This window comes from Rhododendron vialii, chromosome 6a (assembly GCF_030253575.1).
Source record: "Rhododendron vialii isolate Sample 1 chromosome 6a, ASM3025357v1".
Taxonomy (NCBI): Eukaryota; Viridiplantae; Streptophyta; class Magnoliopsida; order Ericales; family Ericaceae; genus Rhododendron; species Rhododendron vialii.
In genome coordinates, this window is record NC_080562.1 from 22935111 (window position 1) to 23007199 (window position 72089).

At 38.8% G+C, this 72089-nt stretch overlaps 4 protein-coding genes across 7 annotated transcripts; 3 read left to right on the forward strand and 1 right to left on the reverse strand.

Moving 5' to 3' along the window:
- The first annotated feature begins 4336 nt into the window (after positions 1-4336).
- Positions 4337-23962, forward strand: LOC131328357 (uncharacterized). 4 transcript variants are annotated; one of them, XM_058361307.1, is made up of 19 exons: positions 4338-5933; positions 8892-8977; positions 9177-9569; positions 9679-9762; positions 9932-10315; positions 12646-12703; positions 16081-16186; positions 16316-16422; positions 16492-16734; positions 16921-17156; positions 17267-17494; positions 17580-17801; positions 17931-17984; positions 18459-18524; positions 18641-18781; positions 18877-18930; positions 20717-20776; positions 22845-23231; positions 23344-23962. In XM_058361307.1, the coding sequence occupies exons 1-19, from the start codon at positions 4598-4600 to the stop codon at positions 23509-23511; spliced, it is 4413 nt and encodes a 1470-aa protein (XP_058217290.1). In that variant the 5' UTR covers positions 4338-4597; the 3' UTR covers positions 23512-23962. The 4 variants fall into 4 exon arrangements, 3 of the variants coding, with proteins under 3 accessions (XP_058217290.1, XP_058217291.1, XP_058217292.1); XM_058361308.1 differs by lacking the exon at positions 16492-16734; XR_009200498.1 differs by lacking the exons at positions 20717-20776; positions 22845-23231; positions 23344-23962 and having other exon boundaries at positions 4337-5933; positions 18625-18781.
- Positions 23963-27876: 3914 nt separating this feature from the next.
- LOC131329501 (uncharacterized) lies at positions 27877-40487 on the forward strand. The gene is made up of 4 exons (XM_058362644.1): positions 27877-28205; positions 28332-28419; positions 33600-33752; positions 40285-40487. The coding sequence occupies exons 1-4, from the start codon at positions 28073-28075 to the stop codon at positions 40316-40318; spliced, it is 408 nt and encodes a 135-aa protein (XP_058218627.1). The 5' UTR covers positions 27877-28072; the 3' UTR covers positions 40319-40487.
- Positions 34394-35814, reverse strand: LOC131329500 (uncharacterized). The gene is made up of 3 exons (XM_058362643.1): positions 35346-35814; positions 35139-35257; positions 34394-34860 (listed from the first exon to the last, which is right to left on the reverse strand). Exons 1-3 carry the CDS (start codon positions 35812-35814, stop codon positions 34465-34467), a joined length of 984 nt encoding a protein of 327 aa, XP_058218626.1. The 3' UTR covers positions 34394-34464.
- Positions 40488-58353: 17866 nt separating the features above from the next.
- Positions 58354-63278, forward strand: LOC131330153 (primary amine oxidase-like). Its single transcript, XM_058363648.1, has 6 exons — positions 58354-58934; positions 59145-59376; positions 61192-61576; positions 61789-61902; positions 62024-62562; positions 62827-63278. The coding sequence occupies exons 1-6, from the start codon at positions 58382-58384 to the stop codon at positions 63029-63031; spliced, it is 2028 nt and encodes a 675-aa protein (XP_058219631.1). The 5' UTR covers positions 58354-58381; the 3' UTR covers positions 63032-63278.
- Positions 63279-72089: the final 8811 nt, after the last annotated feature.

Here is a 72089-nt window from a genome sequence, read left to right on the forward strand (position 1 = left end):
AACTACGAAGGCTGGGAATTAAGGACTTGCCATCGGCTGTTGCTGCTGCCGACGGGATGGCAGATTTCAAAATGACGGGCGAATCCAATTCTTTTGAATCCAGCACGTCAAAATCTGGTTCAAAGAAATGGGATAAGAGTCAGAAAGACAAGGGTCAGAAATCTGAATCGGTTGCAGAGGACAAACGGCAAGGCAAAGGGAATTTCAGCAAGGGTTGTTTCATTTGCGATGGGCCTCATCGGGCAAAGGATTGCCCAAAGCGTGAAAAGCTGAATGCTATTTGCGTGGATGAAGGGAAAGATGGTGATTCAGACTCGGAAGTGCATGTCCGGGTCAACCCTATGCAATTGCTCAACGTGATTCATGCAGACAAGGCAGTAACCTCGCAAAGATCGGGTTTGATGTATGTCAAAGTGTTGCTTTGTGGAATGGAAGTGTTGGCCATGGTGGACACGGGGGCCACACACAACTTTGTTTCAGAACGGGTGGTGCAGTCGCTGGGTTTAAAAGTCGTTGAAAGTTTCAGTCGGATCAAGACAGTAAATTCCAATGCACAGGTGGGGCATGGAATGACGGGCAATGTCGCTTTGAGGATCGGGGACTGGAATGGGCAAGTGGATTTGATGGTGTATCCGCTTGATGACTTCGAACTTATACTGGGTAATGAGTTCTTTGTGGCTGCAAAAGTGGCTGTGATGCCACATCTTGGTGGGATTTTGATTGCTGATGAGAAACGGCCCTGCTTCGTACCGCGGTGTTCCAAGGTAGAGAAGGGAAAGCGGGCAAGGGAAGGAACGGGTGGATGGCTATCGGCAATTCAGGTGCAGAATTTTCCAGACTTGGTGGTTGCTGGAAGAAAACAAGCTCAACGGGCTTCTCTCGCAGTTCAGATGTATGGGATTCTGGATGATAAGGCGAAAGGGCAGAGCGAGGCAAATGGGAGAACCTCCTGTTTGGCGAAGTGTGAAAATAGGCAAGACTCGGAGGCTACATGGGAAACGGATGGGACTTTGTGGCAGTCTGAGAAGCAAGTGCTGGAGTACTTACGGGCCTTACCGACGAGGACGTCGGCTTCCTCTGGTGGGGGTGGTTTGTTAGCACCTTGATTTCCAAGGCTTGCTAAGCTTGGCTAGCGGTGGCACCTTGCACCCTAGCCAACCGGTGGAAACGAAGGCATGAGGCAGGCATGTCTTTACAAGGTGACCCGACGGTGTCGGTTGGTGTCGACACTGGTCCCTAAGGCAAGTGGCAGTCGTGATGCACATGATGGCCCGATGATATCGAGGCAGGGATGCTAAACGGGAAGCAGGCTTGTGGGACAAGGCAATCGAGAAAAATAGCCCCGTGACACCTACCATCTTGGTTCTTTTGGGTGCTGTGGACTAAATGTGGACTCATCCCACTTGTCGGTAGCAACAATTTTGCAATTATCATAAGGGGAAGTGGGGATTGTGCTGTGCAACGTGTGCTGTGCACCATCTGGATCATTCGACTTGGTAATCAATAGTCCGGATTAAAATGAAGAAAGAGTTTAACTCCTTCTTGGAAAAGTTTTTAAAAATCTGGACCATCCATAACATTTTTGGACGGAGGAGATCGCACAGCACCGTGCTGTGCACTAGGTGCGCAGCACGCCCCGGTCCATCATCAGGGGTGACCCATTCGTCAGTGGTTTTATTCTTAATTTGGATCAAGGATTGATTATTAGTTCTAGTTTGTTGGTTATGGATTTCATTAGAGCCCCATTGTCTTTTGTTGGAGCTAGCGAGTCACCGGATTATATCCAAACTCCTTTGTTGTCTGCTTTGAAATTTTATTTCTTATGCAGTACGTGAGCTCACGTCTACGCTGAAAGATTAGGGATTTCCCTTGTGTTTTCACGGTTTCTATCTATCTTTTTAAAGGTTGATTTTGTAGGACTTATTCATTGTGTAAATGCTACTGTATTTGGCTTCTTAGGCCATCCACAGTAGTATAATCAAAAAATGATAATTAAAAGTTGACACATCAGCTTTTGATTATTCACTAAAGAGGTTGTTAAGCTTAACAATGTTGAGCTTCACAATGGTCACTTCTAGTCCATAACCAAAATAAGGGTCCACTACAATTTCACACTCTCTCCCCCTCTGTGTCCTGCCATTCACTTTCCTCAATTTATGTTGTTTTTGGCAAAAATATATTGATTCCATCTCTTAATTTTGGGAAAAAATCGGTGACTTTCTTTCCTCCTATTATGAATTTTTTTTGGGGAAAAAAATTGAAACGAAAAAAAAGAGTGAAATACCTTAATCCGGCGATGATAGGTTGAATTGTAGATGATCGAGAGATATGAGCTTTACTTTTTGAGGAAAAGAAAGAGAAATAGTTTGTGGGTTAAGTGACGAAAATATAGAGTAGGCGAAGAAGAGAAGAAAAAAAATACCAATTGAAACACGCGTGTATACAAAATTTGGAACTAATTAACTTAAGTTGTGTGGAGTCCACAAATTTTGATTATTGAAAAAGGTTGTTAGTTTTGGTTATCCAAAGCCCAAAATTTGATTATTTTTAAGGATGTTGCTAAGTTTGATTATACCATTGTGAGCCATCTTTTGTACAACATTGTTAACTTTAAAAACAATTGACTTTTGATTATACCACTGTGGATGGCCTTAGAACGGAATGTTATTTCTTGATGTGAAAAGGAAAAAAAGAAGAAGTAACTCTCGTTTTGTATGCTTAAATGCCGAGATGAGTTTGGTAGGTGAGATTACCCTCTTGCCCTCCTTAAAAAAAAAAAAAACAGAATAAAAGTGAGAATGCTATATATGACTCTGTTTGGTAAAGTTGTCAAGTTTTTTGTTTTTCGTTTATGAAAACAAGAAATGAATTTCATTTATTTATTAAAAAATAAAAACAAAAAACATGTTTGGTCACTATAATTGTTTTTGTATAATTTTTTTTGGGCTACCGAAAGTGTTTTCAAAACAAATGAAAACGTAATTTTTGTGTTTCTAGGATTTCTGTAAACTAGTGGAATTGATTATATATTTTGTAAACAAAAACAGTAACACAAATATATTTATAGTGATTGTTTCAAAAAATATGAAAAACACAAATAAAAAACTGGAAATAAAAACTTTTCCAATCAGAACCTATAGTTTTTGATTGGTTTAAATTGAGGGTTCAAATTTAAGGTCGTCCATCCACAATCTATTGGGATATATATACTCGCAAGGGAATTTTTTATATTTTATTTTTATAGTTTTCAACATATTATTATTAGAAAATTGCCGATCAAAAGAAAATAGGATGTTGATTAAAATATCCAAATACTTTTTAAAAATAAAAAATCTTGCACTCACCACCTTAATCTCGTATAATCCTTCAAAATAGTCTTCGCTCTTGCTCTCAATTTTCGTTCTGTGCTCATGTTCTTAATCCTCGTACTCATGAATTCAAGTTGTTTGGTGGAGTTTCGAAAGATGTTTTCAAGCTCACACTTGCGTTTCTGCACGCGCATTATATGACTTAGCGCATTACTAGTGTACTGGATTGAGAGTGAAAGATGCTATATACACTATACTAGATCACTACACCATCTACTACATTTTTTCGGAAACCCATTTCAGGTCTCACAAAATACAAAAAAATGCCCATAAATTTTAAAATAATGTGTTATGGGATCCTGTAAAAAATTAACTCAAACGGATATTGGTAAGTATTTTTTTTTGGATTCGTAGGCGTGAAACTACGAATCTAAAAATAATACTTAACAATATCCGTTGTAGCTAATTTTTTACGGGATCTTATAAAAAATTATTTTAAAATTTATAAGTATTTTTTTGTATTTTTATAAGACTCAAAATGAATCTCAAAAAAATATAATGGATGGTATAATAGTTTGGTGCAATATATATTGGGAGTAGAGTACTGTTCATCCCACAGCGGCGGATGGTCCAATTCCTTTCCTTTTAAAAGTTTTCTTTGAGAGAGCCATGGGAACGTGTTCAACGATGCGAGCCCGTGAGGCACCGAAGACAGGTGCGCTCATTAAGAGCCAAAATAAGCAGCGGACATGCGCGTACTTAGCTTTGTTTTATACAGAAGTGTCACCAATAATTCTATAGTTATACACTCGCACCTACTTTTTTGCATTCATACTCATAAGGGTGCGAGTTTCACACAGAAAATTGTGAAGCTCGTATCTTTACGAGTGTAAAAATGTGTACTTAAATGTGCTGATTGTACTTAAATGTGTAAATGAACGTGATTTCAGCATTTTAATCACGTCACATGCAGACTAAAAATAACCCCCCAAACATAAATAAATCTCACACTAGAGAACGAACCGCCTTGTCTGCCTGCAAAAAACGCGAATCTCTCTCTCTCTCTCTCTCTCTCTCTCTCTCTTTCATCCCCTCGAAAGCGAAATCAGACTGCAAAAACAAATCACGCGAGAAAACGGATCCAAAAGTACAAAACAACCACGATAACACGAAAACCCTAGCCCCAGCCGCGACTCCCCCCCGCCTCTCTCTCTTCTGTACAATATACACACCTCTGCGCGAGGTTCGAAGCATAGGCACGTGCTAGGGTTAGGGTTTGCTGTTATGGAATGCAGCGGTGGTGGTGGTGGTGGTGGTGGTGGTGGCAGGCGATGACCGGAGGCCGATGTCACCGCCGAAGGAAGATGATGGGTAGGGGTGCGGACGGAGGTTGCGGCACCGAGGAGAAGCCTTGCCCAATTTCTAGGGTTCCTTCCAAAATTTTGTCGAAAGAAAGCGACAATTTCGAAGAACAAACAACGACAGCCTTAGATTTCTACACTCAGGCTCGGAAGGCGCTGTGCCAACGCTCGCCGTTTGACGCTGAGGATGCTCAGGTATCTTCTTCTTCTACCGTCTTCACTCTCCCCAGTGGTCTGGCCAGTTGCTTCTTGTCGAGGCATTTGGATGGTCGTAAGCGGCACAAGAAGTCTCATTCGTCCGGCGTGGAGGCCAAGTCCTCAGGGGCAGCAGGAGGCAGCGTAGAGAAGCCGAATAAGTTGAACATTTGGGTTGAGACTGAGGAGTACTTCAGGGAATTGAAAGTAGATGATATTGACAAGTTGCATGAGTTCTGGTCTTTAGTTTTTTCAGATAGTCACAAGTCTTTCTCAATCCCAGTTATAGGAAATGTAGTCGTTGTGAACGAGGTAAATGGTGTGAATGCAAATGCGGTCGGTTCTGACTGTGGGGTGTTTGTTAAAGAGGAGGAGGAGGTGGTGGTTAAGGAGGAGAAGGAGGAGGAGGAGGAGGAGGTTGAGCATTTCATGGAAGTTGATAGTGTTGGAGCTGATATTTTGCTTCAAGAAGAGAAGGGTTGCTCTTCTTTGTCGCAGTGCAGTAGTGGCGTAGAGTGGCTTTTAGGTTCAAAGAGCAAGATACATCTCACCTCTGAGAGGCCTTCGAAGAAACGGAAGCTCTTGGGTGGGGATGCAGGGTTAGAGAAGCTTCTTGTTGCTTGTCCAGTTGATGGGTTGTCATCGTTGTGCCACTATTGTAGCTTGGGTGACACGGGCAATCAGTTGAACAGATTGATTGTTTGCAGTGCATGTAATGCAGCAGTTCATCAGAGATGTTATGGTGTGCAGGATGATGTAGCGGCATCTTGGTTGTGCTCTTGGTGTAAGCAGAGGAATGCAGTCCAAAGCTCGGACAGACCTTGCTTGCTGTGTCCAAAGCCGGGTGGTGCTTTAAAACCTGTTGGCAAGAGAGGCGTCGGAAATGAAAGTGGTGGCTGTATGGAGTTCGCTCATTTGTTTTGCTGTCAATGGATGCCGGAGGTCTATATTCAGGATATGAGATTAATGGAGCCTGTTATGAATATTGAGGAAATAAAGCAAACAAGGAAAAAACTGATTTGTTACTTGTGCAAGGTGAAGTGTGGTACCTGTATCCGGTGTAGCAATGGTATGTGTGTTGTTTCCTTATTTACACTACTCTGCACTTCTTTGACGTATGATTAGCCAGGAGGCCCAGGACGAGACTTGATAATACAAATATTTCGCTTTTGTAAATGTTTATCTTTGAGGCTGAATCATATTGAAGCACATGAATTGTGTATAGCGCTGACTGTGTTTCGTGAAATCTTTATTACATGTCTGGCTTGATTTTGTGTACTCTCTCTTTGAGCAATAAAGGTTTTGTATCTTATGCTTTGGTGTGTCTTTATTTTTAACTATGCATCAGTATGGAAAAGAACTAATTGAACCGAGGGTGCGTTTCCGCTAAATTAAATGGAGGGAAATTTATATAAATGGTCCTCCTAGTTTCATCCGAGTCTCATTTTCGTCCTTCAAGTATCAATTACAACTCTTTTGACCTTCAAGTTTGGTTTTCGTACCAAATTGGTCCAATTGATGACTTCTCTCAGCCAAACTGGACGAAAAAAATCAGATTGATGGCAGTTTGGATGTTGTAGTTTGTACCAAGTTGATCCAATTGATAATGTCTGCCCTCAATCTGATTTTTTCCATTCTGTTTGGCCGACAGGCGTTGGACCAACTTGGTACGAAAACCAAACTTGAAGGTCAAAAGAGTTTCAATTGATACTTGGAGGACGAAAATGAGACTTGGGTGAAACTAGGAGGACCATTTCTATAAATTTCCCTTAAATGGACTAAAGCCTATGTTTTCACGGATTTCTAGGCAGTCATTCTCCTTACATCAACTAAAATACCATTAGCAGAAACAACTTGACTATTGCCATTAGCTTGTAATCCATTTAGGTTAGCAGAAACGCAGCCTGAATTATGGCTGTCGGTCACACCCGCACACCCCCCCCCCCCCCCCCCCCCCCCCATAACAAAAGAAAGAAAATAGAAACGAAGAAGTGACCCTTGTAAAATTACATTGAGTTTCACCTCCCCAAAATACCATGCCTATAAGATAACCTGGTAAGACATGCTTTTGTTAACTAGTTTGTGCAATTTATAGTGTCTCCATAGTTATCAAAATCGTAGAGTTAAGATTGAATATGGTATTCGTTTCACAATACAATTACGCACTTTGATTTACTATTCTTTTATAAAGATGTGAATCTATGGTTGAATTTTCCTATCGGAGATTCGGAGGTGAATGTCATGTTTTACAGTTTGATTCTTGATATGATCATTACTTACAATTGGCGGGATGCTTGAACCTTTTGGGGTCGGCAACTCCAATCCCTTAGCTTATCATACTATGTTTTAGTTTTAGTTTTTATTTCCATTTCCATTTTTCTTCAATATTGGGTATAAATTGTTTTAAGGCTTGTTTGGTTTATTTGATAGAATTGTTATGGTCCTTATAGTATTGTGGGCGGTGGGATTTGGTCCCACCTCGTTTGATTGAGCCAATTGCCTTTTCAACTAGAGGACATATTTAAATGTGAAAGAGTTGAACTCGATTTATGTTATTCTCCTCCATATATGTTTTTATACATCGAATGTTTGACATCAAATTTTATAGCTTGTGCTGAAAACTAACAATTTCAATCGATTGGAAAATGAGTATCTCGATTCACAATGACTCAAGTTACTGAAAAGGGATTAATAGGTTTGTAAATGTTATGAATTTTGTGATTATTTGTCGTGTTATCTTGTACTAGGCATACAAGTAAAGCCAAAAGAAATAGAGTAGTTGAATTGCTAATACATGTGTGGTTCAAGCACAGATATTTTATGAATCATGAGAAAGACAATGATAGCATGGATATATAATACTATATATATTAAAAAAATGGTGCGTGTACAATGCACATATGACGTAGCCATATGGGGGGGGGGGGGGGGGGGGGGGGGGGGGTGGTGGTTATATTTTGTAACAGAGAGAAAGAGAGAGAGTTTTTTTATGTCAATATGGAATTTACAATTTCCCTCTAAAATTGCTTCTTAATTATTTAAAAGAATTCGTTTTCACCGATGCCATGTCCATAAGTATTCGATGTATCCCTATGTAGCCGAAACTTATCCGAAACAAAAAATATTCGATTTTAATACAAGATACTCATTTGTCGACTGTCGTACTCAAACGCGTATCTGGGCCCGGGCACGTGTTGGTATCCGATACCCATAGACGGCTAGTTTCGAAATATCCGTGCTTCATAGGAAGAGATTAATGTGTTAATTGGTTAGTGTCCGGGCAGATTGGACTATGACACCTCCCCCATGAGATTGCAAATCCCCACATTGTGGGGTTTTGGAGTCCACTCAGAAAATGTAACCACAGGGCAGATTAATTGTAATCTTTGCTCGTAGGATTCGTAGTCCAAATCCCCTCCCTTTCCTCTCATGAATAGATTACATTCGAACTTGAATAATTGGTTGGGCTTGGTTAACTCCATTAATTTCATCTTACATGATAGTGAACTTTTATTTAATGAGTAGTTTTCGATGTAGCATGTAGTACCACGATGGGCTTCTAATTTCAAATCTCTCTTCTCAAGTTTGTTACATACTCCCTCCGTCCTAATTTAGTGGTCCCTTTTGGGGATTCCAACTTATTAGGATTTAGGAGAGCACCATCATTGCACTTTGTCATATTTTTTCTTCTCTTTTTACCCTTCAAAATATAGTCATTGCATGTACATAATTTCAACAAGTAAGGGTAAAAGAATAAACTCATCACTTCTACTTTTTTTCAGAATTCCAATGTTACCAGTTTGAAGTTTACATTGGTAGTTGAATTAAACATGTACCCCTGATGTTGCTTAACTCCTCTATGCATCTATAAGTTATTATTACTGTTGAAGTCACTAGGTTGCTCCTTTTATCAAAGGAAATGATCTATTATTTGTTGGGAAATTCCTGGATTTTCTTTTCATGGGGAGTTGAGTATCGTTAGGATGATCCTGTTTGTAACATGCCATTGATTTTTTTGCATGTTTAGGAACTTGCAGAACTTCATTTCATCCTATTTGTGCAAGGGAGGCAAGGCACAGAATGGAGATTTGGGGAAAATTGGGATGTGATGATGTAAGCACTGGTACTTTTCATTTTTATAATTATGTCAGTCTTTTTATCTCAATGTTATTGTCACTATTGAAAAGGTAAATTGTTAGTGACACTGCTTTTCCTGGGGTTTTACCTCTTTTACATCATAACGTCACTTGACGAGTAAGACTTCTCTCTTCCTTTTCTTCCCATCGCAATTGAGAAAAAAAAACCCGTGTAGGTTGAGTTACGGGCCTTTTGCTCAAAGCATTCAGAAGTCCAGAATGGTTGCAGCACCCAACAGTCAGGAGATATGTCTATGACAGTTGCCTCTGATTCAACCATTACGAAGGATCAACTAGTGACGCCAACAGTGAACAAACCACACAAATTTAAAGTTGGCCGGAAAAATGGAGATAAGATCTCTGTCCAAATAGAAGCTACTGATCTTGATGTAAAGAAGTTGGGGAATGCTATGCTACACGGGGGACTGTCAGATGCCAGATCAAATTCTATGCTGCAGCCTGGATGTGGTAATGCACAGCAACCTGCTAGTACAGTGACATTGGGCAGGAGCCTTAGTGATGATGTTATCACATCCGATTCTCTAGATTTTACAGGGATTTTGAAAAAGGTTGATTGAAGAACTGCATTCGTAAATTCGTCAATACATAACTCTTTTCTACATGTAGCTTCATTTGATGGTGACATTTGTGTTTACATTCGATTTTTTATTTCTGCAGCTAATTGACAGACGAAAAGTCAATATGAAGGATGTTGCCTCAGAGATTGGCATTCCACCTGACTCATTAGCCTCAATGCTTGCTGTATGGCTCGTTTTTTATAAGTCACCCTGTCTGTAGTTAGTGTCTGGACATAAGTGTATAGCTATGCATACAAGGCATGTGCATGTGTGTATTTATTGACTGTTTGCATGTGTGTATTTATTGACTGTTTTAGCTTATATTGCTCTCACCTTGGTTTTGGATTTCACAGGACAATTGTGTGGTCCCAGACTTGCGTTCCAAAATTGTGACATGGTTAAAAAAACATGCTTATATTGGTAATTTAAAGAAAAATCTGAAAGTTAAGATCAAGTCCTCATTTGCGTCAAAGGATGGCATGGGGGCTGCTGAAGGTTCTGATGCTGTCTTGGTTTCGGAGTCAGATAGCCCGGAGGTTGTTCCTGTTAAGTCTGTACCACCAAGGAGAAGAACCAAAAGCAACATTAGAGTTCTGAAGGAGAACAAGGTAATTTGCTCATCGAGGGAAAAGATTAGTGACGAAGAAATAATAGTTGATGAAGCTGATAGAGGTCATTTGATCAGTGAAGATGCAAGCTATACAACTAAAGAAGTTGTTTTTGATGTCACCAAGGAGGTTAGCATTACACTTCCTAATCCGCTGTTCTCTTGGGTTTTCTTGTGAAAACTTGTCGCTTTTTAATGTGGATAGAACTTGGGATATCATATTTAATCAAGCTTTGGTTAAGAAATTCGATAGTCTTGTAGCTTGTTGCAATTTCCTCTCAGCATATGGTTTTGTGCTGTTAATACCTTATTACCAGCCCTGTAATTTTTTTAATGTATATGAGCAGTTTTTTTGCATATCTATTTGAGCAGTTTTTTTGGAACCGTTCAATGAAAACTGCCCGGATGAAGCCCTTCCCGGTCTTTTTTTTTTTGATTTCTCGCGGGGACCTTTAAAATCACGTTTTGATCACATTGAGTGGCTCGGATCATTGAAATTCGATCGGAAAAGGGGAGGTCCGCACTTTGCTGAGTGCGGATGCCCTTAGGAGAAGGGGACTGATATATACACACACACACACAGTGTCTTTTCTATAGATATTTTATATGTATGGGATGTGCTAAATGCTTCAACTACGCTTTTCTTTCTTTGGATCTATTGGGTTTTTTTTTTTTTTTTTGGATGCCTAGTGCGATGCTAATAATTGTAAGAATACATAATTTTTACGAACGTATCCCCGAGGTATCCGCATCCTATTTTTCAGGTTATCTGTATCGTGTAGTATCCATATCCCATGTGTATCTGCGCTTATTAGGCTAAAATCGTTTGAGGCTTGTACCTCTGTTTTGAAAGTGCCGGAATCTTTGTTTCTTAAATGCGAGACACAATACCTCTATTATTTCTGTTACAATCGTTAAGTTCACCGCCACTATGAGTTCCACCTCCTGCTTTGGCCATAAACACCAGCTGAGTTAGTTGACATCTATGGCTGTTGTAAGTTGAAACTGGGCAGCTGCTCCTTGCATTGTTTAGGGCAATGTTGCTGGGCACTGGTGGCGAGCATTGCCATCATCGGCATCACTGCATTTTACATTGCTGCCAGTCCTATGGAGCACGGGTACGGGTACGCGGTACAGGTACGGGAAACGGCAAAACCCCAAAAAAGTAAGGTACGGGTACGGCGAATATATATATATATATATAATTTTTTTTTCTATTGTTTATTACATAAAATGAAATATAAACCTATTTTACCAACCAAAAGCAAAATCAGTACAAATATATATATCTACTGCATGTCTATTAGTATTCAAAATTTCAGATACATATATACATATACATTACATATACATTACACATGCATATATTCGTACATATATACAGAGAGAGATTATTCCGATCAATAAAAAAAATATATAGAGAGAGACGAAGAGAGAGACAGACAGAGAGAGAGACGAAGAGAGAGAGAGAACTTACGTTTTTTTTTCCGATTTGGAGCCCTAGATCGATCTCCAAGATCTCTGTCGTGTAATTGTGTTTATAAATGACAAATAAATTACACAATAAGCCCACATTTTGTAATTATTTACAAAAAATCCCAGAAATTTTGAAAAAATTTCATTTTGGGCTAAAATGTACCCTTGCCGTACCCAAAATTACCAAAAGTACCCGATACAATTTTGCCGTACCAGGTATGTTTTTGCTGTACCCACGCCGTATCCGTACCCGGTACGCGTACGGCGACATTTCCAGAGTACCCGTGCTTCATAGGCTGCCACCAAGCACACTCAGCCACTTGTGTTGCTTATTCAGTTATGTCACTGTATCTGGTCACCCTTTTTGTAGCATTTACCGTAGTCCTTCCAATATTATTGCCAGCATCCTCACTTTCGCTACTGCAAGACTTGCTGATAAGTTTTGCAGAAGAGAAACTTGTTTGGTTGACACTGTTCGAAAATTATTTTCAAGGGGTTTTTAGAAGACGGCCTTTTTTCTTTTGCGAATTTGGAAAAGGTGTTTTCATATTGAACAATATTTCGACAAAACAAAAATGAAATATTTTGTAATCAAAAACAGTTTCTCAAAAAGTTATGCAAAAGTTACCAAACACGACACGTAACTACTCATGACTGCTATGACTACATTGTTCTCCCCATATAGTCACAGAAATCCCACTCTGCCCGAGTCCTACCTCCTAACTTAGTTTCCATCTTCCTCACTCTGCTTGATCGCTGTCATCTTTGCCATCACCTGTCATCTTTGCCATCACAGTATGTTCTGTCATAACCATCTCCACTGTTGTAGGATTATCTGTCACTGTTAATGTCTATTGCATCATATGGTTTCTTGTTGCTATTGCCAACGTCACGTTCATTTGTGAGGGACTTTGAATACATCTCAATGTGTTTCATACATCTTTTGTTAATGTAAATTTCTCATCTTGGTTCGTGTTTGTGCAGAATTTGAATCATGAAGTGGTTCACAATTCATTGGATAACAGTTCACCTACACACGAAGGTGTGTTTTTGAAACATTGCTATGTTATGTTGCATTCTCAAGTTTTAGAATTTTGCGTGCTTATCATTTATGTCTATGGTTCATTAGCTGTGTTAAATCTAGTTGACGCGTTGGAACCTAGTGAAGTGAACAAAATTTTGTTTTCTTTTGGTCAAAGTAGTTGAGAACGGAAAGTGCAGTTTACCAATGAAAAGTTAAGAGACATGCCTAAATTTTGAAACTCTACGAACCCATGAAAAAATACTTTACTTTGATAACTGCTGGAGTGCTGGGCATTGTTGAAAACAATGGTTTTGTTTTTTTTCTTAAAATTGTTGCAAAGATGATATCTGACCAAACGAAAATAAAATATCGACAAACTGAGGTATGATGATATGGTTGATCAACTAGTGCTGTATTTTTTGTCGTTACAAGCACCTTCTTGTTCTTTCTTTTCCCATTAGTTTGGAGGATCAGAATCTAGTTATCTGTACTTGGTACCTTTCTTTTGGTAATGGCACCTACCCACTTCCTAACCTAGCCCCTTAAACCATCTGTTTTTATCTGCTAGTTTTGTTGACTTTTCGGAAAATTGTTTATTTTATAAAGGAGTCCTTTCAATCTTGCGACTAAAAGGATATCTCTACTCCTTGAAACCCCTGTGACTGGAAGATCGATAATAATATCAAGAAACAAACAAGAAAGAAATGTTGGATATTGCGCGCACGTGCTTAATTGTTTGGAAGCAAGGGCGCGGATATGTGTACGATTTCCTGTTTTGAAATAAATCATACTCCGATATTTAATGGGTGCCAGACCAGAACTTTGCAGGGAATCTGGGGAAGCTGGCTGGGATACCAATAGTTAGAAAACCTTTCTTATTGCTGTCCCTTTTAGGGAAGGAATTTTGTTTTCCTCATATAAGTTGCAGAACAATGGATGTAGGGGAATCATGTGTTGCATGACCGTGAGGTGTGCCATACTGTTCACCGTGTGATTGTGTACCTATATCTCTGAAGTTGTAGAATCGGTTTGTACATGCTCATTACGTTCTTTTGTGCTTTTAACTTTCTTTTGTATCCCTCAGTGTGATGATTGAGCAACACAACAACTATAACAGAACCCCCATCTGTTCCCCAATCATTGGAAGTGTTGAGCAATAATCCAGGATAACATCGGTGTGCACTGAGGATGAAATGAATTATTTTTAGATGTAACTTCTCATTTTTGTACACATGGAATGCCTTTGTTACCATGTAGAGTGATTTTCAAACATTCGAATGTGGTCAACCTCCAAATCGGTAGCTGGGTGAAATTAACCTTTTGGTAAGAATTGGAGGGAGGATTTATTGTTTCTTATGCTTGTGAAGAGGTGTGTGTGAAAATCAATGTACAATATTGGCTTGAGGAAACCCATGTGGAACCAAATATCTTCCAAAGTAGCAAAGCACAAAATTTATAATTTGACATCTTCAGCTACTTTCTAAACTTATATGGCCTATCTTGTTTTGAGGGCTACAGTAGAGGTCTTTGTTCTCAAATATGGTACTTTTGGAAATGACGAACATGTCTTAAGTCTAAGTTGTAATCTTAGTTGCATGAAGCTGGGACGTGAGCGGGAACGGAGGTGGGGAGTGGAGGATAATGGAAGCTCCTTGTTTGGGAGCGCCTGGGGAGCATTTACGAATAATTTATGCAGATAAATATGTATACATGAAAAATATATAATTTGTTACTTGTGTCAACTGCAAGCGTTATTTTATGTTTATAATAGGCACTTCAGCAAATTTGAGTTAATCTAAAGGAGATGCAATCTAGATGAACTCCCCCATCCTCATCAGTCACCGCATTAGATTGCATGCAGAGAGTGATTTGCCAACGAGAAAAAGTTAAGGAACACCTAGATAAGATAACTGTCTTGTCATGGGATGGGTATGAGACAGTAGACCATAAAATTGGCAACCGACAAGACATTGTCTTTTTTTTCACGTTCTACATACAAGCTATGTTTCCTGAGCATGGGTACGGGTGTCAGGTGCTTGCATGTGTTGGATTTCAGATTCATGTAATTTTAATCAAAAGGATATGGGAGATGCCGAAATATTGATATCTTTGGTATCTTCCTACCATATATGGCGTGTACAAGGTGCCTCGGGGCACTTCATGCTTGATATATGAATTCTATGCATATCTCGCTGTTTATCCAAATTACAAACTCTGCTTCCTAGGTTAACGTCTGAATAACATTTGAGACGCAGATTTCTTATCCGTCTCTAGGTTTCGAGTGTCCGACATGGGTACTTCTCAACTTTAAAAATAATTCTTTCTACATATGAAATGCCTAGCTCTCTTTCTTACGCTACTATCCTGTTTCATAGAAATTGCAAAATCAGAGGTTTAGAATTCTTAAAAGAGCATAAAATCGGAGAACCAATAAGAAGGGATCGATATACACACACGGTAATGGTTTTCTTTTTATCACAAGGCCTCCCACCCCCACCCCCAACCACAAAACATAAAAGTTGTAATGTGACACAGTGTCCTAAGCGTGTCTGTTCAAATAATTGGGTAATGATCAAAAAGTGTACGAGGATGGTTCAAGGAGTTTTGGTATCCAACATGCACAAACTGCCTTATGGAAGTAGTCCATATTTCTTAGTTGTATGCATCTTACCATGAGGAGAGGTGAAATAGTTGTGAGGTTGCAAAATAGGCAAACTCCTTTGATTGCCAATAACCACTTTTTTTACACGTAAAAGACGACTATATCCAAGTTCAATTCTGGGAGGATTATAATAGGCATCTCAGGTTTTCAATTGTGTATACATTTTTTTGCTCATGAATTTCCCTGGTCATTGATGAATTCAATAATAAATGCAATTTGTAAAGTTTGCATTCTGTTTTCTACCTTTTGATTGACTCAGTATTTTCTTGTTGTACTTATTGTTATTTTTGGGCCCAACTCCTCCCAGCCCACAAGTGGGTCTTTGTCTTGTCAATTTTCTTGCTTGCATGAGTTGCAGCTGTACATAAGTTCGACTATCAGTTTGCATGGTTCAGCATGTAGAACAAATGAGGCATCTCGTAATAACTCCTAACATCATATTTGCTTAATCATTGCAGTACGTTTCATTGGGGCAATGATCTCAGATTTCCAATATGAAATGCAAGTCCTTGATTTTAGTTTGCAGTTTAATGCTTTTTAAGAGAATGTAATCTGGTTTCTCAATAGTTATTGAGTGGTCTCCTTTCTCCAATCTCATGAGAAAAGGAAACAACTTAAGGTTTTGAATATTTGATCATTTTTGTGTGTGCACTTGGAACTTCTACTTTTGATACTCGTACTATAATGTGGACCGGTGATTTTCTCAAATCTGTTAACGTCCATCTTTCTAAAGGTGGTCGAGGACAGTGGGATGCTATCTCTGAGCAGAATGTGACCTCAAATTCAGATCCAGACAATACTTTATGCTCTGGAGTTAAGAACAATATACGTGATCCCATGTAAGGTTTACTTTTTAAATTTTTCTTAATGAGGTCCCTGTTTAATGCCTGCTTGGGGTATCTCTCTTATACTTGATTTTCTTGAAACCTTTTTGTTTCGCAAATTCTTAGAACTTCTATTTATTGCAGAAAAGCTGAGGCAGTGTTCAGTTCTTACATTCACCCACTTATCCGCGACAAAATGATGATAGTGCAGAATGCGGTGCTTTCAAGTAATGCAGCATCTGAATGTCATGGTAAATTCTTGTCTGATTCTCGTGGTAACATCTGTTATGGTCATATTTGTCACCTACTTTACTTGGCAGGTTCAATGGACCAGGAATTTTCTTCTCTGGAGGCATCTTCCAGCTCTGGCATATGTGATCAGCGCATTGAATGTTTAGATTCCTGTGACATATCTGAATTTGATGGAGGAAAGCTAGAACAGTTGGCTAAAGCCAGGAGTATGGGTGTTCTAGAAATGAATCCAGAAGACGAGGTGGAAGGGGAAATTATTTTTCACCAGCATAGGCTGCTCTGCAATTTGGTTGCGAGAAAGAGCATTAGTGGTCTCTGCTTTGCCCCTTTTTGCACTTGCGTAACCAGTTTTCGTTTTACGTCTTTCTTTTATGAGGGATTTGTAAGCATGTAATTTGGAGACTGTAGTTGATACTCTAAATTATTGTGTTTTTCCTTCTGTGTAGACATCATGCTATGTCATTTTCAATATTCATGTGTTGTCCATGTCCATGCAGATGATTTAATTTGCAAGGTCGCGAAGGGTCTACCACAGGAGATTGATGCCATTGCCAAGCAAAAATGGGATGCTGTACTTGTCAACCAGTATCTTTCCGAGCTTAGAGAAGCGAAAAAACGAGGAAGGAAAGAGAGAAGGCACAAGGAAGCGCAGGCTGTGCTAGCTGCTGCAACTGCTGCCGCTGCAGCTTCATTGAGGATCTCTTCGCAAAGGAAAGATGCGCCAGATGAAGAGGTTGTTTATCATGTCCCTTCTAAAGCTGACATGTTATTATTATTTATTCATTTTGAACATTGGCATCATCATCTGCATATCCTCTTCATATTTGATTCCATTCTGTGCAGAATCTATTGAAAGCGAACCATTCGACTGGAAGACCTGGGCTTTACTCTCAGCAGATGCCACGGGCGAAGGAGACACTTTCAAAGTTGGCTGTTCCACGGGTTTCATCACAAATAAAATCTGATTTTGGAGCAATCTCAGGTTTTTCTAAAGAACATCCAAGGACTTGTGACATCTGCCGACGGTCTGAGACATTTCTCAACCAGATCGTAGTGTGTTCGAGTTGCAAGGTTTTTGACCTAGACTCCGCAACTGTTGAAAGCCTAATCATATCTTGGTGGTTTTTAACAACTTCTTTTTCCCTTGATCTAACAGGTTGCGATTCATTTGGATTGCTATCGTAGTGTTAATGATTCTACGGGTCCATGGTACTGTGAATTATGCGAGGATTTATTGTCATCAAGAAGTTCTGGAGCTCCAGCTATGAATTCTTGGGAAAAGCCTTATTTTTCTCCAGAATGTGGTTTATGTGGTGGCAGTGCTGGTGCTTTTAGGAAGTCAACTGATGGTCAATGGGTCCATGCCTTCTGTGCTGAGGTAAAACTTCTTAATTATTTTGTTGATAATTCATTAGGTGAGAGAAGGTGTTTTACCAGTAGTTTCCTTACCCTAGTTGGAATGCATTTAAACTTGTTCCTTTTATTTTTATTTTATTTTATGTTGTAGTGGGTTTTAGAAGCAACATTCAGAAGGGGACAAGTGAATCCTGTTGAGGGAATGGTATGTGAATGTGCTTGGAGTACCATTTAAGATAAAAATGGAATTTTGTCTTGCATTTCATTTGCTACTGAAAAGAGTTGGTGACGAATACTTCTTCTGTCCCGCAAAGATAGTCTACCACGAAAAAGTGTGCAATTTTAAGATAAAAAAAACAAAGAACTTATGCGCATAATATATATATATATATATATATATATATATACACACACACATACATATATATTTGTATTTTTTGACACCAAATTAGAGAAATTGAGATCTTTAATTTGGTGTCAAGAAATTTAAAATTATGCACACTTTTTGCTGGGGACTATCTTTGCAGGCCTGGCCGGAGGGAGTAGTTTTTTTTGCAATGGTTGAAAAACATTGGCATTAAGCTGGAATTTGTAAGCTATTTCTGCTGTATTTGGTCCATACCTCAAAGATCATGTGATAGTGATACTTCCCTCTGTTGTTGTAATGGAACAACTCCAGGAGTCAGTCTTGAAGGGGAGTGACATTTGTTACATCTGTCATCGCAAACAAGGTGTCTGCATAAAGGTAAAGATTGCCATATGAGTCTCCTTTTTTCTCTTCTTCCCATCTCTGTCTGGATTGTGAGTTTATGCTTAGATTAAGGTAATTGTTGCATCAACTTCAGTTTTATTGGTCCGCAGTGCAATTATGGCCACTGTCAGAGCACTTTTCACCCCACCTGTGCTAGAACTGCTTCTTGTTACATGAATATGAAGACAAGTGGTAGCAAGTTGCAACACAAGGCGTATTGTGAAAAGCATAGCTCGGAGCAGAGAGCTAAGGTGCCATTTGATGTTCCCTTGCAATAAATGTCACGTGCTTTGGTGGTTTATTTATTTCTATCCCGTCTCATCTTTACTCTATTGATTTTTCATAGGCGGAGACTCAAGGGCATGGAGTTGAAGAATTGAAAAGTCTTAAGAAAATTAGGGTAAGTAAGGATGCTCTCTTAACATTCTTGATTTAAGTTGCTACATGGTTGTTTAGAATTGAGATATTGTTACTGCTCTAGTGGTGTATGTTCTCATAGATAATTTTGGTTTTGAAAGGTATAGAATTAAAGAATCATATGTTTGCACAGAATAGGTGGACATCATTCCTGTCTGAACTTTTAAATTAAGCAATTAACTAGCTTTTACGTTTCTAAACTTCATAAATTGAAATTTGCAGATATTGTATTAGTATATGGCCGGTACTTTGGGTTAGTCGGTGTCATGTCCTAAAGTTCAGTAATCTTTAAAAATAAATCCTGTCTCAATAAGTTTCTTTTCATTCGATCTTCAATAAATCTTCAATAAGTAACCTTTTCTTTTTTATTACTCGCTTTCTTTTGTTCATGGATGGCATCCCCTTGATGCCTTTTCAGTAAAATTTTCTTACTTAATATGAGATGTTCAAATTTAAAGTATTTGTTATTTGCCTTTAATATCCCTATATGTTGACCATACCTAATGAGGATTAGGTCAAGTACTTCGAAATCAAATATTGTCAAGTACTTCGAAATCAAATATTGCACATAAAATGCACTTCAAATTTGAATATAAATCTCCCCTATGTAAAGTCCAAAAATTTTGGTCACAAAAGGTGATACCAAGTATCTTTAAGGCACACCATAAAGACTTCTCACAGAAAGAAGGATGATAGATTTAGCATAACTGTTAAATTGATGAACTTTCTAAATTGTAAAATAAAAAACTAATAAACTTAGTCGAAGTGTTAATTTCATTGAACTTATACATTTATAAAGAGGTATGCAAAAGGTGATAAATTCATCATTCTATAAGAATTTATCATGTTGGTAAATATAAGATGTTTGATAAAATTTACTCATCCAAGATCTTAAATTTATTTAATATGCTATTTTGTAATTTATGAAGGAAAAAATTAAGTTGGAACTGATTATGCAAAAAGTACGTGGAAAGTAATCAATAAAAGGAACATCTCGACTACCGATCCACAACAATGCAATTCAAGCAAAAGCATTGAGCATCTACTGCAATATCCAACAACCAACTTTTTTGGGGAGAAAAGAATAAAGGAGTGTGGGGTGGTGTTGAATCTAGTTCTCTATCTGAATCTCGGGTTTGGATCCATAACGGAGCTCCGCCTCCTGACCTAGATCTGACCACCATTAGTACCTTACTGACCGGTGACGATCGGGAGTCACTCCGATGGTTAAGTCAGTCCTTGCTCAAGGAGAGGAAAGTACATAGCTGTTGTGAATTGTAATGGCGTACCCTTTTAGGGTATGAACTGTACTTTATGTAGAGCGACTTGGCTTAGGCTCCAAGCAAGCTCGTGCTAGGCACACTCCCTAACCGCTTCTTGGAATGACTCATGCATGACAAACCGAGTGCCATGTGACAGAACTGGACCTCTGGTTTGTATAACCATAAGGTGGTTATGTGCTGATAATCATGTGTGAGGGGTAAAACCACACATGGGCCAAACAACAGGGAGTCAAAGTGAATTTTTCCAAGAAGTTAAAGAATGACATTCTTCAAATATGTTAGGTTTGTTTGGTATGCATGTTATTGATTTGATCGGTTCAATGATCAGAAGCTCATGAATTAGAACCCAAAAGAAATGGTAGCAAAATAATGCTTCTTTTCTGTTTATGCTTGAATTCGTCTTAGGTTGCGTGCATTTCTTTGTGGAGTAGATATATTCATGCATGTGTATGCATACTCATTCTCGTGTAAAATGATCTTGAGCAGGTTGAATTGGAGAGACTACGTCTGCTTTGCGAGAGAATTATCAAGCGAGAGAAAGTGAAGGTAAGCCTATCTGAATAGTGATTAATTATCATGTTGCTATGTCGTTCTCTGGTTTCTTCCTTTTCTCGGTTGTTTGGTGAATATGCAATAGTAATATATTTTGGAAGAGAGGGTTATTACTTGCCTAATGCTCTCGTTTTATACCTGTCTAGTAGAATGCTTATTTAAGTACTTGATTTCCTTTTGTGTTTAGTATTACTCTGTGAGAACCCGTAGTCGGAAGAGATATAGGATCTTGGATTTCCATAGTTCATGCGCAGATATGTGTTCATTTGAGGTTTGGAAAACAATGTGAAAATGACAAGATTGAAAGAAGGAACCAAGATTACCAGTTTGCTTCTTCCTTGACAGATTGCTGAAGTGTGAATTGTGATCTCTCATACTGAGTTTTCGTGAGAATATTCCATTTTGCCTTCTTTTTGACCTTGTCCTAGCATGCAGCTTGTAGGAAGAATGCGCGAAACACTCAGAAGAAGGAGCTGTCTGTTTTTTTTTAATTGAAGGATTAATGATTTCTTATTTCTTATAAATAATAATTGCGTATAAATGGTTATATTCTGTTTTGCTAAAATTTATGCCTAGGTGGTCCAAATTTTGTAGGTTCAGAACTTCAGATGCATATTCTTGTGTTGTTCTTCTATGTCTTTTGGTGAAATTACACGGAGACACCCTCATTGTTTCCAATGGACACCCCCTAACGTTTCAAATCGCCCAAACCCTCGTCTACTTGAAATAGAGAAACGCTAACTCTGTTAACAGAATGACAGAAATGATGATTCTACCCCTTATAAATCGCCCATACTAACCCCTTCATCTACAATAATTAACCAATTCGAAACCTATGTTCCAAATCCCTCATCCCAATTCTAATTTCCCATATGTAACCCTCAAAACCAACCAAAACCTCTACGCCTCAAACCGAACCCAAACCTGGACTACATCTACGCTTCTATGCCTCCCTCGGCTTCGTCTGCTACGCCACCGTCACCCATAACAGCTTCTTTGTCTAGATTGCTGGCGCGACAACAACGGGTGTCCGTGGAATTTAGCCATATGTATATGCATATTCACATATACTGAAATAAACATAACCCCTCTACCCCTCTCTCACCAATCGGGTTCAATCTATGGCATTTTGATTCCGATTTCTTTGAGCAGCGGTGGCTCGTCCTTGAACTTGGAATCTGCCTGCGATTTTGCCAATAAACATCAGCAAATTGTGGAACTGACAAGGATGTGAAAGCCGGCAATAGTTGCTAGAGCTACGAAGCTTTGTTGGATTCAAGATTGAGATTTTGAGGGCCTCATAAAGAGCTCCCTCCCTCTCTCATGTATATCGCCAAAGTTCGAACCCCGTTTCGCTCTCTTTTAAGGTTCTTCATGATCAAAAGCTGTTAACCTAAGGTTTAGCCAATTGAAAGCGCCCATGGACGAGTCAAATATGAAGAGAGGTATTGTGGTTTGTCGGATTAGGGAGAGAGAGAGCCAGAGAGAGAGGATGGGGACGAGGAGAAGGAGGGGTAAAGGGTTATGTTTGTATGTAACCAACGAAGGGTATTTGCATCCAAACGATAACATTTGCCCTAGATATCCAATATTATTTAATGGACACTTAACTGAAGGGGGGGTGGGGGGTGTTGTTCAGTGTTGGCAATTTTAAACATTAGGGGGTGTTTGTGGAAAACAGGTACAGATGACGGGGTCTCCGTGTAATTTCACCATGTCTTTGCATAGTTGAGGGCTGAAGTCATAGTGTTCAGAACTTCACATGCTTATTCTTGTTTTATTTTGTTTTCCTTGCACCTAAGCATGGTTGTGCTATAATAATGTCTTTCTGCATAGTTGAGGGCTGAAGGTGCTGAAGTCATAGCCCTGCGCTTTCCATTTTCTGATTTTTTTTCCGAATACATTAATAGACAGCTTTACCTGGCCCTCTCTCTGTCTCTCTGTCTGTCTCTGTGTGTGTGTGTGTGTGTGTGTGTGTGTGTGTGTGTGTGTGTGAGCATTTGTACGTGTGTATGGGTGCATCTCTATGTCATCTTATAAAATCATTTTGTCGCTTTTGCAGCGTGAGTTGGTCTTCTGCTCGCATGAAGAACTTGCAGCGAAGAGAGACGCTGTTGCTTTGTCTGCTCTTGTTCGTACTCCTTTTTTCCCAACTGAAGTTAGTTCAGAATCAGCTACGACATCCCTTAAAGGGTCAGGCAGTGAAGCAATCCATAGATCAGATGACATAACTATTGACAGCACAGTTTCGGGTAAACGTCGTATTAAGATTCCCGTGTCTATGGACAGTGACCAAAAGACTGATGACAGCTCTACATCACAAAACCTTTTTATGCAAAAACCAAGAGAGAGGGTGTCGTTTGCTGGAAAACAAATCCCTCATAGACCATCATTTGTTGCGTCTGAGAATCTTTTGGATGATGGGGAGAAGAAGTCAAATGGTAGAAAGGTATAGATTGTGTTACATCAATTATGATGTTGCTTCAATTGAAACTTTTGATTTTTTGGTTAAAAGATTGCATCTGAATGAAAATGATGGCTTGTGCTTATAAATCACACAGCATACAGAAACATTTGAAAAGGAGCTTGTAATGACATCAGATCAGGCATCTGTGAAGAATCAGCGATTACCTAAAGGATTTGTTTATGTTCCTATTCGATGTCTTTCAAAGGAGAAAGAGTCTGACCCGGATTCATATTCTGGCAAACCATTGGAACGTAATGGGTAACCCAAGAGTATATGGTATACCCTTTTGGGGTTTTGACTATCCTGTTACCCTTATCCCGGATCTGTGCTTTCTGCCTAAGTGATATTTTCCGGACTACACCGCAGAAGAGAATTGCTGATTATTCTCGGAGATAGGGTCCCGGCCAGAGCATTCTTCTTGAGGGTCGTTCTGGTTTGCCTAAATGAAGTTTTGTGTCGTTGTAAATTCATTGAAAGAGCGAACTGTACAGTAGGTTAGGGTTTGTTACTGTTGCATGTAATCAAGTGGCTCATATTGTATCGAATGCTTGTTTTCTCTGATTCTTGTACTTGTATACGAGAGTTAGATGGTATCACCTACTGTGCAGGATATGTAAAGTTAGTACTGTAAATGTTCTTACAATGCCACCCTCGAAGCAGTTGTAGGCAGCATCAGAATTATAAAAGGGCATTTTAATGATTCTTTGAGGAAATTGTTAGCATCTGGAACAGTCTTGCCCAGTTTTCATGTTTTTGCTCCTTTTTGGTGGATATTGCACTTAGTAGATGTACGTTGTGTGTGTGTGTGTGTGCGCGCGTGGTACCTTAAAGGTGGTTTTGCAGACTTGCAGCTGGAATTGATCAAGCTTTTGATATTTTGCCAATTGTCATTGGATATTGAGGGGAACAATGTCGGAATTACCACCCTTGGTCACATTCGACAACATGACAATTATTGCAGGTATGATTCTTACATAATGTTTGTTGAGAAGTTATTTGAAAGAAAGGCATTTCTTGTGAATCAGTTATGGATTCTAAGGTCATTGGCCAATTTTTTGCTTGTAATTTTGAAGCTCCTCTCTACCAGAATTGTAATTGTTTTAGTTTTATCTGTATTCATGGGGTGTAACAATTTGCTTGTAGTTATAGTTTTTACCTCTTCCTTTTTTTTAGAAACAGAAACATATCGAGTTATATACTAGTTTTCACTTGATAGATGGTTTTCTTTCCTTTTGGAGAGGGAGTCGGTAGATTTTTTGCGGCTAAAAGTGGTGGATACAATGTAATTATGTCAAGTGTTGCAGAGAAACTTAGTTCACTGAGTTTGCGCCTTCATTGTTGACCCATCTCTTTACCTTTGAAAATCTACAGAAATCTAAATGCATCTGTCAAAAGGGAAAGAAAACTAGAAGGGAAATTATTATGTATTTGTCAAAGCCAAAGTACTTGGACTCCTCGGCTCCTCTAATTCTTCGACGGCCTATTCACCTCCGAGTATCTGTCATCGTCTTCTGACAAATTGCTTTCCACAGTAGCCTTGTCGGCTAAGAACTCTCTGAAGATCAAATTTGCTACTTTGATTGGCAAAACTGAAAAAATAGTTATTTGCTGATTGAAACAATAGGTGAGGTACTATCTCGTGTATGATGCTTCTTGGTGTATCACTACAGGGTTTCTCTTTTGTATCATTTATGATATGGAAATCCTTTCTTTGTTAGATCGAAACACTAGTTATTACGCAGTTCTTGAAGTGGGTGGTTTTACTTTGTATGCATAAGCCTGGAAATTGCTTCATTTACCTTGTAGATGCAGAACTCAAGATTTTATTTTTTTATTTTTTTGAGGTGGCAACAAAATAACAAAGCAAACAAAAAGCCAAACAGGCTCTATCTTTCTCAAGAAGGCAGAATACAACCTGGAGTGAATAAAAACTTCCTATGCAATAAATAGATAGTAACAATTGTATTCCATAGACTTAATGATTGGAACTCTTGGGGAAAATGGTACAGCTGAAAGGAATAGTAAACGGAGAGAAGTCTCATTTTATTATTTTTGGGTCGGCAGATGGGTATAGGTTTAATTCCAGATTTATATAGATCGTAACATGGAGGATTCTCCAATTCTATAGGGATTGTGAGGAGCTAGGGTACATATCCTCCCTAGTTACAAAGAGAGCCGTACTGTTCTAGTTCATCTCTTGTTAATTTGGATTATCAAAATTGTTCATTTCGTGGAATTAAAGGCTTGTATTTTATCTTCATTACCTTTTCTTAATAATGAAAAAATATTTAAAATGAGAATAGCCTACGTACCGAGGAAGCGTGCTCAACAGTCGGGGATTAATGAATCCCACTTACACTACTACTTTGTGAAGATAAATCATTCTGAAAATTTTTATTGATTGTAAATTTTATTGATTGTATATAGGTTGATATGATATTTTAATATATCAAAAAAAAAAAAACGGACTGCAACATTGTATATGAACGCATTCAAAATAAATATGTTTGGATAATGTGTTGATTGATATTCCATTAGTTGTAATTTTTTGGCGTGGTTGAAATTTTTAACGACCTATACAAAATGAAAGGCTTTCGATTAATTAAATTAACATCGGAATAGGTCCAAAAAGGTTGAATTGGAATGGACCTGGCGTAGGGAGCGTAGAGCCAATGGGGCACTGAATTTCCTTATATTAGTTTTTTTTGTGATCATTATATTAGTTTTATTTGTTCTTATAAATTTGACTTTCATAAATTATACTCCCTCTGTCCCTTTTTAAGTGTCCTGCTTCGTAATTTCAACTTATTAAAAAGACATCATCATTATACCTTTCACATCAACTTTTTCCTCCACTTTCCCTACTTACCCATCATCATTACACTTTTACTCATTTACTTTTTAAAAAGAAATCTACTTTTAGGGATAAAATAGACAATACACCAACTTTTACCCACTAACTTTACAAAATGGACACTTATTAAGGGACAGCCCAAAATAGAATACTGGACTCTAAAAAAGGGACGGAGAGAGTACTATTATTGTTTTGATTACTGAATACATTTCTTATACCATTTTCATTCTTAATTTTTTTATTTCAAATATAAAAAAATTAAACTACAGTAGTGAAATGAGATGTCTAACGCAAAAATCAGCCATCACTTACCATGTAAACTCTCTAATGCTTGGTGTCCAAAATTCAAAAGTGGCTTAACCATGGGTTGTATGCATTATACTTTCATAATTAGTTACAATTTTGGCAATCGTTTTTTTTCTTCTTCTCTAGAATCCACAACGCCATTCAAATTTGGAGATTTAAAAACAAAATTTGAAAAAGATATTCCTTCTAACTGGGAGAAGATTGTTAATTTTCACATCTAACGGCAAAAGACAAATCGTTTTCACTAAAAATACCAATTAATCTATTTAGTTAAAAAAAATGACTTGTCTTGAATAGTGAAAAAACAAGTGCGATTAGTCAATTTTATTCATTTAGTCCATGGCAGAAACTCAGATGACATTTTAGTTATTATGTATTGAATAACTCTTAGCCTCGTAGACTTGATACGATTAGATAGTTCAAGCAATTCGTTTGTTTAGATGTTTTATGTAATCAACTTTCTTTGTAAAATAAGTTTAGTTATTTTCACAATTGGATAGTAAAATTGAATATAAATTGCCCGTGGCATAAATAACATGACGAATGTTTGATTGTTACAAGTGTATTAGTGTACTGTTTTGCGTGTTTATAAAGTAGAATTGAACAAGATTAGGACCAGATAATTGTTGCGCTTTGCTTCTGGTCAAGTTCAATATGCATAATGGTTTGGTTTTAATTCTCAGTTCTTTGAAATTGAAAAAAAAAAGTAATTGATTTTCACACTCCGCTATTTTATAATCACTCTTCCTTTTTTGTCATCTTGTGATCTGAATGTACAAAATTAACATTTCATTTGTATACTCTTTTACACTTGAAAGGATAGCATAGTAAATTTACATCAAAAGAAGACAAAAAAAAAATCGAGATTATAAAAAAAAGAATGTGTGAAAATCACTAAAAAAATGGTTTGTTCGGTGGATTTTTACAGAATTGAACAAAGCTGAAGCATCTACAATCCTAATTGTTTGCCTTTCTAAAATGTCAAAATTAAAAATAGCACTACCACAAACATTAATTAAAAAACGAAGCCAATAGAAAATATTTTGCTTTTGATTCCAATTTTGATAATTTACACTTATGCAACTTTTCAACATTTACCCCTCAACTTTTTTTTTTTTTAATAATTTCTTTAATTCTACAAAGAAAGGGTATTTTTTTTTAATTCCTTCAAAAAACCAAATGGATAAATATTTAGAAATGTTTAAGAAAATTAGAAGTAGAGAAATAAATTAAGACAAATGGACTATCATTTAAATCATTTTTTTACTAGAGAGACTTATTTACAATGGTGGTGAATCGCGACCGTCCAAAATACTTTTTTTCTAAATACTTTTTTCTTTTTTCCGTTGGACGGTCTGAATTTTAATGAAATTTTTTTCCGAAAAAGTTTAATTCTTTCTAAATTTTTTTTCATTAATATCTGAATTGTTGAACGGTCGCGATCCAACTGTGTAAATAACTATTTTCTCTTTTCCTACAATCAGCTGAATCTTCTCAATAAGATGAGTTCCAACTTGTAATAACCTACCATTTGACAAACACAGGCCGGAATTACATACATAAATCAAAACTCAATCTCTCTCTCTCTCTGAATATATATACATACACATACAACGATCTTCTAGTCTGTGATCGCAGCAGCACCTTCAAGTGGTCAATTGGGATGGATTTTGGGGAGCTGTGGGCGATCTTCGGACCAGCCGTTGCAGGTGCGGTCTTCGGCGCCGGTTGGTGGTTTTGGGTCGACGCCGTCGTTTGCAGCTCCGTCACCGTCTCCTTCCTCCACTATCTCCCTGGTATCATCTTTCTCTCTTCTCTGTCATGCTAAAAAAATAGTGCGTGTTTTTCCTTGGGGGTTAGGGTTTTTGTTTCTGAGATCTCTGGTTGTGTGATTTTTATTTTATTTTTTATTACTCTTCAAGGCATTTTTGCTTCTTTGGCGGCTTTGATGTTCAATTGCGTAAGAAGGGAGGATATTGACTACTCTCCCTACGAAGAAGGCGAGTGGAGGTTAGTATTTTCCATCCATCTAGATCACCATTTCTACTCTCCCTTACGTGTATTTCATCTCTTGGTTTTGTCACTAAAGAATAGCGATAATTTCTTGGTGTGTAGCTACAATCAATAATGCTAGTATGATGGGTCATCATTTTTAGGAGATTTCAACTCTTGAGCTTGTATATTTTGGTGGTGACCAAATATGGCGTGTTTCAAAAATTGAAAGTTGAACCCTGGAGAGTGAATCTGCCGGGGGATATTGCCGATAGTAATTCATTTCATTCTTATCTCTGCATGTTTTGACGGAGTTTCACTTCGGTTTTCCAAAGTAACATATCTGTGTTTGACTAGGTAGGCTTATTTTGTTATAAATTTCAGTCTTTTGTGTGATTCCATTGGAGGGTAATTGTTTGGGTTTTCGTTGGGAATTGAGCCACCCATCTTGTTGATAATGGTGGGTGGTGGGGTTTCTGCCCTCTCTTGCTTTCTCTTATTTACTGCAATTGCAGTTGGAAGCCAGAGTGTTTCCCCCTTTAGTTGCAGGGAGCTCCTAAAGTGGTGCCGCTCCCACCTTGGGAGCCCGCTTTTGTGCTTTCAACTAAGGAGCTTGACGGAAGCCCGCTGCCATTGAGATGAGAGCTCGCTCCAGACAAAGATTAGAGTTTTTTTGTATGATCTCTGTATAGAAAAACATGAATTTATCACTTGGCTTTATTAATTGGTCTTTGATGAACTCATATATCTAGCCCAAGTAATATGATACAATATCTAACACTAGCCCATTTCTTTCACTTATGGAGGACTTGGCCCATATTTTTACTTCCTAAAATGAATATACTTTTAAAGTGAATACTCTATGCTACATTATTTTCATGACATATGTACATGCTCCTTTCACACTCCCAACCTTGGGAGCTTCTGTATTCCCTCGCTCCCACGCTCCCGCCTCGCTTGCGCTCCTGCACCCGCTTCGTGCAACTAAGATTTCCTCTAACTATTATTACGGTTTAAGTAGATCAAATCTGCAAAAGCCTCGTGAGGCATGACTGGATTGTTTTATGGCTTTTAATGTGCTTATACCTCACATTAAGACCTTGGAGCGATGTAGTAAGTTTTGGATGTCAAATCAACACTCCCAATCACTATTTTTGGAGAGATTCATCTTTGGAAATAAAGGGTGTATGTCATTATGTGCCAAAAGCAGTAAAATGGAGGACAGAAGTAGATGTTAGAAGTATGTAAGGCAAGTTATCCTTGTATGCATGTGCTGTTGTGACCTTTCGGTTTTCGCAGACACTAGATATAAATGGAAGTTGTCTTAGATTTTGGTTTGATTTAGGTCCCTCTTAGTAGATGGGTTGGGTGAAATGTTCATTAGTTTTGTTTGTAGTTATTCGGCTGCGAAGGTTGGACCATATGGTATAACCTTTGCAAAAAATAAAAAAAGGAATGTCCCCACTGATATGTCCCAGGCTATTGAAAGTTAATTTACTTCAGGAACTACTCTTGGTGGGCGTTGTAGCATGATGGTGATGCGCATTTGGAGCCTGGAAAGCTTTATAATTTGTTAATTTCCTTCACTATCTGAAGCATGCCATGTTTGAGTCGAACAAGACATGACAAGACTTGGTTATGTTTAGTGGTTCTCTTCTTGGTTGGTATGCCGAGGTTATATCATTGCACATTGGGCAGCACAAAACATGATGTCATCCGTAGATGTAGGTGTACGTGAGATTGGTGGAGTTTCAACACAAAATTACTTTACAACCAAATTACCAATGCTTGAATGTGGCTCTACATCTAAAACCCATAAGGTGGATTTGGAGGATTCAGTGTCTTTGTTAGGCTGAAAGAGGATTGTCCTTTCTTTTTTGTTGATGTTTTGTTCAGTTTATAGTTGATCTATGTACATTTAATCTGTTTTGCCTTTTGAATGCAAGGGGTTTGGCCCCTTGCACGATGTTTTTGCTATTGCATGTTACTAATCTAGTAACTTTCTTGAGAAGCTGACAACTTAACTTGAGGATATTTATGGAATATATAAATGTTTCCAACGTAGATGAAATTTGAACCCACATGAGCTGTTTTACATCTAACAAAAGCATAAGGCCCCTACAATACTTGAAAATGCACATAATATAGCTTGAACTATGAACTTTTTATTCACAATTTGGTTCACGAGGTGACAACTGCGTCTAAGAGTAACAATACTAATTTGATGGCTATCTTTTGAGGAATCTTGTCAATGTTGAAGGGGGATGATTTTTTCTGATCATGCAATTGGAGAGTTGTGTTTGCCCTCCATATGGTTAAAGTGAAGTCTTTGTGAGTTGAACTGCGATAACGCTCCAAGTTTAAGGAAGCCAATTCAAGTGAAAGGAAACCGCAAGATAACTGGTGGCTGGACTAGTGTGGGCTTTTGGATACATGATTCCTGACTAGGTCAATCTCGAATGTGGCCTATGGAGTAAAGTGAGGCTTTGGTGTGTTTGATGGTAGTTTTGAAACTAGGATCTTGGCGTGAGGCAATCTAAGTTGAGATAAGACAATGTATCTTTAAATTATTAATCTAGTAATCTAGCATACAGCAAACACCTGAATACTTGATTTGGTGTGGATACCTTTTTTAAGCCGGCTCACGTTTTTTAGAGCATTTAAGGTGGTTCATATCCTCCTCGAGCAGATTATGTAGAGCTTTTGTTTGTCCTTATCTCACTTCTTTAGTTTTACCCTCCCTTAATGATCTATCTTTTAGAATTCTTTTTGCTTTAAGAACTCATGCTGTCTCGTGGTGGAAAGCACTATAGAATGCTGTAGCATTACAAAATAGGTTGCAAACAGTCAAGGCAACTACAGGAATATTCTGTCTACAGAGGCGTGAGATTATATGAACAACATAATTACGGATATAGAATAAGTTTTTTAGAGGCAAATGCTCAATGCAAAGCATTTATCCTTCACCAGGCAATGTGTAAGTCTCGAGGTGTAGACAAACAGTTATTAATGATTGAAAAGAGAGAAAAATAACAACGCTAAACAAAAGTTCTAAAAGATCCATCTAGATAGAAGCATTTCGGGGTTACTATAACTAAACAAAGCTTATGCACTCTAAGAAGCTAAAACTATGCCTGTCACCACTGCTTAGTGCACCAATTTATGTTTTAAAGATGACCCTTTGTATATGTTAATTGCTCTTTCTAGTCATTGCACGGATGACTTTGGTTACTACTATAATTCTATCTCTGTTATCTCTGTCATAATTTATTTCTAGAAGCTATGGAATAAGTACTCTCTCTCACCCACCGAGAGAGAGAGGCTGTTAGATTGGCTCCTGTCCTATTGTCTCCTTAATATGCCTTTTGGTCAGACAATTTATTGATGGCTGTTTTGTCATAGGTTCCTGTTCTATTGACTCCTTTCTATGGTAGATCGGATGTGCTGTTATGACTCTTTTTCTGTTCTGTTTTTGGCATGAGATTAAAGTCAAGTAACAAAACAACTTGGGCATCCCTTTACGTTTTCATATCAATGGATTTGATTTTAAATCAAAAGAGTTCAGGTTTTAGAACTAGTAGTTGGAGATTTGACTAAAGGCAATATATGTGTAGAAGAAAATGTGTCTGTAATCTGTATTATGGCATAGAGAGGTGCTGTTATATTGGCTCCTGTTCTATTGTCTCCTTAATATGCCTTTTGGTCAGACAATTTATTGATGGCTGTTTTGACATAGGTTCCTGTTCTATTGACTGGATGTGCTGTTATAACTCTTTTTCTGTTCTGTTTTTGGCATGAGATTAAAGTCAAGTAACAAAACAACTTGGGTATCCCTTAAGGTTTTCGTATCAATGGATTTGATTTTATATTAAAACAGAGTTCAGGTTTTAGAACTAGTATTTGGAGATTTGACTAAAGCCAATATGTGTAGAAGAAATGTGTCTGTAATCTGTATTGTGGCATGCTCATTGTAGCTCGTAGTGCTTCGCCAAAACATTTATAGAGAAGATTTAAGTTAGCGAGGACGGATAGTGCAAACATTAGAACCTTGTCAAATCAAGGTTTGAGTCATGGATAGTAATCCCATTTTGGATATCATGAATTACAAGGCTTTGTTTGTTTGAGCTGGAAATATTTTCCCCAAATTTGTTTTCCTAATTTTCTGCGTTTGGTTGCTCATTAGTTGGGGAAATCATTTTACGGGTAAATTATTTTACAGCAAATGAGCGTAAATTAACTTGTGGCTCAAATCACCGGAAGTCATTTTACGTATTGTCATTCTTGCCCACATGATCTTTGTATTCTCACTGCTGACATGGTAGATGGTATGTTGTTTTTCCTTTGATAGTTCCTCCACTATCTCTGTGAGAGAGACATGCTCTCTCTCTCTCTCTCTCTCTCTCTCTCTTTCTCTCTCTCTGTGGTGCTTCATTAAATTGACTTAGTATTCTTAACCAATGTTTATTTTGGTCTTCCTCTTCCTTACCTTTACCTTATGGTGGATTAATGTTATGTGGGCCTTCATTAAACAGGGCGAAACGCCTCTTGGCATTCCAGCCTTTTTTCGCCGTTCAGAGCCTATCCAAAAGAGAATCCAATAATCATCCTAGTTGCTTTCTTTTCATTACCAGTTCAAAGCTGTAAAAATCTTCGGATAGATATATGTAAACAATTCCTCTTTTCATGGGGAATAGTGAAATTGATTTGGGACTGTGTTGCGAACCCAAATAATTTGGAATAAGCTTTTGCTGAATGGGTTTGCCTTGAATTGAGTTCTCTCTCTTTACTTTTCCCCTCTTAACTACCAAGCAACAAAAAGAACAAAATTTATTTTTCTTTTGGTGTTCGAGATCTCTAGCAACATGATAAAGGATGGGAGGCGACAAAACGAGATTTCAACCTTTAAAGCTTAAAAGAAGTCTTTGGGAGCGGGGAGGATTTCATAGTTGTGGAAAGTGGAAGGCGAACAAATTGCAGAAGCCATTTTTTAAAAAGTGATCCTAAAGTTCATGATTTGTGTAGAATCATCATTAGTATTACAATGTGAACTGAATCATAGAAGGGTTTCAAATCAGAAAATAATATGAAAATTGTGCATCCCAAGATCGTGGCGATTCAGATATACAAATTCATCCAGTCATTTATTCTCGTACACTATCAATGCCAATTAATTCCTTGTTGCAATGCCTTATTTGCAGGTTGAAGCTTTGGCTTTTCCTTGCTTATGTTGTATCATTCGTCTCTCTAGCGGCTTCGGTTGGGCTATTGATACAAGATGCACTAACCGATACTGGCCCCTCTTCTTGGACAGGAACAGCAGGTGTTTTGCAGTGTGTGTGTGTGTTGATCAGGTGAATGAATTTTTCATGTTTGAGCATCATCCTTTGTCAAAAGTGCTAGGTTGAATTTTTTGTTTTTTTGGAACCGGGCGATTTATAAAGGGACTAAGCCCAAAAAAATTCAGGGAGAGAGCCCTGAAACTGAATACAAAAGAGCCTTAGCTACACAAAACAAGACTCAAATGATTCCAGAACAGAAACAAACAACTCAGAGACAAAACTACACAACCAACTAACTACAAAACAAGAAAAGAAACCTCTGCACAAAAATTGAATGTGGAACCCCCCAATCCAGGTAGATGCTGGGTTATCCACAGTCTTGGCCACATTCCTTCAAGAGCTTGCACAAGCCTTGACTTCTTCCAAGATTTGGTGAGTAACTGAACCAAAGTCATGCCCAGTCGTTTGGAATATACGCCCATTTCTTTCCTTCAATGTTCTAAAAGGCGCTCGGCGTTCGTCGCTCGGTCGACCACCTTCGAGCTTCAAGGCCTTTTAATCGCTGATTAATCGGCTTGTAGCAATTAATCGGTTTATACACACACACACACACACACACTCACTCCCCAATGACAACCCTTATGAAAAAGTAGTAAAGTACTATGAAATAACTAGTCAATACAATGAGAAGTTCAATGTTCATAGCAAAGGAAACCAAGTACGAAATTACTTGTCAATTACAAACCAAATGAAATCAAGTACGGAATTACTAGTCAATTACTCTTTACTCATCCTCTTCTTCCCCATATCCACCCATAACTTGGTCTCCATCGGACTCAAACTCAAAGTCCTCATCTACCTCCTCTTCGGGATCATCTTCCGACAAAAAATCGTCCTCATGTAGCTCTCGTACTCCAACATTTCTAGTAGTTCTTCTAGGTTGAAGGATTTCATCCGCTCCCGTAGCTTCCCCGATCATCTCCCATGCAAGTCCCGAAACCGGGTCTTCTTCATCAGCATCTCCACCTTCAACAATCCATCCTTGTGCATGTGTTGCTTCACTAGCACGTAATACATCCTTCCCCTTTCTTTTATTGTTGAGGAGTTTGGCATTGAATTGGACATACACTAGATTGTTCAACCTTGTCATATCTAGTCTATTCCTTTTCTTTGTATGTATCTATACAAAAAAAGAAAAATCGTAAGTTAATATAATTCTTGTCCAATGCATATACATATATATATATATACACACACACACACACACACACACATATATATATATGTATATATATATATATATATATATACACACACACACACACACACATATATATATATATATATATATATATATATACACACACATACACACATATATATACACACACACACACACACACATATATATATATATATATATATATATATATAGAGAGAGAGAGAGAGAGAGCTTACTCCCTCAAAAGTGCTCCAATTTCGCTCACACCCCGATGAACTTGAAGTCAAAGAGAGAATTCGAGTGGCCATTCTTTTCAAATTGGGTGTATGATTGCCATAGTTAGACCACCATCCAACTAGTCATGAAAGAAGCACAATTCCATTAGTACTAATTAACCTCGGTAGCAAAAATAATAATACTAAGAAAAGTAACTACTTATTTACCTGGATCATAAGAGTCATTGTTCGTTGCACATCCCATTGTGGCTAATGGTCTTCCAAATCCACCATCTTTGTTCTTGTATTTCAACAACTCTCTATTGATGACTTCATCTTGAACATTGACATCATCGGGAAAGAAAGCTTCAACGCAAGTAAGAACCCCATCCATAATGATAGGATCATCTTGAATGGTATGATCTTTGTAGAAGTAAAAAGGATTCAAAAAGTAAGCCGTCAAATGCAATGCACTATCTAACCGACCCTTGGCTTTCCCATCAATGACATCTAGTATTGGCCGGTAGTTAGTCTCAACTTGCTTGTATGCCTCTTTGATATCTTTTTTTGCGTTTTTTAGCTCTCCATACACAAAGCCCATTGAGGGCTTCCAATCCCCAGCAAGTCGAAGAACCATCACCAACGGACCAAACACTTTCAAGCATAAAGTTACGCCATTCCAAAATGCCGTACTCATCACGGTAGCAAATGCTGTTTTCCCCTTTGGGCTCTTTGCCCATTTACTCGTCCCATGCCTCACTACTAAACATTGCCCGCAATTCTTGTTTCTTTTCCATCAAGCTTTGTAAAGTCAAGAAGGTTGTCGCGAATCTAGTAACACCCGGCCTCATTATGTCTTTCCTCTTCGTATATTTTCTCATCATCGCCAATGTATTATGATGAGCATAAAGAAAAATAGTGAACGCCTTGGCCTTATCAATAATTCCTTTAAACTTGGATTGCTTACCGATTCCTTCAAGCATGAGATTTATTGTGTGGGTGCCGCATGAGGTCCAAAATATGTTAGGCCTCTTGATCTTTAGTAAATCCGTCGCTACCATATTGTTGGATGCATTATCCGTGACTACTTGAGCTACATTTTTTGCCCCAATATCTTCAATGAACTTGTCAACGTATTCAAAGATATACACCCCCTTGTGTGATGCCTCCGAATCTTCCTTCGAAGAAAGAAAACAAGTCCCTTGCTTACAGTTAACGCATTCTCCTCTTCCGATCGGTCCAAGCATCCGTCATGATAGAGCAACCTGTCAAAGCCCACTCTTCTTCTTGCTTCTTGAGTAATTTTTTTGTTCTATCCACCTCCTCCTTCAACAGTGGCTCCCTTAGTTGGTATTGGCTTAGAGGTTGGTATCCCGGTCCAAATTGGCCAACCGCTTCAACAAAACGTTTGAAGCTATCATTGTCTATGGCATGAAATGGAATACCGGCTTCGTACACGCATCGAGCCAAGTATTGACTCACTTCATGACTCCTCTTCTTCCAAAGTGCATTATTTATGTTTGGCTGTCTTATCTTCTTGAATCCACTCGTGTCAGAAGAACCGGGATTGATATCTATATATCTATCCATGGGACCAAGAACATGGGGCCTCGTCCTTGATCCTACATGCTCAACTTCATCATCTTCAAATTTGTCACCTTCTTCATGTACTATATTAACTTCCTTCCTAAGATTCATGCCTCCTTGCTTCTTCTCTTTCTTTTTAGCTGTTGTCTCATCAAGTGCATGAGGCAACATCTCCCTTAACCTGAGCTATGTGTTTTTTCATCCTACTAACCCCTCCAGTATACTGATTCCCACACAAAATGCATTTTAGGCGGTCCTTATTTTTAACATCCACAATAACTCCATAATCCCATCCAACATCATCCGAATTTCTTTTCAATACCGTCTCAGAATTAGAGGCCTTCGAAGATGGAATATGAGTGTAATCCATTGACATTTGATATCAGTATAGACTACACAGTACACACAAACAAAAAAAACCAGAGAAGAAAGTCAAGAAACTGTTAACAACTTAACACGATTATAAGTTAAGATTTTACACTTTGTGTTAACTGTTAACACCAAACAATGAAACAATACTACACTTTGTTTTAAGATTTAAAAAAAAAAAAAATTACTACACTTCGACCACTGTCCACACTCCACAGTGTCCAAACGTGGCCGGCCCATATGGGTATGGACTTTCAAGGTCGGTCGAGTGATTTGAGTGAGTCTGAGAGCCTCTCCAACCTCGAATTTGAGAGAGAGAAACTGTGAGAGAGAGAGACCATGCGAGAGAGAGAGAGAGAGAGAGAGAGAGAGAGAGAGAGAAATTATAGCAGTGCGGCGGCGATGGCAGGCGGCGGCGACTTCACAGGCGGCAGCGGGCGACTGCACCCCAACGATTGATCGATCGACTTCGATCGACTGCTTCAGTGCTTCCTCGATCGGTCGACTGCAACTAGTAACAAAGCCCTAATACTATTTTCGAAGCCCTTTAAACTGGGTATAAGATATAACAGTTACCCCCCTTCATTTTCCAAAAATACAGATTTCATCCCTATTAATCGCCGCACAGCCGATTAATCGCCTTTTAACCAATTAATCGACTAATCGCCGACTGATTAATCGGCGATTAATTGCCGACTAACGCCAATTAACCTCCCGAGCGCCAAATCCAGCTGACTAGGCATTAATCTCATTAGAGATGGCAAATTTCTGATTAATCGGCGATTAATTCCGCCTTTTAGAACACTGCTTTCCTTCCAAATGTAGTGTGGATAGAAGCAGCCAAGCAAAGCTTGAATAAAGAGGCCCTGACAGGCTTGTTTTTGCAGAAATTGGAGCACCAATGAATTTCAGAAACTAAGGACCAGTCATGAGATAGGATCCCAGCTTTGCTCCGACTCCTAACCAGACCAGGGAAGAGAATTGACAGGAAAAGAATGGGTGGGAATGGGATTCAACCCCTCTCGTACGCAGAACACAGCTACTATCTTGAACAATCCCCCAACTTAATAATCTGTCTCTTGTGTTCAACCTACCCAGGATAGTCACCCATTGGATGAATGGTCACCTAACGAAATGATACCGTCCCACCTCAGTAGCTTTAGATCTAAGAGCCTCCCTTGCAGGATTTGCAGAAGAACAACCAGATGAGTTTAATTCCAGATCACAGAGTCCTCCCTTTCAGGATGAGGCATAAGGTTCAGGGCAGTTTTAGCAATGATATCTCTAATTCTACTTCTAGGCCATCTCCAACCTCCATTATGAACTATAGTGCATACCTTAGCCTGAAGAGATCTTCCCAGGTTAGAGACCTGGGAAACATATCCCAAGGTTGTGCCAAATATCCAGCCATAGAAACGTATCCTCATCATTACTGATCTGAGATTGAATATACTTTTGATAGTCTCTTCTAAGGCCAAAAATCTTCCTCATAGTCCAGGAGGAGTAACCAGTATGAAGCCATTTATTATTGTTTATAATGTAGGAGTGTATCCATTTGACCCAGAGAATATCTTCCTTCTTGCAAAGGGCCCATAAGTGCCTCAACATGGATGCTCTATTCCATTCTTTTAAAGCTTTTGAATCCCAGACCACCTCCTTCAAAACACTGTTAATTGTTTCAAAAGATTGGGGAGTGGCCCCACATACAATGAACATATCATCTGCAAAAGCTAGGTGAGAGAGATTGATGGCAGCACACTTAGGGTGATAAGAAAATCCACCTTGGCCAATTCTAGACTGCAGGATAAATGAGAAAGCCTCCATAACAAGCAAGAAAAGGTAAGGGGAGATAGGATCCCCTTGCCTCAACCCTCTCCTGCCTAGAAAGAAACCCTTCAGCTCTCCATTGATAACAATGGAAAACCTTGGAGTGGATGCACAAGCACCGACCCAATAAATGAATTGCAATGGGAACTCCATATAGGTCACAACAGCAATCATGAAATCCCAATCAACTTTATCGTAGGCTTACATAATATCCAACTTAATAGCACATCTAGGAGGCCCTTGATCTCTGTGATAATCCCTAACAAGCTCCTGCATCAACAAGGTGTTATCCATGATCGATCTTCCTTTTATAAAGGCGGATCGTGAAGGGCCTATAATACTTGGAAGGACTGCTTGATGCCTATTAGCAAGAATCTTAGTGATGCATTTATACACAGTAATGCAACAAGCGATCGGCCTGTAATCTTTTATGGGCTGAGGAGCAGCAACTTTAGGCACCGAGGTCACAGCAGTGGCATTCCATCCCACAGACACAGAACCAGACTCAAAAGAAAAATAGAATACCTGCCCCAAAATCCTCCTTGACAATATTCCAGTTGCCTTGAAAGAAAGCGGAGTTGCACCCATCAGGCCTTGGGGCCTTATCTCTATGGATAGATCTAAGAGCTTCCAGGACTTCAACTTCATTCACAGGCCCAATTAAGCTATCCCTAAACTCCAAAGGAACCCTCTTCTGGATGGCAGCAGCTAGAGTCTCACAAGCATCCCTTCTTTGACTGAAAGGAGAACCCAAAAGATTCTGATAATAACCTAAAATTTCACCCTCAATAGCAGCAGGGTCATCAAGAATATCCCCTTGAGTACTTACCAAGCTAAGGATAGTGTTCCTTACTCTGAGCATTCATCTTCTTGTGAAAAAATCTGGTATTCTTGTCCCCCAATTCACTCTGGACTTGTGCTTTTTGTTTGCTAGGTTGAATGTTTGAGCACATATTCAGGATGCTGCTTCTGTTGTGCACATTTTAAATCATGCTTCCAATATTTGCATTATCACAACAATCTGTGGCATTGGCCAGCTCTGCACTGTAGCCAGTGAATAGAAAATGTTGAATAAGAAAGGAGATTCTTTTTCACCTAATTTCTTATACAACGAAAGATATTATTATGTTCCCTGCAAATTTTTTTTTTATAGTATTTTAATCCCTTGAATCAAATAGACTGTGAAGTGTTTGGTTTCTTGGAGGCGCCACTGCTGTGTGGCCTACGTATTGATCTGCAACAGTATCCTCATTTTGTTCGATATTTATACTTTTGCATGAGCACTTTGATTTTCAGGAAATTTTCGCTCTTCATCAACACTGTTTAAGTTATTCCTGCTGTAATTAGGACAGTGGTAACCAATAATATATGTTGTTCCTGGCAGTGGGTTGATTTATTGGACTTCTCATGCGGACTAATTAAGCTGGGGTGAACTAGAGGGTCACTGTTGCAGAAGAAATAGGTTTCTCGCGTCACCTATTTTGGATTGAGTGTATTACATGTGCTGTAAATAAGTTCAACTGCTCACCATTTGAAGTAAATGCCGTTTTCCTTTCGGATAAAAGATGATCATTCTGATTTTGGTTCTGAACTTTTCTTATCACCTATCACTTTTATGCTAATGTTTATGTTTTGGGTTGCCACAACCCCTCTGCCGTCAACTGATCTCACATGCATATGAAAAATTATTTGGTGATCTTGGGCATTGCCACTTGGTGCCCCAACACCTTATTCACCACACATTTTTCATATGGAAATATGTGTTGATAAGGGTGTTTGGGCACCACGTAGCGGTGCCCCAAGACTACTGAATAATTACTCCATGCACACGCACGCACTAACAGTGCAATGGTTGTGGGAAGCTTCCTTTTTTGCTACACTGGTCCTTGTGGCTAGTGAGGAATGATTATGTGTTCAACAATGTAGCAACGAGAGCTGGTGATGTTGGGGAGCAGATTAAAACTAGAGTTGCCTTGTGGATGAAGGCAAAATTCAATATTAAGGTGTATACGGTGGAGGAATTTAAGGTGTTTATGGATGGTATTAGATTGCTGAAATTGTAACTCCTTTTCTGCTTGATCGAGTAAGATTTTCTTACTTTGGCCAAGCCCCCTCGATGTAACCTTTCGAGATGTTATAAAAAGTTTCGTTTTGCCGAGAAAAAAAAAACAAAAAAAACAGTGCAATGGTTGTGTCTCTTCTGATTAATTTGATTTTTAACTTTTATGGCAAATGGTGAAATTTGTGTCCATTGCCCAAAAGAATCACTTATATAACTTCAAGATCCCACCATAGCCTTGGCCTCCCTGATGACAGAACTCGACTAAGACAAATCTTTCAATGATTCGTAGACTGTTCAATTTATCTTTTTTCTTGGTGTGTCAGAAATTTTGTTAAAATTTATCTTTGAATATGAACCTCCTGTATAAAAGAAAACCTCTAAAAATTGCAAACTTAAAGCCCAATCGAATGGATAATGGTTACGAGCGGTGATGGATGAAGGATGTGGCAGTGGCCATTGATGTTGGGTTGTGGCGGCTTCGTCGTGGTCGTTGGTAGTGTGATGATTCAGAAGCGTCGGGGGCTATGGGAAGAGAAGGGAGGAATGATTTGGGCTTCGGCTGGGGTTTACGGGTCGGGAAATAGGGTATAAGTAAGGGTAAAGTTTCCAAATTCTTAATTTAGTTGCTTTCTTAATTTAATTAGTTCCAAAAATCATACTATAACTCAATCTTTTCCCTTTGAATTTATCTAAAACTTAATTGGAGTTGTAATAATTAAGCCTCATTGTCCCTGTAGATTCGATACTTGGACTTGATCATTAATCATTATTTTATGGAATAATATTTTTTTCTGCTTTGAAGGAAGACAAGAGGGTAATTTCATATAACAACTCACCTAGGCAATTGTTGACTAGGAAGAGGCATAATGAACCTTTTAAAAAACACACACACACAATACCCAAACTCCCGATGTGAGAGTCAGCCTAGCTGACGCAGGCTCAATAGCCTCGCCACTAAAGAGTGACACCACGACAGAGGGCCCAAGGATACGGAATAGTGGTTGATTCTTAGTTATTATAAACATATTTTTGACTTGATACAACACGATCAAATTTTGGCACCATTGCCAGAGATAGTTAGCACGGTTGCATAAGTTTGATTTATTTTTACTTTAATTCATAGTTTAGTTTATTTTATTGTGTTGTGCTAGTTTTTGTATTTTGAGGTACATGTTACAAGGAGATGAACGAGCAAGAGTTACTTAGGAGCAGCGATAACGTGACATAAAGCAATTTCGTTGGCCCACTGTAAGTTTTGCTCTTCCTATTTGCCAACTTTTATTTGTTTCTGGAGTACTCTGTCGTTACACTTAAGGGGCAGTGAACTTGCATGCCCGAACGCACTGCACTTTATTTGGAATTGGAAAAGAAAACATATAGACCGATTTATTCAAAATGTCAAATCACTGGGGAAACTCCTGGTGGGGAGAGAAACCTTGTTGTGTATCACCTGAACTTCCTCCTCTCCAATCACACTTAGTTCCCTAGGCTGACACTATACCTTCATGCATATTACTACCTGAGGTCGCAGCCTCCCACTATGAGATTAATATCTCGGATCAAAAGTCTATCAGAATTGAATTGTGATTCTATAATAAGATTTTCGAAACATTTAGCCTTCAACGATGAACACCATCAATGATCTACACCAATCAAACAGATTGGGACAACACGGTGGCAAACCATTCAGTTCCAGATGACACAGGAATTGCAAGATTACTCAAAGAGATTGGATTTTTGATGCCTAATAAATTCAAAGAAAAACTGAAGATTAAAACAACACCCCCCCCCCCCCCCCTTCTTGTAATTTCTGAACCAAAATTGTGTGTGGAGCTAAAGAGAGAGGAAAAAAGATTAGTTATTGAATTTCTACACCGAAGGGAAGTCATCAAAACATCATCTTACGAATTAAACTGCCAAAAAGAGAGAGAGTTTAGACTGGATACACACATTTTTTTCGGACAATTGGGCTAGAGTCCAAAGGAGTGGCTTGTTGGGCCCTTTAATCTGGGCTAGATCTTTATCAGGTTCCGGATCCATTGTTTTAAGGGGAAATTCCTGGCCGGTCCCAAATTTTATATGAGCTTCCATGCAAATCCTTTTTTAAAATGTTATCCCATCTAGACCATTTTTAAAGATTTTTTTACTATTTTGCCCCTATTACTTTTCATACCCTAGAATTTACCTCCCAGAATTCACACCTCTGAGAGTTCACACCTCCAAAAATTCACATATCCTAGAATTCACACCCCTAAAATTCACATCTTTTTTTTTTGCAGAATTCACTCCCCATTTGCACTATTCATACCCCTGGAATTCACATCCCTTTCAAAAATTCACACTCATTTTCCTGAATTCAACCCTAAATGCAGAATTCGCAACTCATCTACACAATTCACACCCACCTAATTACACAATTCACACCCCATCTGCAGAATTCACATCTCCAAATTAAGAATTCACAATTCAAAAAAGACATAATTCACACCTAAATGAAGAATTCACATATTCGGAAAAGACACAATTCACACTTCAAATGAAGAATTCACACCTTCAAAAAGACAGAATTGAACACTTTTCACACCTCCCAAATTATACAATTCAAACCCTTATTTCAGATTTCATACCTCCAGAATTCACACCCCTATATCCAAAATTCACATCCAAAGAATTCAGCATGAAACGCTACCAAAAAATCATTCACACGCTCAGAAGTTCTAAGGGACAAAAACCTTAAATTCTTATTGCTGGCTAATACACAGAAATGGACAAAAAGACTAAACAAACTTAAAGTTGAAAAACACAAGTAGTCGAACGAGCAAGTAATTCAAATCACATAAACAAGAAATGATTAATACATACTTGCAAATACAACTACCAGTAATTGCAAGTTTTTTTTGAATGAGCTAGGTAGGCCCACATTGTTAATTATATAAAACAAAACAGAGACTATTCTTGTCTTCTCTGATAATGACCTATATTGGCTTTTCCATGTCTTTGTCAATTGTTTTATGGAGTCCAAAGAATATGGCCATGAGTGATCGCAAAACTTTTTGAACGAGGCAAGGCAAGCATACATTGGTAAGCGGAACCAACACGGAAAGATGGGGCCAGAAAGACTCTTCTGATCTATTAATCCGATAATGACATGTGACTTTGCCAAGTTCCAGGGGCTGCTCCACATGGGTTCAAAAAATGCACTAATTTTTTTTTTTATAAATAAATCAAGTTGTTCTTAGTATTGTTGGCGCAGAGTTACTTGTGCAAGGTTAAAATATAAAAGTCCAACTAAATTTGGACACAAAATATTACTATAGTCCAACCCAAATAAGTTTGACAGCATGAGAACGTAAAATTTAAAGTCGTGTAAAAATACACAAAAAGTAACAAGTGGAGTATTATTCTTCTTTCACGTGAGTAACAAAGATCTTTTTCCCCTTATTTTTAACAAATACATCTAACTCTTTGCTCCGATCTTATAACGAAAACATGAGTGGCTTTACTAGTGTTTGAGGAGGTTTAAACAAATCCATCGGGTTAAAAAAAATACTAAAATATTGTATTTCTTAATATAATATAATTTTTCTTTGTTGCACTGGGTCATTCGTGCATAGCTAATGTAAGTGAAAATCTACTTAAATCTGTAAGTAGATAGATAGTATATGACAAAACCAAAACTAATCAGGTTCAATTTATTTTTAATCAAATAAGAATCTTTATTGAAATAGAGTTTGCAGTGCGAAAATTTTCTGCACGATTTTGTCACCGCTGAACAGAAATTCTAACCAACTGAGACTAGTTTAATTAGTCAGGACTCTTGCATCTCACTAGGAGGTCAGAAGTTTGAGTATTTCCACCTGTGTGTGGATGTTTTTCCCTTAGAAGTCTTTTCCTTTTTTCTTCGGGAAATTCTTGACCGGTCCCATTTTTTGCTTGGAATTTCAAGCAAATCCCTTTTTGTAGATCAGCTATCCCATCCAGCCTCTTTTTAAAGATGTTTTTACTATTTTACCCTTATTACTTTTCAACAGTCCTAGAATTCACACCCCAAGAATTCACACCTCACAGAATTTACACCACTTTGCAGAATTCACATCTCATTTTTACTATTCATTCCCCTTTGCAAGAAAGAATTCACACTCCCGAATTGACACTACTTGGCAAGAATTCACACCCCTTTCTACTATTCACGCCCTCAAAATTCTGGGTAAATTATTGGTGTGAATTCTTGAGTGTGTGAATTTGACCCCAGTACACCATTTGCAAAATTCACACTCCCAGAATTCACATGTATTTGCAAAATTCACACTTTTAGAATTCACAGCATGAATTTAAGGGGGTGTGAATTGTTTATTAAAAAAAATTTACACCCCTAAATCCAAAATTCACATCCAAATTAAAAATTCATACTTCCAAAAAATATAGAATTCACATCTCCAAATTAAATAAATTAAGTAAAAAGTTAGAAGAGATAAAAAACCAATAAAAAAACTCCACCGTAAACAAGACATATCAAGAATGACATCCCTTTGCCCTATGTAATCTCTCTTTCTTTCCTATGTACTCCCCGACCCAGTCCCGACCCGAAATCTAGAATAGCACCCGGCGTCATCTCCACGAACAGCACCACCGACTCCACCGCCACGAACAGCAGACCTCGGATCTGGAACAGCAGAAGCGGAGTCGCTGTGGACTCCATCGGCAACGAGAAGCGTAAATCGGACATCTTTCGATCGAATCTGTACATGTTGAGGTGGTTGCGCAAGGCCTCGGAGCACAACAGCTTGTTGCTGTCGGGATAAATCCGGTGAATCCGACACCTCCACAACAACTGCTGCCACCGAGATAGGCGAGGTTGAGATCGAGCGACGTGATAAAGTAATTGGATCGAATTTGGCCTAGAAATAAGAACAACAGAGGAAAATTGGGGAATTGAATTGATAGAGAAGCGGTTACAGAAATGGGAACTCTCATCCCAATCCTTTTACTTGATTACAAAGCATACCCTTCTCTCTCTCTCATTCCCTTTATACTTGCCAGCACAGCGTAACAAACTACCACTAATCCAACAAGCTAATCCAAACACTAATTAACTAATGAAATTAATTGAAAATAATTTAATTAACTAAGTAACTGCTTCTGGGCTGGATCTTCTTTAAATTCTTAAATTGTTGGGCTGACTACTGCTGGTCCAGTGAGCACTTCATGGGTTAGTTTGCAAGACTAGGCCCCAAGCACAATCCATGTATAGTAATCGGCCTATCATTCCCTCCCCCTTAGCTTGGACCTTGTCCACAAGGTCCAAACTCAGGAAATTTAGCTCGAAACTGCTGATACCATTCCCATGTCGCATCTTTCGGATAAGAGTTGGACCACTGTATCAAAAGTTGAGTAGCAGGTTGCCCCTTATACTTCACTAAACGTCTGTCCAAAATGGCCACTAGTTGAGGTTCAATGATCCCATCCTTGTCCACAGGAGGTAGAGTTGTGTAGGGCACCACATGAGAACCCAACTTCTTCTTTAGAAGAGAGACGTGGAACACTGGATGTAACCGTGAGACAGCAGGAAGATCCAGCTGGTATGCCACTTGTCCAATCCTCTTAAGCACTTGAAAAGGCCCATAAAACCTTGGGGACAACTTCATGTTAGACCTGCAATGTAATGAGCTTTGCTTATAGGGTTGGAGCCTTAAGAAAACCCAATCTCCCACCTCAAATTGCCTTTCTGACCTGTGTTGATCAGCTTGCTGCTTCATGCGATTCTGAGCTTGCACCAAGTGGTCCTTTAACAGTCTAAGGGTAGCTTCTCTGTCCCCTCCCCACTGCTCCACTGCTGCCACATTTGAGGCCCCTGGAATGTAATGGATGTGGGATGGTAGTAGCTGGCCATACACAACTTGATATGGGGTTAACTTTGTAGCAAAGTGGTAGTTGGTATTGAACCACCATTCAGCTAAAAGGAGCCATTGTGCCCAAGCTTTAGGTTTCTCCCCTGTCATGCATCTTAAGTATACTTCAAGACACCTGTTCACTACCTCAGTTTGGCCATCAGTCTGTGGATGGTAGGAGGTGTTGAGATTCAATTGTGTGCCTTGCAACCTGAAAAGCTCCTGCCAAAAGCCATTGGTGAACACTGGATCCCTATCTGACACAATCGACTTGGGCATTCCATGTAGTTTGAAAACTGTGTCCATAAAAGCTTGTGCCACCTCCAATGCTGTATAAGGGTGAGGCAAGGCCATAAAGTGTGCATATTTGGACAGCCTGTCCACCACCACAAAAATAACTGTCTTACCTTGGGAATTTGGAAGACCCTCCACAAAATCCATGGATATGTCATCCCAAGCTCTTTCAGGTATAGGTAAGGGTTGTAACAACCCAGGTATTGCAACTGTTTCAGTTTTGTTCCTTTGGCAAGTGTCACAATTAGCCACAAATGCAAATATTTCCCTCCTCATTCCTTGCCAATAGAAAGATCTTTTTGCTCTCTTATAGGTCCTCTCAGTCCCAGAATGGCCCCCCAAAGGTGTTGCATGAATCTCTTGCATGATCAAGGTTCTAAGCTGAAAATCAGAGCTAACTACCAACCTTCCTTTGTAGGTAAGCACCCCCTGAGCCCAAGAGTACCCTGCATGAGAGTTAGGATCCAGAACCAGTTCATCAATGATGAGTTGCAATGCTGGGTCAGACTGCCAACCTTGTTTAAGAGTGTTAAGCCAGTCAGTTTAAACCACAGAAAGAGCTGAAAGATTTCCCCCTTGATTGATTCCATATCTTGACAGAGCATCTGCTACCTTGTTTTCTTGGCCAGTTTTGAACACAATATCATAGTCATACCCTAGCAGTTTGGTCAACCATTTTTGCTGCATTGTGGTCGAAATCTTTTGTTCCAGCAGGTACTTAAGGCTGAAATGGTCAGTTTTGATGATGAAATGCCTTCCTAAGAGATAGTGCCCCCATTTTCTCACAGTATAAACAACTGCCATTAACTCCTTCTCATAGGTGGACAACCCTAGGTGCTTGGGTGCTAGGGCTTTACTGATAAATGCAATATGGTGCCCTTCTTGCATCAATACTGCCCCAATCCCTTTTCTAGAGGCATCACACTCCAAAATGAAGTCCATGTTGTAGTTTGGTAAGGCCAAGACTGGTGTGGTGATCATAGCTTGTTTTAGCTGGTTGAATGCCCTGTTAGCTTCCTCATTCCATTCAAATGCGTCTTTCTTCAGTAGTTGGGTGAGTGGAGCACAAATTTTGCCATAGCTCTACACAAATCTCCTGTAGTAACCTGTTAAGCCCAGAAAACCCCTTAAGGACTTGACGGTTGTAGGGGTAGGCCAGTCTTGCATGGCCCTCACCTTGACTGGATCTGCAGCAACACCTTCACCAGAGATGATATGGCCCAAATACTCCATGGATTGCTGTCCAAAAGCGCATTTGGATATTTTAACATATAGTTGGTTGGTTCTTAGTAACTGTAGGGCAGAATGTAAGCGAGTGAGATGGTCCACCCAAGTCTTGCTGTAAATCAAGATGTCATCAAATAAAACTAGGACAAATTGTCTGAGATAGGGCTTGAAAACAGAATTCATCAGGCTTTGAAAGGTAGAAGGGGCATTGGTAAGGCCAAATGGCATAACCAGAAACTCATAATGGCTGTCATGAGTCCTAAAAGCAGTTTTGGCCACATCTCCTGGGTGCTGTAGACACCCCATTCTGGACTGTCCAGATAACGTTATTTGTCGATCTTTCGTTTTCCCCAATGATGATTTTAGTCGAAAACAGTTTAAGGACAAAGGTGTGTTTGAACTTTGAGTGTCTCGAGCCTCTTTCAAACCCATATCAAACTCTTCAAACCAGAGCCAAACAGCCCCAGCAAAACCAAACTGGCACACGCCAATGTCCTGGAGGCGTACGCCAGTCATCTGCCAGTGGCCCAGCTTTTACCGACGCACGCCAGTTAATAGTGGCGCACGCCAGTCAAACCCAGTCAAATCAACTTTATTCAGCCACTTGGGCGGGACTTTTGTGCCACCCTGACGTCGGCCACAGTAGCCCCTGATGATTATATCGGCCAGGCCCGCTCCCCCTCTCTCCTACACCCCCCATCAACTAGTCCCATGCATTTAATGCATGGGAAGGCTCTCTTTTTGACCCTAGCCAGCCAAACAGGCCTTAGCACCAGACTGATCCCAGTCTCTCTCCCCTATAAATACCCCCCTTGCATTCATTTGCAAGGGGTTAGCATCATCAAGAAGTAAAAAAAAACTCCCCTCTCCTCTCTTCTTGCTTTCTTCTTCTTCTTCCATTGAAAGAGAAAGGGAAGGAGCATACTTTCATATACTTCCACTGACATCCAGTCACCACACAACATCCATCTTCAACCATTTAGGCTCTAAACCACCTTTAAACTTCAACACCCAAAAGGTATACCACCTTTGTTTTCCTTTCTGTTTTCGGCCCCTGAGGGGAACCAGCAAGGCCCAGGCTGGTAAACAATACTAGTCCTGGCCTTGAACTGGTAAAATACAACAATCGTATGCGACGATACTTGGCGCACGCCAGTTCCTATATGCCGTACGCCAGTCATGGCAGTACGAGCACAACTGGCGTGGGGACCATGGATCGTCATTCCTTTTGTTTTATCTTTCTGTCAATCACCCTTGCATGCTAAATAACCAGTTTACTATTTTCTGTGTGTTTACTACTGTTTAGATAAAGGTTATTGCTTACTCTTTGTCTATTCAAAAGGCCTCTGGGATCCTTCTGGTCATGTTTCAGAGCCCAGATGATGCAAAAGCCAAGCACTGCATTAGGGGCACACGTGCGTACGACAGTCCATGACTGGCGTACGGCAATTAAAGCTAGGATCCAGTGGCTGGCCCTTGCATCTTAGTTTAGTCTTGGCCTCTTTTAGGTTCCCACACTGTTTATGGGGTGTTCTGTTTATTTTCATGGCTTAAAGCCGTTTCATCTGTCTGTAATTATATAACTACTGATATATTGACTGCGTGATTTGTCCTGGGTGTGCGCTGGTCCATTCCAGAGCCCAGAGGGTTGCAAACAAAGACTGTGAGTTCATGGTAAGGGGAGTACGCCAGCGATGAGGTGGCGTGCGCAGATTGCGTTAGTATGCAGTGGCCTGGCCGGTGCATACTGGTGCGATACCTGCTCACATCCCTTCAGAGCAGCATACTCCACCTTACTCAAACTGCTCTCGGTGCTTGTTCTCAATCTATGATTATTATTGCAAGCAAATCATCCATAAAGCATTTTTGTCACATAAATTGCAACTTGTTACCGTTTTAATCCCTATTAACTGCTCCCCCACCCTAACTGGCTAAAAAATGATCAAATGAGAGAAAAATGCAAGCACTTTTACAAAATGCTCGAGTAGAGACCGATCTCCGGATTGGGCGAGAGCGGTGCCATAAAACCCTTCTCCTCTCGTAACTTGGCTCCCGAACCTCAGATATCGAAGGTGACGACGGTCCAGTCTACAAGCCTTTTCAAAAATCAAACAAAACGTGGCAAACGTTCTCGAGTTCGGTTCCTTGGGTGTTTTCACCGCTAAAACCCGAGTGGCGACTCTGAATCGAGGCGTTTCGCCGCGCTTTTCCAAACAAAAAGGGCCGCACCCCATTTTCCGAAGCAAAACTTCCGGGGCGCGTGCCCACAGGTGCACTCTGATCTGTTGATAGCCAGCCTTGAGATCTAATTTGGTGAACACCTTGGCTCCATGTAACTCATCTAACAGTTCATCAATGATTGGTATAGGAAACTTATCTTTGACGGTCAGTTTGTTTAGCTCCCTGTAGTCAACACACATTCTTCAGGTGTTGTCCTTCTTTTTAACCAAAAGGACAGGTGAGGAAAATGGACTAACACTTGGTCTCACAATACCAGTTTCAAGCATCTCCTTAACTATCTTCTCAATCTCATTTTTCTGTATGTAAGGGTATCTATAGGGTCTGACATGCACAGGTTCACTACCCTGCCGTAGTGGAATTCTGTGGTCAATATTCCTTTGGGGTGGTAAGGACTTAGGTTCCATGAACACATCATCAAAATCATGTAAGATAGCAGCTATGTCAGGGTGTACCTCAAGTTCCTCCACTGCTGCTTTAAGACTATACAATTGGAATACATACCCTTGGGTTGTTTGCTGGAGAGTCTTGTTCATTTGTTTCGTGGAAACCTGCTCCACTTTGCAGTTGGTATTGCCTTTGAGCAAGAGAGGTTGAGCATTAACCTGGAACTGCATTTGTAAGTTTTTGAAATCCCAAAGTATAGGGCCCAAAGTAGAGAGCCACTGCACCCCTAGCACCATGTCACAACCTCCTATGGCCAGTATCCGTACTTCAGCAGAAAATGTCTCTACTTGCATTTCCCAAGTAAAAGTTGGACACAATCCTTTGCTACACAGCTTGGTGCCATCTGCCACAGTGACCGGTAACTCTGAGGTTGCCTCCACCAGCTGTCCTGAACTCTTGGCTATCCCAGGCTCCACAAAATTATGGGTGCTGCCAGAATCAATTAGGATAGTGATAGCCCTTCCCTTTACCTTGCCAGCTACCGTCATTGTTCTGAAAGAGGTGTTACCAGAGAGAGCACGCATGGAAATTTGCATGTCATTCCATAGGGGTGGATCCTCCTCCCCTTCTTTCCCTAGTTCAGTATCAGGTGGTTCCTCTTCCTCTCCCACCATAAGGTAGAGCTGCCTCTTTTGGCATCTATGACCCCTAACATATTTTTCATCACAATTGTAGCACAGACCTTTTTCTCTCCTCAATTCCATTTCCCTTGGGGTCAGTCGCTTAATGGGAAAGGTAGGGTTATGAGAGGCTGAATTAGTATGGTTGTTTGGTTGAGAATTTAGGTTGGTGGTGGGGGTTATCTGTGGTTTGGTCTCAAGTTTGGTTCCACCAAGGAAAGTAGGTTTAGGTAGTGTAAAACTGGAGGGGGCTGGGGAAGGGGGCCATCCACTAATGGTTGGTTTAGGGGAAGGAAAAATTTTAGAGCGACGAGCCATAGCTTCAATACTTTCTTCTTGCAGTCTAGGCAACCCAATAGCTTGGGTGATGGTGGTGGGTTGAAACATCTGCACTCCAGCTTTAATCTCATCCTTGAGACCACTTAGAAAACAGCTAATAAAGAACTCCACAGTAAGGCCCTTAGTTTTATTGGCCAGCTCTTCAAATTTTTCCTGGTACGCCTTAACAGAGGTCACTTGCTTCAATTTAGACAGTTCACCCATAGGATCCTCAAAAGCATTTATGCCAAAACGCATTTGAATTCCATAAGTAAACTCTGACCAAGACAAAGTACTCTGGTTTTTCTCAAGCCATTGGAACCATGAGATAGCCTTATCATCTAGATGCATCACAACTAGTTTAACTTTACTATCCTCATCTATATGATTAAATTCAAAGAAATGTTCACATTTGTAAAGCCAACCAGTCGGGTCGTCACCTGAGAAATGGGGAAAATCGATCCTCGCATATCGTGTTTGCATAGAATTGGAGGAACTGATTGGGGTTTTTGGTGGAGTTTTCGAGGACTCGATCAATTCCACAACGGGGGTGAGTTTATCCTTCTTTGAATTATAGTCCATTCTGATGGTGAGGGCTACCACCATCTCTTTGAGTTGGTCTATGGAACTCGATCGTTTGTCATCCTTCGCCAACAACAGTTCAGTGGTTTCTCGGAGCTGACGAAGTGCATCCTCGATCCTTTTCTGCTCCTGCGCGCGAGTCTCAGCCATGGGTGATCCAAGGAACTGCTGCTCTGATACCAATGATAAAGTAATTGGATCGAATTTGGCCTAGAAACAAGAACAACAGAGGAAATTGGGGAATTGAATTGATAGAGAAGCGGTTACAGAAATGGGAACTCTCGTCCCAATCCTTTTACTTGATTACAAAGCATACCCTTCTCTCTCTCTCTCTCTCATTCCCTTTATACTTGCCAGCACAGCGTAACAAACTACCACTAATCCAAACACTAATTAACTAATGAAATTAACTGAAAATAATTTAATTAACTAAGTAACTGCTTCTGGGTTGGATCTTCTTAAATTGTTGGGCTGACTACTGTTGGTCCAGTGAGCACTTCATGGGCTGGTTTGCAAGACTAGGCCCCAAGCATAATCCATGTATAGTAACCGGCCTATCACGACGACGGAGGGAGGGGGATGGCCATGTACGGTGGCGGTGGCGGTGCGTAGCTGGAGGACTGGGCGGTGCTGCTTTGGTGACGACGCGTCGACGTCGTTCAGTCCAACGACGCATCATTCCGTTCGTCATTTAGTCTGACGAGAGTCCCACAGCAAAGAGAGCGGGGTATTTCTGGTAGTTAACCTCAACGGGGGTTATGGGGATGAGCTTGACAAAGGGTGGGTTTGGACGGGTAGGCACTTATAAAAAAGGGCTGGCTTGGAAGAAGCCCTTGTTTTAAATGTTTTACTGATTGCGGTCCTTTGATGGACAAAAATACCTTATGTTCTGCTTACTATTTGTCCTTCTCCATTGCTCCCCCTCGATGTATCCTTATCGAGTTATTAACAAAATTTCTCTTGCTTCTTAGGAAAGTATCATGATTAACTAAAAAACAAATATGCCATTTATGAATGCAATAAATAAAGGATCTTGCTACTGGTACAGCAGGTTCTACACAAACAGCGCGTACAGCGTGCGTTTGGGTCCGTCTCGGATCCAACAAATATAATCGGAGCCGCTCATTTTGTTCAATATATTTTGCTTAAGGTCACTGTAAAAAATCAGCTTCATCCGAAAACGATAAGGGCATTTACGAAGCGTCCAAAATCGCTTTTGAATTCTTTTACAGGGATTTTGGACGCTTTGCAAATGCCCTTATTGTTATCGGATGAAGTTAATTTTTTACAGGGACCTTAAGCAAAATATATTGAACAAAATGAGCGGCTCCGATTATCTTTGTTGGACCCGAGATGGACCCAAACGAGCGTTATACGCGCTGTCTGTGCTGAACCTGCTGTACCAGCTGCATTTCTCATAAATAAATAAGAAGCTAGCCATTGGCACGGAGATTAATTAGACTACCTGAGATAGAACCTTTGCCAGAAAGCTTCCCACGAAGCAAACGAGATTTTATTAATACCTCGATAAGGTAAATCAAGGGAAAATGAAACAAAATAAAGGCAACACAAGCTACATGATGGAGATACACGTATAGCAAAATGCAGCTCCAAATTAAGAGAGAAAACAAAGTTCCAACAAGGTGTTGAAAGAAAAACAACTAATGGGAACAATCAGCTATGACATACATACATCAATCCAAAATCAGAACCTTCAGGTGTCCCATTAGCATTAAAAACAAGTAGTACCAATATTACAGCATATATAAATTCGAAGCAGATTCTTGTAATAGCAAAAGTGGTGCCCATGAAGGACTGGCCCATGAAAATCAGGCCGAGTGGTGACCATATATGTAATACTAATATACCAAGGAAATGAAATAATTGCGAGGCATATATATATAAAATTATGTTAAATGACCAAATTAACCTTCAAATCACATCAAATTATGTTAAATGACCAAGTAGTCATGACCATATATGTAATACTAATATATACCAAGGAAATATTGAAATACCCCATTGTGAGCTATTTTTTTGCTGGGTCACTCAAAAGAAAACATTTTAAAACTAATGAACAATTTGAATTATTCGTATGAGAATCAAAAGGGGGCCCACATGCAGTCTGAACAATTTCTATGATTTATTGTTCAACACATATTTTTATTTCACTATGCGGATAGATTATAAACAATAGTTGACTTGGAATGGAATCTCTGATCCTGGTCGATCGGATGACATGAACTAGGGATAAAAATAAAACTTCAATAGGTTGGCTTAGTGATCAAGGCGTGGGACTTATGTACGGGTTTTCTTCTGGCCGTCTAAGTTCAAGGTTTGAAACTTCTCAAGTGCTATCAATCCCTCACAAGTATGCGAGGGAATTTATCCCTCAAGATTAGTCGAGCGGCGCGCAAACGGCCCAGACACTTGAGTTATCAAAAAGGTTTAAAAATCATAGATGGTGGCTCAACTGGTCATAGTACAGCGAATTAGCTCAACTGGTGACGAAACGAAAATTAAGTCTCCGGATGCCTAATCTACATTTACACGTAAATCAAAAGGTCTTTGGATTATATGCAAACTATTCAACAGCTTTTTTAAGGCTTTTACGTGGTATTTTGGCATCTCCAATTTGACATTAAAACCTTTTTCTCCAACCCTTAGTCAAATTCTATTTATTTGAAAGGAAAAAAAATTCAATAATGTGCCATTCAATAATGTTTTAGATCCTCTGCCATCGTTGATTTCAATAATGTTACGCCGTCAATTTCAATAATGTTTCGCCTGTCGACTAAAATAATTTGGATGGTGAGTTGGGACGGTCTGAATTGGAGGATGGTGAGTTAGGCTAAATGAGATGGTGGGTTGAGCTAAACTTATTTGGACTAGAAATTTACATAAATTTTTTTTTTTTTGGTTTTTTGGAACACACCTTGGGCTATAACCCAACCAAGCTTGGGTGTAGTTCCGCTCATGATCGCATGATTCACACTAGTATATAATTTTTTAAAAAATTGTTGGGAAGTCCACTATAGCATATTTGTAACCCACTAAATCCACTTCTAAATTTCATAACCCCTCTAGTCCACTAATTAGGTTTTGGTGAGGCCTTAAGTCCAATTCAATTAAAAAAGGAAGTAGTTCAGGACCAAAATACCCTTATCTTTAAAAACTGTTAATCTGATATATTTCACTCCTATAAAATCTCTCATATTCCACTCCTATAAAATCTCTTATATTCACGTTGTTCCCATATCCAAAAAGGAAACAGAGTCCAAACGAGAGAGAGAGAGAGACAGAGAGAGAGAGAGAGAAGATTACCCTTTTCATTCAAATCCCATATTTTTAGCCCATTATCCGTTCTACGTTTGAAATCCCAACAGTTACGTTAGAATAAAGCGACAGAATATTCTCCTTTTCTGATACACTGTATATAACGTAATTGTACATATATAACGTTATATACTCGTTTATCAGTTCTCATTTAACGTGCGATACTTACATTTTACGTTATATACTCATTCATCGGCTCGCATTTAACGTTATATGAGTTTTTGAAATCTTTTTTTATTATAATACAAGAACATATAACATTCCACGTTTACATCTGAACGTACATATATTAACATAAAATGGTATATGTTCTATAATTTTTTTGGAGTTTCGCTGCACAAAAACTCCCATATAACATTATATTTTTACTTTATTGAATTGGTCCGCGCAGCGGCCTCAATGACTTACTTCGAGTAACAATATATGTTCTTTTTTTGTTGGGAGGTACACAAGTCAGCAGCTTTCATATATGTTATATGTTCTATTTTTTTGGAGTTTCACAGCATAGAAACTCACATACTCCTATAACGTTATATGTTTTACTTCATTGAATTGGTCCGCACAGCGGCTTCATTGACTAACTTCTGATAACCGTATATAAATAATCTTATATATGTTTACAATGCAAAAACAAACAAAGAACTTTATATGTGTATTATTTTGCCACATAAATAAATACACACAAAAAACGTAATAAGTGTGACAAAAAATAAACATATAGCCTTATAACATTATACATGAGATTCTGTCTTTTCTAACTCTAAAAAAAATGGGAAAAAAAAGAAGAGGAGATCTTGTAACTTCTTTCCCTTTGTCGCCGTCGCCTTCTTCACGGTCGATTTCACATGTAACTTAATACTCTTCACCCCTTGAACAACTGCACAAATAATAAGTCAGTAAGGCCGCTGCGCGGACCAATTCAATAAAGTAGAACATATAATAATCAGAGTTTGATATAATCATATCTACTCGCAATCAAAACCCTAACTTATATATTATTAACTGTTCAATTGTGTTTTGCTAATTAGTTCCTATATATACCTTGAACTAGACTCAGTTACCAACATTGATATAACCATATATAACCCTATATATTTGTTGAACAGAACATCATATATAATGTCTTACGAGATAGTAAATCGTATATAACGTTATATAAATCAGAAACTATATATACATATATGCAAAAGCGACAGAACATCATATATAATGTCTCACGAGACAGTATATTGTATATAACGTTATATAAATCAGAAACTATATATACATATATGCAAAAGCAACAGAACATCATATAAAATGTCTTACGATACAGTAGATCATATATAATGTTATATAAATCAGAAACTATATATACATATATGCAAAAGCAACAGAACATCATATAAAATGTCTTACGAGACAGTAGATCATATATAATGTTATATAAATCAGAAACTATATATACATATATGCAAAAGCAACGAAGGGCGACGATCGACGACGAAGGACGACGGCGAGGAGGATCAGCAATGAATCCACTTTGATATTTACCAATCGCATTAGCACTGTACATTATAAGCAGCACCTACATTTTCACATGACATTGATATACAACATCCACTTCAGCCGATGACCATCTAAAGAATAATTATAAACAGAGACTAGATCCAAACTACTGTAATAATTTTTCACCAACTTACCTTCAAGAAAATGAACATGGAAAGTCGAGGATAGCCTGAAGTGAACATCTTCGATTGTAATCATGACCAAGCAGATTGCTCCCAATCAACTTCCATCTCTGGAACCTCTCAAGTGCGATGTCAGCGACGAAGGGCGATCGACGACGAAGGAAGTCTGGGACGTGGGTTGATCTCTGTTTTTCGTCCGTTGATCTCGTTGTTGGAGTGACGACGGCAATCGAGTGCTTGACGACGGTGACGACGCCGGTATTTGAGTGCTTGAGGACGGCGACGACGATCGAGTGCTTCTCGCCGATCGAGGACGACGAAGAAGGGCTGACACCGAAGAAGCCCGACGAGGACCAAGATTGCCGACTACCACCAAGTTCGTCTGGGTTTTGTTCGTCTAGGGTTCATCTGGGTTTTGTTCTTCTGGAAAAGGGGGGAGGGGGGATGGGTTTTATAATGGAGGAATCCGAGAAAAAAAGGGGAAGGGAGGAAAAAACGGGATAAAAGATTTTTTGAAAGCAGGGGTATATTAGACTAACCAGGGTTATTATATCTTTACTAATAGGTTAGTGGACTTAGGGGGTTATAGAATTTAGAAATGGACTTAGTGGGTTTGGAAAGTGGTATAATGGACCTGGAAAAAATTCTCCCATAATTTTTTATGAACATATAATTGGTTAGTAAAACTAGTGGAGTTAATGTAATTTTTGAACACCCTGTTAAATTTTTTTTTGGAGCCGCTGCTACGTGTATATATAAGCACAAATACACCATACTAAATTTCCATCCAAACTAAGCGATGGCTTCAACAATTAGAAAAACTCTCATCTTCTCTCTCCTCCCCATTCTCTCTCTCTTCTTGACCGTCGCAAGCCACCAGTTACACCACCCACTGGACCCTCTAACTCCATTGGAGTTCAACCTAGTCCGAACCACCATCGAAAATTCCTACTCAGCTTCCAACCATACCCTGACCTTCCAGTACGTAGGGTTAGACGATCCGGATAAACAAACCATCCTCTCATGGGTATCAAACCCTAAAACCACCATAGCACCACCACGCCGAGCTTTCGTTATTACCAGACTAGACAAAAATACCCACGAGATAATCGTGGATTTATCGACGAGTTCTATCATTTCTGACCACATTTACGACGGCCACGGCTACCCTATGTTGACAATTGATGAGCAAACAGCTGCTCTTGAGTTGCCACCAACATACCCACCATTTGTGGAGTCAATTAAAAAGAGAGGGCTGAGTTTATCCGATGTCGTTTGTTCCACTTTCACTGTCGGGTGGTTTGGAGAAGCTGATACTAGTAGGGTGTTGAAGATTCTATGTTTTTATATTGGTAAGGACATGTTACAATATGAATATATAGCTACTGATTTTTGTATGTTCTATTTGTCTGTGCTTCTATTTTTTCTTTCAGAATAAATAAATAAACCATCAAGATGTGTTATTATAGTTACAAGTTGAAAGAAAAGTGGGGAAAACTGATGTTTAAAAGTTAAAAAATACAGTAGTAACATTTTCTTCTTTTTATTTTTTATTTTTACAGATGCGACGACTAATATGTATGTGAGACCAATAGAGGGAATAACGGCGGTGGTTGATTTAGAGGAGATGAAGATAATTGAATACCACGACCGGTTTAGGGTTCCGGTGCCGAAAGCGGAAGGCACGGAGTACCGAGAGTCGAAGCAGAAGCCACCGTTCGGTCCACTATTGAGGGGTCTAGCCACCATGCAGTCGGATGGGCCGGGTTTTGAGATCGATGGTCACACAATCAGGTTAGTCAAGTTAATTTCTATAGTTTTCTTTGTAATTTTTTTAATGGAAAAAGTTATCTACGTTGGGCCATACCTTCTTAAAACACTTCCAAATTCTTATAGCTCTGTATTTGTGTATAGTTCATATATGTGTTTGGAGAAATTGGCACCCTAAGAGGACTTTAGGACACAAAAAGTCCAAGAACACAATTAACTCTAAAACATAACTTTGGACACAATAATTTTGGAGTTTTTTTGCAGGGACGATGGAGTCAAAATTTTAACTTTGTGGTGACAGACATTTATAATAAAATCAAAATGGCAAGATGGACTACACTATCAATATGTTGATTTAAATGTATGGGATCGGACAACTTGTCAAAATTTTTATTTTTCATTCTAATTCGCAATTTAGTCTTCGCAAGTTTTATATATGACAATGCGTGTTGTAAGCACTTGACAAAATTTAGTCAAGCACAAGACAAAATTTTGAAATGGCATGCACTTTTAAATTTTCAATTAATTAGTTTCTCCTGCTTTATGAAATTAGAAGGATAACATTTCTCAAGAAACTTGCCTATATATTCGATTTTGAAAGATATATATATATATATATATATATATATATATATATATTTATTTATATATATTGTAATGTAATGAATATTCTGACTAATAGCTTTCTTGTTCGTCTCCTAAGTATAAGATAGAGATATATATTTTTATTTCGAATTTCTTTATATATGATTTTCATTTATTTATATACGATAGGTCCCGTTTGGTTTGGTTCTCTTTGGGATGAGAAATGGCCTACTTAACTCAGTGGTTAGAGTATTGCTTTCATACAGCGGGAGCCATTGGTTCAAATTCAATAGTAGGTAGAGTATTGCTTTCATACGGCGGGAGTCATTGGTTCAAATCCAATAGTGTATGTATGTATATATATATATATCCCAAAGACCTAAAACTACGCTACGAATGAATAACTCTAATGTATTTTCGTTGCTTGTTATGTTTCTCGTTTTTCTTTGTTGGTCAACATGTTTTGCAGTGAAGAGAGAGGAAGCATTGATGTCAAAGTATGTAGTTTTTTTTTTCTTTCTAGATATTTCACTAAGGCTAGCAAATTTGATTTTGGACATATTTATAAAAGATATGTCAAAGACTAATTAAAGAGTTAGCATAATTAACAAAATAAATCTTGAAAATACCTTAGTGATGGCGGACCTATATAATTTGATTGTGAAAGATATTTTTTGATATAAGATTTAAAGTCGTCTTGGTGGAGGTCGTCACCACTTACGGTCTGTCCTTGGCTCCATCCTTAGCTGTTTAACACATATGGACTCATGTATTGAACAGCTAAGAACACAGTTGTGTCTAGCATTATTGTTATGAAACAAAAAGCGAGGAAGATTTTCCATTGCCACTATTGTGATGTAACTTGATTTCAAAGAAAAATCAAACTTCTAGACTTATGACTTGGACACCTAGGACCTTCATGCCACCTCGTACGTGTTTAACTTGGTTTTGACTTGATGGCAAATAAGAATGAGGAAAAGGTATTCGAATGTTGAATGGTCTTTCGGTATGCTATCACCGCAAGAAAGATCATTCAAAGTAGGTATTCAGCAGTTATAGAATACCGATGCGAGTTTGCGAATGAAGGAAATTAAGGCACACGTGGCAGATATACGACAAGCACCTAACAATTTTTCTCAATCCTTTACACGTGAGAAAGAAGATTTTTATTTGCTGTTTGAATATCGTGAGTTCAAATTAACAAGATGAGGCAGGTAACAATAAAATTAAATAAAAAAATTTCTTTTTCGCCAGATGGGCCAACTGGGCTTTCCATTTGGGCTTTGATGTTCGAGCAGGCCCAGTCATATCTCTGGCTTCAATCTACGACCTTGAGCAACGCAAATTTCGACAAGTGATGTACAGAGGGTACATTTCCGAGCTCTTCGTACCTTATATGGATCCAACAGAGGAATGGTACTACAAAACATTCTTTGATCTGGGCGAATTCGGGTTCGGCCAGTCTGCAGTGTCGCTCGAGCCCTTCGCAGATTGCCCGGCCCACGCAATTTTCATGGATGGATACTATGCGGGCCAACACGGAAAGCCCATCAAGATGTCAAATGTTTTCTGCATATTTGAGCAGCATGCTGGAAATGTCATTTGGCGTCATACCGAGACTGGTATACCGGGAGAAGTGGTAAGTGATTTTACAACATGCATTTCATAAATGAGAATAAATTATATGTACCGGCGGTGTAAATATTTGTTTTCTTCAAATCAAATACATTACCCCACGTCGTCAAAACAGTGATTACAATTAATAAAACACAACGACATAACTTATTTTTCTCACAGTTGAGTTCATATGATGCTTTAATTGTATAGTAACCAACGTACGTGCCTTTGCAGATAAGGGAAGTTAGGGCAGAAGTGAGCCTGGTGGTGAGAATGGTATCAACAATTGGCAACTATGACTATATAGTGGATTGGGAATTCAAACCTAGTGGAGCCATCAAAGTTGGGGTAAACATTTTACTCAACCAATCAAAATGCGAAATGGGGGTTTTTTTTTTTACCACCAAATATACAACAATATGCAAATAGAATAATCATTTTAAACTCTTTTTAATTTCCTTTCTTACAGGTAGGACTGACTGGAGTTCTGGAAGTGAAAGCCGCGGCCTATACCCACACAGATCAAATAAAACAAGATGTTTACGGGACATTATTAGCTGAAAATACCATTGGAGTGTATCATGATCACTTCTTGACCTACCATCTCGATCTAGACGTCGACGGCGTGTCCAATTCCTTCGTAAAAGGCAATTTAGAGACAAAACGAGTTACCAATAACATCTCTCCAAGGAAGAGCTATTGGACGGTGGTTCGCGAAACTGTGAAAAGTGAAGCGGATGCAAGAATTCAGCTCGGCCTGAAACCGGCGGAGCTGGTGGTGGTCAACCCCAACGAGAAGACTAAGGTGGGGAACCACATTGGGTACAGCCTGATTCCGGGATCGGCCGTCGGACCTCTTTTGTCAGACGACGATTATCCTCAAATCAGGGGTGCCTTCACCAAGTACAATGTGTGGGTGACTCCTTATAACAAGTCTGAAAAATGGGCAGGTGGGTTGTATACTGATCGCAGCCGGGGGGATGATACTTTAGCTATTTGGAGCCTCAGGTATATATGCCTCAAAACTCTCTCAGCTAATTGATCAATTGAAGTTATAGTGTCTTTCTTTGTTAGTATTAAAAACGATCTATTTGGTTTTAAAAAACTGACATCTCTTTTTATGCCACATCCTTTTTTGCATATATATATGTATATATATATTTTTTCTCTCTGAATGTCCTTGCCCCATTGTGCAAACTGCAAACTATTTCAGTTTCAACAAATGCCAAGGAATTAATACGACCTTTTTAACCTGGTAAGTGAAATTTGCAGGAATAGGGAGATTGAGAACAAGGACATTGTGTTATGGTACACCATGGGATTCCATCATGTCCCATGCCAAGAAGATTTTCCGGTAATGCCGACGCTAACTGGTGGATTTGAGCTCCGCCCGAACAATTTCTTCGAGAGAAATCCAGTGCTCAAAACAAAATCTCCTAAGAATGCCCACTGGCCTAACTGCACTACCAGACCATGATAAAAACACTCCTAATGGTTCAAGAAAATGAAGATACGTACAAAACAATGTCTATTTCTTCGCCTTTTCCCCTCCTTTTCGGCCTTTCGGAATATATCGTAGAGGTAAAGAAATAAATTACGGCTACCAAACTGAATTTGTTTCGACTCTGTTTACAGCCATTGGTATTATACTATGTGTATATTCAATCACTTGATGAGGAATTTGGGTCATGAATTTATTGGTGGGATAGTTGTTCAATGCTTGACATTGTGATTGCTCAGTAAAAGTAGAACAATGTTTGATGATTCTACCACAATAAGCTCCATATATTTAGTGTGCTCATGGAAAATTGGATTTTGAAAAATATGTAATACAGCTTGGTTGTCACAAAACATAGTAATTGGAGGGTTATGAGAAATTTCAAAATCACTGAGTAAATATTTTAACCATTGGAGTTCACACGTTAAAGTAGCCATAGCCCGATACTCGGCTTCCGCAGAAGGACGAGAAACCATTGCTTCTTTCTTAGTTTTCCAAGAGAGTAGATTGGAGCCGAGACGGTACAATATCTGGTCATTGAGCGGCGAGTGACGGGGCAACCTGCCCAATCTGAATCACATTATCTTTGCAAATGGAGACCACTAGAAGAAGATAAGAAAATGCCTTTAACAATGGAACCTTTTAAATAACGGACCACTCGATGAGCTGCATCAAGATGAACACTGAGGGGAGAGTGCATGAATTGGCTTAGAATATTCACTGCATAAGTAAGATCCGGTCTTGTAACAGTGAGGTAAATAAGTCGACCCATCAATCGTCGATATGGAGTGGGATCAGAAAGAAGTGTTCCATTCTCAGGTGACAAATGGAGGTGTTATTCCATTGGAGTAACAATGACTCGACCTCCAATCAAACTAGTGTATTTGAGAATGTCTAATGTGTACTTTTAAGAAAGAAAAATTCCCTTGCGAAATGAGCAACTTCAATACCAAGAAAATATTTCAATCGATCTAAATCTTTTATGAAAAATTTGGCTTTAAGGAATTGCTTGATACGGTTGATAGCCAAGTCATTATTCCCCGTGATAATAATATCGTCAACATAGACTAGAACAAATGTAGAGGAATCACCTTGATGATTAGTGCATAGCGAATAACCAGCTTTGGATTGAGAAAAACCGGCATCTATAAGTGTAGAGGAAAATTTTGCGAACCACTGCCGAGAGGCTTGCTTCAAGCCATATATTAATTGATTTATTAAGCCGACAAACTCGTGTCTCCTCCTATTTAGAAAATCCTGCTGGGAGTGTCATATAAACCTCTTCATCTGATGGAGCGGGCAAACATTCATGAGTGGCAGCAGAACATTGATAATCAGCCAAGTAAGGACGAGGCTGACGAACACGAGAAGGCCGGGCAGTGGATTCCACGTCTATATAGAGAGTAGGAATTGGATGTGAGTTCTCACTTGGAAGGGAACTATCACTTGGAGGGGAACTATCATGGGTAACCAAAGTCGGATCAGTTGGAAGTGAATGGCCAATAGTGGGTATATCATAGGAGGAGTTATCACTTAATGGCACAGGAATGACCGGCCCATCATTCAAGGAAATAGTAGTGGATATGTTATGAAAAGGAAAAATCTCTTCATAAAACGTAACATGACGAGAGGTGGAAATGGTTTGGGTTGCTATATCAAAAACACAATAACCCTTTTGCGCATAAGGATAACCAATAAACACACTAGGTTTGGCCCTTGATCAAATTTATGCAGGATGTTATTGTTGTGAGCAAAACATAAACTATCGAAGACTTGTAAAGTGGAATAATTCGGTTTGAAACCAAGCAAAATTTCATGTGGTGATTTGTTAGACAAAAGAGGGGTTGGCATTTTATTAATGAGATAGGTGGCAGTGAGAACACATTCACCTCAAAACTTTAGAGGTAAGTTTGCTTGAAAACGGAGTGCACGTGCCACATCAAGGAGGTGACGATGCTTACACTCTACAACACTATTTTGTTAGGGAGTTCCAACGCAACTTCGTTGGTGAATGATGCCATTATCTAAAAAAAAATGCTGCATATCTTTGGACAAAAATTCAGCTCCATTATCGGAACGAACAAGTTGAATAGAGGGAGTTTTTTATGCACCATCATGAGAATGAATTAGATTTATGCATGATTGGAATTGAGTCTTGACCATGGAGCAAAAAGATTGTAGAATTTGTTTAGTTTTGGACTTGAGATGCATAAGATATGTCCAAGTACATCGACTGAAATCATCCACAATGGTTAAAAAGTATCTTGAGCCACTCATGGACGGTAGTGAAAAAAGACCCCATATGTCGCAATGAATCAAAGCAAAAGGCTTTTTGGTATTAATAGAACTAGAAGGAAAAGATAAACGTGCTTGTTTTGCTTGTGGGCAAATGTTACAAGCTTTATTTTCAGAGCCAGAAATCAAAGGAACTTCTTTTCCTAAAATTTGTAAAGTACGATAAGATGGCTAACCAAGGCGCAAATGCCAAAGATCAATAGATGGAGGTTTAATCACTGCCAGTGCCTTAGCGGCCGCTTGAAAATAATATAGCCCTTCATGAATGCTACCCTGCCCAATCATCCTCTTCGTTGATAGGTCCTAAAAAATGCACTTGTGGGAAAAGAAGGTTACGAAGCAATTATTGGTAAAGCAAGTTGACTAACTGATAAAAAATTAAACTTGAATGATGGAATAAAGAAAACATCAACAAGTTTAATGGTGGGTGAAATTTGAACCATCCCAATATGAGTAATAGGGGCATTTGTTCCATCAGGAAGTTGTACAAAGGATGGAGTTGGACAAGGTTTATGTGAAGAAAACAGTGATAAAGTGTGGCACATATGATTAGTTGCTCCTGTATCGATAATCCATACCGAATTAGTTGGTACAGTGAGAGCAACACCTGCTAGGTTAGCATTGGAATCTATGCTACCTTTAGAAAACATGTCCAGCAACTTGTTGTATTGTTCCTGAGTGATAGTAGGTGGTGTCCCTATTAAACTCTTTTTGGCCTTTGGTGGCTTAATAGGTGCACCAGATTTCTTTGGGGAATACCCAATAAGTTTGTAGCAACGATCCTTAGTATGGTTATTCCTCCCATAATGATTACAGTAGAGTTGGTTCTTGTGGAATTTGGTGAAGATGGCTAGTGCCGTCATTGGAAAATCGAGATAAAAAAAGAAAGAGGAATGAAAAATATTAATAGAAAATTGTTGAAGACGAATTGACGGCGACCCGCTTTGATACCATGTACAATCAAGGGATACATATTCTCTACAAGGAAAGAAGAATTATAACAATAAAGTCCTATACAAACTACACAATCATAGGAATACTGATTGTAGGAAATATTGACCAACCCAAGGATCAAGCAAGGAATTGGATACGTTAACATTCTCAAACCAAGCAGAAATCAAGAAAGAAACTGAAGGAAAATGGAAGAAACTAGGGAGAGAAAATTCTATTGTTTCGATTTCTGTGATGATGTTTACAACTTAAAAGCTAAGCCTTATGTACAAAATCATGACTAACTATTGAAGTTAACAGACTTAACCAAGCTAGCTGGCCCTTTAGCTGTAACCAACTTTAACTACCAAAACCACCACAGAAAAATATCAAGTGTGAACAAGCCACCTGTTACTCCTGAACCATAACACCCCACTTCAAATTCATGATGGGGGAGAAGCACCAATCAACAATTTGCTCTTGAGAAAATGAAAATGTGCCACATAAAGAGGTTTGGTAAAAACGTCAGCAATTTGAGTTGCAGTTCCAATATGCTCCAATTGAATCAAACGAGCCATAACCTTTTCCCATATAAAATGATAATCAACCTCTATATTTTTAAGTCTGAGCATGAAAGATGGGATTGTTGGCGAGAGCAATAGCAGATAAATTATCACACCATAAAGGATAGGGAGTAGAACAAGGAACTTGTAAATCAAACAACAACTAAGGTCTCCCAGAAATATCTCCTACACATTGAGCTAAGCTAGGCTCTATACTCCGCCTTTGTGGATGACCTAGCCACAGTTAATTGGTTGCTTCTTAGCACTCCAAGACACAAGATTAGATCCCAAGAAAACACAAAAACCTGTAGTAGACCTCCTATCAAAGGCATAGGCAGAAGTGCTAAAGGACCAGGAGTAAATGACAGGCCATGAGAAAGAGTTCCTTTTAGATACCTCAGAATTCTTTTAACAGTAGCAAAGTGAGTTGCTTGAGGAGCATGCATATGTTGACAAACCATATTGATTGAATGATAAATCTCAGGTCTGGTCAAGGTCAAATACTGAAAAGACCCAACCATGGATCTAAAAAAGGTAACATCTTCAAAATGAACTGCTTAACAGAGGCTGGGTTTCACTGAGGTAGTGTGAAGTCCCATATCGACTAACTTGGGAAAGTTGAATTGGTATATAACGTGCCACGACCAACTACTGTATAACCTGAGGTTAACTTTTTGAGCCACGTGATTAGGATAAGGGTAAGCATGTCAATTGGCGCAGGTCATGAAGGTGGTATCAGAGCTTGCACCAATCGAAAGTGTGGGGTGGGTCCCGCGAGGAGACGTGCTTGGGTGGGCCCGACAAGTGAGGAACTTAATGTGCTTGTCGTGCTTGGGCAAGTCCCACATGAGACGAGCTTGAGGTGCTTGTCGTGTTTAAGCGGGACTTGTGTCACATCGCTTGGTGAATGAAAGTGATGGACCATATGGTGCAACGGGGACGTTATAGCCAAAGTGGGGAGATTGCGGAGTCCCACATCGACTAACTTGGGAAAGTTGAATTGGTATATAACGTGCCACGATCAGTTACTATATAACTTGAGGTTAACATTTTGAGCCATGTGATTAGGCTAAGGGTAAGCAGGTCAACTGACGCGGGTCGTGACAGACAAGTGTAGCACTAGGCTTGTACTCAAGCATACTTGCTTTCTATAACAACTCCATAGCATACTTGGTTTGAGTGAGAAGTAAACCAGATTGAAGCAGTGCCCAAGCAAAAATGGAGAGAGACCAGGACTTTCATAGTAAACTAGGAACCAAATAAAGTGATGAAATTTGAGATAAACTCAAGAGCTACTACTAGTGATGATGATATCATCTACATAGATCAAACCAAGGTAAAAGCATAATCCTTGGTGCAAATGAAGAGAGAAGAATCAGCTTTGCGATTGACAAAAAATATTGCAGTGAAAAACTAGAGAACAAAAAATACCAAGCTCTAGGAGCTTGTTTTAAACCATAGAGAGCTTGGTGAGTTTGCACACAAAATTAGGGTGATGAGGATCCTTGTAGCCCAAAGGTTGCCTCATGTAAACCTCTTTATCAAGAACTCCATGTAGAAAGGTATTATAGACATCTAATTGTCTTAATGGCTAATTATGGTGAACAGCCAAGCTAAGAACCACCCTTAGAGCATCCATAGTGGAATAACCAAAATCATAAGGTTGCTAAAGTTAGTGATGTTCTCTCAAAAAAATGGTCACAGTGGTATAATCAAACTTAACAACCTCTTAGCAACTCATCAAATTTGGCTACTGGATAATCAAAATTAGCAACTTTTTGCCAATAACCAAAACCTTTTCTCTCTTTCTCAACAATGTTTCTAAGGAAAACTTTTTAAAAATATTTTTTTTTCAAAAATAGTTAAACTATTTTTCAAAAACAGTTTTTTATTAAAAAACTATTTTTTTTAAAACTATCCTCTTTTTTTTTCAAAATCTGTTATTTAAAAAAAACTTTCTTTTTTTTCAAAATAAAAGTTTTCAAAAAATTATTTTCCATTTCTAATAACCTATTTTTATTAGTTTGAAAACTATTTTAAAAAAATTATTTTATATGGTGACAATTTTTAGATTTTTACAGGTTGAAAAAGTGATGTGACAAGTTTTGATTATTCAAAGTTGATTATGCCACTGTGGACATCCACATTGCTAACCTTAGCAACCCCTTAAATAGATAATCAAACGGTGATGTGACAACTTTTAATTATTCAATTTTGATTAGTCCATTGTGGATACTCTTACAGTGGGTTGTTTGACAACGGGGCTAAAAGTTTCAGTAAAGTCTCTATCTTCCTCTTGTTGATTGTCATTGTCAACTAGCCTTACTTTGTATCTAACCACAAGACCACCTAAGATTCCTTTTATGTTATAAATCCACTAACATCCAATAATATGTCCAAGTACCCTGAGTTAAGAGAGCCTTATATTCCTCATCCATAGCCTTTTGCCAACATCCCCTCTCAAACTCAAGTAAGCCTACCAACTTGTGTAACGACCCTGATTTTCGGTAAATCAAAATTTCGTTAAATATTTAAATTTTATTTTAATTACTTGGATTTCTTTTAAAATTTCATTTTTATTTCTAATAATCAGTCATAATTAGATTTGAGATTTCTAAAATTATATCTTTTCGTCCCGGACAATTTAGTCCTTTTCTAAAGACAAGTATGCTTGTAGAAGCACTTGTATATTTTCTTAGCAAGTTAAATAAAATCTTAAAATTATATTTCTTGACTAGAAATCCTACATGGCAAGTAGGATTAGCTTCCAACAGATTAGTTGGAGAAATCTAACTACCAATTCACCTAGTTATATTCTCTTAACCTTAGATGAACCTTTTTTACCATCTTTGAGCCTTATGAACCATTCTAACCCTAGTTGAACCTTTTAGACCTAGGGAGGTAATTATTACACATTATGTCTAGTCTTTTCAAGCCTTACTTAGCATTATTATTCATTTACCCGTTGGATAATAATTTTTAGGGAAAATTTTATCCTTTGGGGAATAGAAATAAATCTTGCCAAAAAAAAAAAAAAGTCTAGGAAATACACCTAGATTTGACTAGTCAAGTCAAAACAAAATCCCATCATATTGCTTCCAAAAGAAGTAAACCTATTTTCTTTTCATTAAGTTGTCACTTAAAAGCCCATAACCCTCACACTCAACCTAAGTACAACATGACAACCCATTTCTATATTTTATTTTGTTCTTTCTTGCAAGCAAGCCATCCTAGGACAAGACAAGACCAAAAACCCTTCATGATTTGTCACTTCAAGGCCATACCTATCATAATTGTCCCTTTACCCATTGGACAATAAGTGCTAGAGAAAAACTTATTCCTGGGGATAATAGAAGTTAGTCTTGCCAATAGAAGCCAAGATTTTTGCTATAAATAGCACCCCTCACTTACCATTCAACTCACACCTTCCATCCTTCAACTTCTCTCTCTAGAATCCTTACATTTGTTCTTTGTTCTTCTTGTTCTTGAGTTCTTCCAAAGTTCTTTAAGAAACTCATCTTAAACCACCATCTCGATCCAAAAAGTTTAGTAGTGTAGTCAAGAGCTAGTTTCGAGAAAAATCTTTCTCTTTCGAAGCTACCGAAAGCTCACCGTAGGAAGATACTCTGTCCGACGTACTTACTTTTTTTTTCGTAGCCGGCCTACCTTCAAGAAGAACGGTAGAATATCCCTAACTACTCTCTCTAAGTATATATAACGTTTGTTTAATTGCTTATAATGTTCGAAATGCATGAAAGATAGCTAGTAAATTTATTTTGCTAATGGTGGCATGAACATGTTGAACAAATGACTTTTACTTCAATAAACATATGTTGTTTTGAACTTCCCACAAAAGAGGAAAGAACGAATTTTTGAAATATTAACTTGATCGGGAGTATACTTATTTTGATCTTAAGATTGTTATGAGCATGTATACATAACTGTTAGAATTATTTGTCTTGTTGTGTGCTAAAGCATAAGTGATTTTCACTCCAAAGGCGTCCGTACATGTGGCGTTATGCTTTAAGTTGTGGTATGAGCATGATGATTAATATAGAGTTGGATGATCTTGCTAGTTTAGTTTCAAGATTACAATGAATGATTTATGATTACGTATGTGAAAAGTCCTACCGCGAAGTCGTTGCATGAAAACGAGACATAGAAATCGAGAAAGTAGAAACATAGCATCTATGGTGTGGTTAATGATGAGATGTGTTTTCAAAAAAGAAATATTTTGAAACCAAAAATGTGGCTGGACGTGGTAGCCCATTGTGTGGTGTGTGTATGTGTATGTGCCAATGGGAACCTGGAGCGGCAGAACCATTGTGCGGATACCCGAAAACCCAGAGCAGCTGAACCGAGGTAGGGTGTATGGCTTGGTTACCGTGGAGAGGTGCCAATGCCAATTGTGTGCCAATGGGAACCCGGAGCGACGGAACCATTGTGCGGATACTCGGAAACCTGGAGCGGCGGAACTGAGGTAGGGTGTGTGGCTTGGTTACCGCAGAGAGGTGCCAATGCCAATTGTGTGCCAATAGGAACCCGGAGCGGCAGAACCATTGTGCAGATACTCGGGAACCCGGAGCGGCGGAATTGAGGCTGAGTGTGTAAAAACGATTTTGATAATGTTGATTTGGAAAATGAAAAGTGGAAAATGGATACACGGTTTATGAGATATCGCATAGTAGAAACTCAGAAATCACGGACACCAACGTTAGTTGAATAGTGAATGTGGATGTGTCATTGTTAATCGTTTTGTTAAATACACATGTACTATGTGGATCTCACTGATTCTATGCCCTATTATGTGTAAGTTATGGGTTAGCGGATATGGGATTGTTCTGCTGAGCTTTCGTAGCTCATGGTGTTACCTTTGGTGATCCTGACATATTATACTGGCGGCGACGTTGGTATAATGTGTTAGACTTTGTAGATAAACAGGGAGAACTCTACACCTTGGAGACTTTCGGAGCCGAGGAGCTGGTTAGGATGGAGGAGCAGGCGAAGCAGTAGATAGGAACCCTAGTTTCCCCTCCTTTTGTTGAATAAAAGTACTCTTGTGAGAATTATGATGTAATATTGAGCCATACTCTATTTAAATTTTCAATGAAAATGTCTATTTAACGTTCTCAAAAATTCGGGGCGTTACAACTTGGTATCAATGCTCTAGGTTCAAAACCTCGGCCATGGGTAGAATGGATAGAACCATAAGATAGTTTGACCGTTGCACAAATGTGAATTGAGTTTAA

Coding starts and splice junctions, on each gene's coding strand:
- LOC131328357 (XM_058361307.1), top strand. CDS start 4,598: ATGCAGCGGTGGTGGTGGTGGTGGTGGTGGTGGTGGCAGGCGATGACC. Junction 17,157..17,266: donor AAGATGCGCCAGATGAAGAG/GTTGTTTATCAT, acceptor CATTCTGTGCAG/AATCTATTGAAAGCGAACCA. Junction 23,232..23,343: donor AGAAGTCAAATGGTAGAAAG/GTATAGATTGTG, acceptor TAAATCACACAG/CATACAGAAACATTTGAAAA.
- LOC131329501 (XM_058362644.1), top strand. CDS start 28,073: ATGGATTTTGGGGAGCTGTGGGCGATCTTCGGACCAGCCGTTGCAGGT. Junction 28,420..33,599: donor TACGAAGAAGGCGAGTGGAG/GTTAGTATTTTC, acceptor CCTTATTTGCAG/GTTGAAGCTTTGGCTTTTCC. Junction 33,753..40,284: donor TGTGTGTGTGTGTTGATCAG/GTGAATGAATTT, acceptor TGTTCCTGGCAG/TGGGTTGATTTATTGGACTT.
- LOC131329500 (XM_058362643.1), bottom strand. CDS start 35,814: ATGAGTACGGCATTTTGGAATGGCGTAACTTTATGCTTGAAAGTGTTT. Junction 35,258..35,345: donor CAATGACTCTTATGATCCAG/GTAAATAAGTAG, acceptor TTTCATGACTAG/TTGGATGGTGGTCTAACTAT. Junction 34,861..35,138: donor ATTGGAGCACTTTTGAGGGA/GTAAGCTCTCTC, acceptor TTTTTTGTATAG/ATACATACAAAGAAAAGGAA.
- LOC131330153 (XM_058363648.1), top strand. CDS start 58,382: ATGGCTTCAACAATTAGAAAAACTCTCATCTTCTCTCTCCTCCCCATT. Junction 59,377..61,191: donor ATCGATGGTCACACAATCAG/GTTAGTCAAGTT, acceptor CTTTTTCGCCAG/ATGGGCCAACTGGGCTTTCC. Junction 61,577..61,788: donor CTGGTATACCGGGAGAAGTG/GTAAGTGATTTT, acceptor GTGCCTTTGCAG/ATAAGGGAAGTTAGGGCAGA.